At 45.4% G+C, this 71361-nt stretch overlaps 2 protein-coding genes across 2 annotated transcripts; one reads left to right on the top strand and one right to left on the bottom strand.

Annotated features, from left to right (window-relative positions):
• The first annotated feature begins 13783 nt into the window (after positions 1–13783).
• LOC122543298 (keratin, type II cytoskeletal 8-like) lies at positions 13784–30459 on the top strand. Its single transcript, XM_043681805.2, has 9 exons — positions 13784–14123; positions 14333–14541; positions 16482–16542; positions 16630–16725; positions 17758–17922; positions 20982–21107; positions 24375–24595; positions 28861–28913; positions 29582–30459. The coding sequence occupies exons 1-9, from the start codon at positions 13866–13868 to the stop codon at positions 29731–29733; spliced, it is 1341 nt and encodes a 446-aa protein (XP_043537740.1). The 5' UTR covers positions 13784–13865; the 3' UTR covers positions 29734–30459.
• A 9810-nt stretch (positions 30460–40269) lies between these two features.
• Positions 40270–57388, bottom strand: LOC122543301 (keratin, type II cytoskeletal 8-like). Its single transcript, XM_087985498.1, is given in 16 exon segments — positions 40270–41064; positions 41554–41603; positions 42024–42244; positions 42621–42746; positions 42835–42999; positions 43121–43216; positions 43307–43367; positions 43724–43932; positions 44030–44706; positions 55105–55154; positions 55575–55795; positions 56167–56292; positions 56381–56545; positions 56667–56762; positions 56853–56913; positions 57270–57388. Coding segments are annotated over 16 exon segments (2616 nt in total). The 3' UTR covers positions 40270–40891.
• Positions 57389–71361: the final 13973 nt, after the last annotated feature.

Raw genomic sequence — 71361 nt, 5'->3', positions numbered from 1 at the left:
CCACCTTACTGTCCTCTAACCTCATTTGGTTCCCATCCCCTGCCATATTAGTTTAAAACCTCCCCAACACCATTAGCAAAAGCACCCGCGATGATATTGTTTCCAGTCCAGCCTAGGCATAGACCGTCCAATTTGTAATAGTCCCACCTCCCCCAGAACCAGTCCCAATATCCCAAACATCTGCCCAAATGTATTGGTTCACTCACCTTCCCAGAGGGCAATTCAACCGCTCCCACTCAGCTCCTTGTTCTCACTGTTCCTGCTGCAAAATGGAGGCCACTGAGTCCACAAGGTATTTAAATAGGACATTTACCTTCCCAGCCACCCCCTGCCCCTTCCGTTGCTGCTGAAAGTGGAGGCCGCTGACTCTCGAGGTAAGTCCTTTTATAGGGAAATGTATCTTCCTGGCAGCCCCCTAAACCTTGATCTCATTGCTCCTGCTGTTGCTGAAAATGAAGCAATGAGTAATTCTCCTGCCAGCTTGTGGACCCACAGCTCTTTCGTTCATTTGGAGCCTAACTCTCCCTGAGGCATCAGATACAAAAACCTTTCAAGAATTGACAGATTTAGTGAAGCAATATTACAACCCAAGTCTCCTGCAATGCTCAGACACAAAAGTTTTACTCAACTGTTTGAATCCCCATAATCGGGATTTTTGACAAGGTTAAGATGACTGGCAGAGGCATGTGACTTTAGTTTAACTCTTAAAGTGATGTTGAGAGACCATTTGGTAGGTGGGATTAATGATGTAACCATGCAAAAATGTCTACTTATGCCTACAAAATGAAGCTCAACTGGACTTCAAACAGGCACTACAACTGGCTTTGTCACTAGAAAATGCAGATGTAAGGGTGCCAGGGATGGAGGCCAGGTTATGTATGAACTCTCCGTAATAATCAATAAATAAAGTGAGGCATATGAGTTACAGGGTATGCCAATGGAAGTGGACACCCTCACCAGGCTGACTAAGCTTTGGGGACACCACTTGAGTGAAGGCAATTGCATAGCCTCACTCAGGACATATCCTGAACAGGCTAGCCCACAGCAAAACCCCAAAACAAAGCCAAGCCTCGGCCAAGCAGTTAACATTTTCTTCAGGATCTGGATTGGCAAACCATTGTGGTTGCTGCCGGTATGCGGACTCGAGACAGAAAATGAGACTTAAAAATGGAGTAAGAGAATTCATAAACTGGTATCCAGGAGAGTGCACATCCTGGAAAGCCCACCTACATCTGGTTTGGAACAGTTAAATTGCTTAGCAACATTCAAATCAGAACCAATCTGGTTAAGTGGTCACCTGGTTCTAGTGGAGATTGATACCAGTGCAGCTGTTTGAGTAATCGCAGAACAGGGGTTTTTAACAAAATTTGCTCTGGATTGCAACCCTTAAGTTTGAGTGAGACCTCGACTAGACTGATAACCTATACCAAGGAGCCTTTACAGATTAACGGTAGAACTTCAGTTCCATTTTCGAATGAGAAGCAGCTGGTTCATGTAGCACTGATTGTAGTAAAAGGCTCAGGCCCAAACCTGATGAGGTGAAATTGATTGAGAAAGATTCACCTTGATTGGCTCCACATTTTCCAATTAGAAAATGGCAGTCTGAGTGAGGTCCTAATTAAATATCCGAAAGTTTTTCAGGAAGGTCGAGGGGCTATCAGAGAAGTCAAGGCCACCTTGCATGTTGACCAGGAAATAGTTCCACGATTTTGTAAGGCCCACCCAGTGCCATTTTCCTGACATGCAAAATATGAGGCAGAAATCAGGAGACTGAAAAGCAAAGAAATCATTAAACCAGTATGTTTTGTGAATTGGGCAGCACCAGTTATACCGATTGTGAAGCATGATGGGTCAGTTCGCCTTTGTGGGGATTTTAAACAAATGGTAAACCGTTCTCAAGGTTGGATAAATACCCAGTCCTATGCATTGAGGATTTGTAAGCAAAGCTGGCAGGGGGTTGTTCTTCATGAAACTGGAATTTTGCCATGTCTACCTGCAATTGCAATTAATACCCGTAAGAGTTTGTCAAAAAGTGTGGCGCTGGAAAAGCACATCAGTTCAGCATCCGAGGAGCAGGAGAGTTGACACTTTGGACATGAGCCCTTTGTCAGGCATGTGGATGTAAGGGCTTTTGCCTGAAGCATTGATTCTCCTGCTTCTCGGATACTGCCTGACCTGCTGTGCTTTTCCAGCACCACACTTTTCAACTCTGATGTCCAGCATCTACAGTCCTCACTTTTTCCCATAAGGGTTTGTACCAATATACGAGACAGCTATTTGGGGCATCATCAGCCTGTGCCATTGTTCAGAGGACAGTGGAGAATACAAGGTCTACCCCAAGTCGCTATTTACTTAGGTGAGGTGCTCATAACGCAGAAGACCAATAAAGACCACTTGGAGAACTTGGACATTATCCTTAGAACTTTCTCCATGGCAGGCATTCACCTTGAAGGGAAAAATATGTGTTCCAAGCAGCCCAAGTGACCTACTTGGGTTAGAGTTGACCAGGCCGGGTTACAACCTTTGGAAGATAAAATGAGAACAATCAAAGGTACCCCAGCTCCCACGGCTGTACTGGAGCTTAGATCTTTCCTTGGATTGGCGAATTATTACAGAGAGTTCATGCATAACTTGGCCTCCACCCTGGCACCCTTACATGTGCTATTGATAAAGGATCAGTCTTGGAAATGGTCTCGTAGCCAAGATGTAGCCTTTAGAGAAGTGCAGAAGCAGCTGTCATTGCCAACGTGTTGACACACTCTGATCCCAAGTGAGATCTGGTGCTGACATGCGATGCCTCCCCGTATGGTATTGGGGTACTGCTGGCTCACAGATGACCCACTGGAGAAGAACGCCCAATACTGTATGCTTCCTGGACTTTGGCTAATGCAGAACACAAATACAGCCAAATAAAAAAGGAAGGTATGACGGTCATCTTTGGTGTGAGAACGTTCCACCAGTACCCTTACAGATATAAATTTGTAACAGTAACAGACCACAAACCCGCGAGAGTTACTCAAAGAGGACAAGGTCGTGCTGCCCATAGCTTCAGGTTGAATTCAGCAGTGGGCTCTCATTCTGTGCACATACAATTACACACCAGAACACCGTCCAGGAGGACAAGTAGCAAATGGGCATGCCTTGAGCCCCTCCCACTGGGCACCGGTAGTGCCTTTCCTGGAACAGTCCATTCTGGTTTTAAACTTTCTGGACACCCTTCTAGTCACCACTGACAATATCTGCCTGTGGGCGCAAAGAGATCTGGTCCTGACAAAACTAAAACAGCTGGTGCTGATAGGGTAAACAAAAGGGCCATAACAACCAGAACTGAAACCTTTCTGGACACGGCGAGGCCAGGTCGCCGTGGAGGACAGCATATTATTATGGGGAGCAAGAGTGATTCCCAAGCAAAAGCCACTGCCAGATACAGGCTAAACTCCTCCAGGGTCATCTGGGGTGTCCAAAATGGCAAGAAGTTATGTCTGGTGGCCAGGATTGGATGCAGGCATAGCTGTGCCCAGAGTGCCAACAAGGACACAAATTACTGCCAGCAGCTCCCCCACATTCATGGGAATGGCCAGGTAAACCTGAACTTGGTTACACATTGACTATGCCAGCCCTGTCATGGACTCAATGCTCTTCGTCATTGTGGATGTCCAAAGTGGTTGGATATTCATAAACATGGGGACGATGATAGAAACCTGCGAGCATCTTATGCAATACTTTGACTCTCCGAGGTGTTGGTCATACACAATGGGCCATCATTTACCAGCAGGGAATTTGAGTCTTTCCAAAAGTCAAATGACATTCCGCATGTAAGGACAGCTCCATACCATCCATCATCCAATGGGCTGGCAGAAAGAACAGTTCAAACTTTGAAGGCAGGTTTAAAGAAATAGCCTACAGCTTCACTTAATACCAAACTGTCCCAGTTCCTATTTGATTATCAGAGCACCCACCCCGCCATGTAACTACAGGGATAGCTTTAGCAGAGTTGCTAATGGGGAGAATACTCTGCACCAGGTTAAATCTGATCTTTCTGGAAATGAAGGGGACAATGAAATGTCATCAGGAATGCCAATGCTGAACACAGGACTCCTCTAAGCAACTAGGAGAAAGTGAGGACTGCAGATGCTGGAGATCAGAGCTGAAAATGTGTTGCTGGAAAAGCGCAGCAGGTCAGGCAGCATCCAAGGAACAGGAGAATCGACGTTTCGGGCATAAGCCCTTCTTCAGGAATGAATTCCTGAAGAAGGGTTATGCCCGAAACGTCGATTCTCCTGTTCCTTGGATGCTGCCTGACCTGCGCTTTTCTAGCAACACATTTTCAGCTCCTCTAAGCAACTAAGACAGTTTACTTCAGGGGATGAAGTTTGGTGCCAAAAGAATGGAAATGGCCTTGCATGGGTAAGAGGCATGATCGATGCGAAGTCAGGTCCCATCATGTGCAAAGTTTGGGTAGGTGAGGCGGTCCTGAACAAGCACGTGGACCACATGAAAAGTGCAAACTCATAAACGGGACAGAAGCAAAATGTATCCAGCCCCTTAGAACAACTGGAAAGGCTATCTAACCTGTGGGGTTTCCCCCTCTGTCTAGCTTTGAAGAAACCACAAAGTCTGAGATGGACATGGCAGATGTCATAGCCTTGATGACTTGACAACCTGAAGAAGAGACTGAATTTCTTCTGAGACGCTCTGGGTGCAAGAGGCAGGCTATGGTCTGGGACAAGCTGCCCGTATCTGAAGCTATTTGGAGGACCTGGTGCAAAAACTCTCCAGGAGAGACTACAAGAAAAAGAACAGACCTATGTCGCCAGACACAGGAGCGGGATGCAATGATTGTAATGAGGTCAGCTGGGTGGATATTATGGAATATGAGTTCCCTGATTGGGGCAGTTAATCTGATCCCATCAGGGACCCCTGGCTGACAGATAAAAAACAGGAGTGTCAGGTCCAGGCAACGGGCCATGGAGGGTGTCATTAGGGCCGATTGCCTGCCCCTCTTCCATGGTTAGGTTCGAGCCTAGGTGTCCCTGGAGAAGGAGCATGTTGTGTCCACCTACACTCTTGAGCTGTTCAGGGATAGGAGGGCACTGCAGGGAGTGGAGTGCTTTATTTCCCCCTCCAACTCTATTTTGATCTAATCCCTGCCCTCCCTTTCACTTTTTGATCATGCAGCATTGCCCTTTGTCAGGAAGGGTATTGCTTGTCACTGGCCACTCTGGTGTTTCCTTTCTTCCTGGTGGTGGAATATAAATGAAGATTTACAAACTTTTTGTTCTTCACTGTGTCCTACACCTGCACATACACAACATGGGTGCTAGGGAAAAATAAGCACTACCACTGTTAGGCGGTAGTCTGGGGGAACATTTAAAGAAAGAAAAAAAAACAGGGGTGTCAGGGTTCTGTTAAAAAAAAACAGGAGCGTTAGAGGTTCTGTTCACTCTAAGCGCTGGCTCTGAGGGAGCTGGACCAGTGTCAGCTACCATGCACATGTAAATAAAGGGTGACCTGCTGACAGGATACCGGCCTCTGGAGTTATTTCAATTTCCCTCTTCCACGTCCCTATAGCATTCTGCTTGGAAGCATTCCTATTGGAAGCTTGTGCTTGTCATGCTCAGTTGATGACAAGTGCAAGGCTTGCACCAACTAAGAGGGGGAATTGCTTGGTGACTGCTCTCTATGCTTGTTTAAAACTTATCTTTGATTTCTTTCTTTTGCTTTTGTAGTCCTCACTACTGAATGAACTGCTAGACCACTTCAGGGACCATTGAGAATTAACCACAGCAGATTAATACAAGAAATAGGAGCATGTGTAGGCTATTAAGCCCTCTAAGTATGGCTAATCTATTTGTGGCCTTAGCTCCTTTTTCCAATCTGCAACTCATGACCCATGACTCCCTTGTTAATTAAAAATCTATGTAATCTATCTTTGAATATATTCAAAGACCCAGACTCTACTGGTCTTTGGAAAAGGAAGTTCCACAGACTAATGACCACCTAAGGGACAACAAATTCTTGGTCTGAAATAGGAGATCCATCATCTATAAACCATTTTCCCCTAGTTATGGAGGCAACATCCTCTCAGCATCTCCTTTGTCAATATCTCTCAGGATCATACATGTTTCAATAAAACCACCTCTGCTTCTCATAAATTCCGTTGGGTCTCAACCAATTCAGCTTTCTTAAAAATACATCATCCTAGGTATCAGTCTAAACCGTTTCTAATGTAATTATATCCATTCTTAAGATAAACGACCAAAGCTCTACACTATTTCCTCTTGACAAATTCCTTTCTGACCTATTTAAACGTCATTTGGTGCCCGACTAAAGTCAAATGTTTGCCTATGTACTCTTGACCCATTTCTATAAGACTTATACAAATGTACAGTAAATTGCTTGTGAATTACTGAAATACTGAGAAAAAAATCTGACTGGATAGGTATATTTGGCCAATTTGATAAATTGCCCCATTTTAAAATAATCTGAGAAGTCAGTAGTTAACATTTACTAAAAGCCAGTTCTGCAATGATCTGTGGTCAGACTTATACATAGACTGCCTGAGCATATTTTGAAGAGCTGGCATTTATGTGGCATCTTTGGTCTGCCTGAAATGTGTTGGTCTTACAGAGCAAGGAGTTGACTTGACTGAGTGTTGCAGTCTGATACAGACCAAGGTCAAGGACTACATGCCAAGGGATGCACTAAAGCTTGGGGCATCTGCCACCAAGGCGCAGAGGGGAAAGCCCACCATCTAAGATTTTTCTGCCGAAGTTAAACAGGGGTTTATTCAGTTATCAGACCCTCCCAATGCCTGTAAATGTATGTAAATATAGTCTTGTATAAGTAAGAAATGCCTTGGGTTTCGTTCTCCATATTTAAAGACTGTACAGGATTAAACTGCTCTTGTGACTACATATAAAGTCTTTTATGAATAAATTATATTTTTGAAATTTAAAAAATCTTTCAAACTGATTGGCAAATTGAATGGAGATATGATCCAATCTGGTATGGCCTGTGTGACAATCTGTGGTGCAGATCATCCCGTCCCATTCACAGAGTAACTTTTAATAATTTGACTGAACTGCACAAGCTGGTTTTCAACAAATTACTGGGGGGGGTGAAACCTGACATTGTTCTTCTCATTGATCTCATTCCAAATCAGGCAAACATCTCCACCCAACATAGCAATGACAGAGCTAGCCCTACCTTGAAATGTCTGAATACCAAACTACAGGAAATCTCAAAACAATCTCTTATCCATTTATGATCTCTGTGCCACGCAGGCCAACCTATTTAGTTGAAGGTTGTCACTTGCCCTGTTTTGCTTCAGCTGGAGTATTGTGTCCATCTCTGGTATTCATGCTTTAGAAAGGAGGTGAAGACTTCAGCGAGGGTACAAGAAAGATTTATGAGTGTGTTCTGGAGATGAGGGAATTCAGCTACATGGATAGATTGGAGACGCTGGGGCTTTTCTCTCCTTAGGAAAGTGAAGATTAAGGAGAAAGATTTATAGAACTGTTCAAAGTAATGAAGGGAGGATCTGGACAGAGAAGATAAGGAGAAACTGTTCTCATTGTGGAAGCATCCAAAACCAGAGGACACTGATTTAAGAAATAGCAGAGGTTTTCAGCATCCACAGTATTTTGTGTTTCTGAAATGGACTTAAGATGGACAAAAGAAGCAACAGCAATATGAGGAAAATACTGCATGGCTAGGGTCTAGAGTTCACTGCCTGAGTGTCTGATGGAGGCACAATCAATGGAAGCATTCAAAAGCATGAACAAGATTAGTCTCTTTCTTTGCTGTAATCATACTAAGATTATTGGATTTTATAAGTACCACTCCAGAGCCTTGAGCGCTGTCATTTAGGCTGCGTTTCAGTTGAACAGATAGACGAGGAGTGGCAGATGGAGTTTAATTTAGATAAATGTGAAGTGCTGCATTTGGGAAAGGCCAGTCAAGGCAGGTCTTATACACATAATGGTAAGGTCCTGTGGGGTGTTGCTGGACAAAGAGACCTTGGAATGCAGGTTGATAGTTTCTTGAAAGTGGAGTTGCAGGTAGATAAGATAGTGAAGAAGGCATTTGATAAGCTTGCCTTTATTGGTCAGTGCACTGAGTGTAGGGGTTGGGAGGTAATGTTGCAGCTGTACAGGACATTGGTTAGGCCACCTTTGGAATACTGCGTTCAGTTCTGGTCTCTCTGTTACAGAAAGGATGTTGTGAAACTTAAAAGCATTCTGAAAAGATTTACAAGCGTGTTTCCAGGGTTGGAGTGTTTGAGCTATAGGGAGAGGCTGAATAGGCTGGGGCTGTTTCTCCTGGAGCGTCGGAAGCTGAGGGGTGACCTTATAGAGGTTTATAAAATCATGATGGGCATGGATAGGGTAAATAATCAAGGTCTTTTTCCCAGGGTAGGGGAGTCCAAAGCTAGAGGGCATAGGTTTATGGTGAGGTGGGGGGGGGGGAGATATAAAAGGGACCTAAGGGGCAACGTTTTCACATAGAGGGTGGTGCGTGTATGGAATGAGCTGCCAGAGGAAGTGGTGGAGGCTGGTACAATTACAACATTTAAAAGGCATCTGGATGGGTATATGAATAGGAAGGGTTTAGAGGCATATGGGCCAAGTGCTGGCAAACGGGACTAGATTAAATTAGGATATCTGGCCAGCATGGATGAGTTGACCGAAGGGTCTGTTTCTGTACTGTGTAGCCCTATGGCTCTGTGACTTTGTCTGGCGACCTCCATAGGCTGCCAGATTCAGCACAATTAGTATCTGAATATGTGTACATTCTTGCAATTCATTGTGCTACCCATTGGTGCCAGCAAGATGATGTTGACCTCACTCCAGTGGTCTCCTTCCTCACATGAAGACAGGGCAGTGGCAATAGGTACCCAACCAGAGGAGGAACCAGATATGGACCCCTAGAGGCTCCTCTTAAGGCATTCCATAGGAGACTGAGCCATCCACCTCGATCCTTGCTGCTGCCTATACTCCTATGGGAGTTGATGCCAAGGAGGTCACACCTATCTCTGAGTAGGAGGCACTCAGCATGTCTGGGTCCTCTACCCACAGACGCTGGGGTCACCTGACAAAACCTCCAAGGCCGATGGGCTCCACTCTAGGGCAGGCTCCCTCCACCCCAACTGAGGACCCCAGGACTGCAGCGAGGTATAGTGGGAGGGAAAGCAAGAAGGACAGTAAATAGGTAGTTCAGGTCACACATCACTATAAATATGTTCACTTTTCTTCATCGGCTGTGTGACTAAATGTCTGCGTATCTGCAGCTACAAATTTGAAGGTACAGAGCCTAGCCATCCTTATTGCCACACAATATTCTGACTGATCTGTGTACAGGATCTGACTGACTTCTTGTGACTTCCAGGGCTGGTTACACTGGACTCACAGGGCTGACCAAGGCCCACTCCTCAGACTGTAGAGGTGCGGAACCCCTAGCTCTGACTACCCCAAGCAGCCACATGGCTGTGCTCAACCCACAGAATGGTTTTGGACAATGCCCTTGGATTACTGTGTTGGGACCCCTGACTGAGGGGTATCGTCCTTAACTTGACTGAGGACTACTCCCCTTAGACATGGCCATTTGATTGCAACATATGCAGTGTGTCTCATGGCAAACGGAGTAAGTGAGAGATTGATATAGCTCGATGCTCTACAGTAACATGTCACTTCCTTTATTGATGACTGCTGACAACCATGATAGGCTGTTTGGCTTTTTATCTGCACTAAAAGACATGTTGAGACAGAAGTACTGTGAGCCTTTAAGGTGCTGTGAGCATTGAAAACGATGCAAAGTTAGCGAGTACTAAGAGAGCAAGTGAGGACCCCTGGGATGCCCCCAGGTTGAATCTATAAAATAGGTCCTCATACCTTGCAGCAGCATTCCAATGATAGGTGATGCAGCACTCCAAAGTGTAACATGGAAGTGCAGAACTACCTTGCAAATGTGGAGATGTTCCATGAGGGTGCAGTGAAGCCAGCATCTGTCAAATGCCACTATTCATGAACGGTGAGTGTGCGTGATTGTTGCCCTTGGAGTGTGCCCTGGGATGTTGGTGACTGTCATAGGTCCAAAGGAGCAAGCAGCGAGCTGTAGTTGCCAGGTAGCTGACTTCTGTCTCTGGAATTGTTGGCGTCTCGACTGTATCTGGTGGATAAGAGGAGGGAAACTGCATATAAATGAGGTGAGATTAACTAATAATGTGATATTAACAGATAGAAATAGGATTCTTGCTGCTCACTACTGGTGGTGAACTGCTTTCTTCAATTAGGTAAAAACAATGACTGCAGATGTTGGAAACCAGATTTTGGATTAGTGGTGCTGGAAGAGCACAGTAGTTCAGGCAGCATCTGAGGAGCAGCAAAATCGACATTTCGGGCAAAAGCCCTTCATTAGGAATAAAGGCAGAGAGCCTGAAGCGTGGAGAGATAAGCTAGAGGAGGGTGGGGGTGGGGAGAAAGTAGCATGGAGTACAATAGGTGAGTGGGGGAGGGAATGAAGGTGATAGGTCAGGGAGGAGGGTGGAGTGGATAGGTGGAAAAGAAGATAGGCAGGTAGGACAAGTCATGGGATCAGTGCTGAGCTGGAAGTTTGGAACTAGGGTGAGGTGGGGGGAGGGGAAATGAGGAAACTGTTGAAGTCCACACTGATGCCCTGGGGTTGAAGTGTTCCGAGGCGGAAGATGAGGCGTTCTTCCTCCAGGCGTCTGGTGGTGAGGGAGCGGCGGTGAAGGAGGCCCAGGACCTCCATGTCCTCGGCAGAGTGGGAGGGGGAGTTGAAATGTTGGGCCATAGGGCGGTGTGGTTGATTGGTGCGGGTGTCCCGGAGATGTTCCCTAAAGTGCTCTGCTAGGAGGCGTCCAGTCTCCACAATTGAGAGGAGACCGCATCGGGAGCAACGGATGCAATAAATGATATTAGTGGATGTGCAGGTAAAACTTTGATGGATGTGGAAGGCTCCTTTAGGGCCTTGGATAGAGGTGAGGGAGGAGGTGTGGACGCAGGTTTTGCAGTTCCTGCGGTGGCAGGGGAAGGTGCCAGGACAGGAGGGTGGGTTGTAGGGGGCGGGGACCTGACCAGGTAGTCACAGAGGGAACGGTCTTTGCAGAAAGCGGAAAGGCGTGGGGAGGGAAATATATCCCTGGTGGTGGGGTCTTTTTGGAGGTGGCGGAAATGTCGGCGGATGATTTGGTTTATGCGAAGGTTGGTAGGGTGGAAGGTGAGCACCAGGGGTGTTCTGTCCTTGTTACGGTTGGAGGGGTGGGGTCTGAGGGCGGAGGTGCGGGATGTGGACGAGATGCATTGGAGGGCATCTTTAACCACGTGGGAAGGGAAATTGCGGTCTCTAAAGAAGGAGGCCATCTGGTGTGTTCTGTGGTGGAACTTGTCCTCCTGGGAGCAGATCCCGCGGAGGCGGAGGAATTGGGAATACGGGATGGCATTTTTGCAAGAGGTAGGGTGGGAAGAGGTGTAATCCAGGTAGCTGTGGGAGTCGGTGGGTTTGTAAAAAATGTCAGTGTGAAGTCGGTGGTCATTGATGGAGATGGAGAGGTCCAGGAAGGGGAGGGAGATGTCAGAGATGGTCCAGGTAAATTTAAGGTCAGGTTGGAATGTGTTGGTGAAGTTGATGAATTGCTCAACCTCCTCGCGGGAGCACGAGGTGGCGCCAATGCAGTCATCAATATAGCGGAGGAAGAGGTGGGGAGTGGTGCCGATGTAATTACGGAAGATCGACTGTTCTATGTAGCCAACAAAGAGACAGGCATAGCTGGGGCCCATACGTGTGCCCATGGCTACCCCTTTGGTCTGGAGGAAGTGGGAGGATTGCTGTAGTCCATGTGTTGTCAGTACACCCACAGGTCAGGTAGGGAGTTCCAGGATTTTGACCGAATGATGGGGAAAAACACAAAATGAGCCTGCAGTTTGAGACATAATCCGCAGAGAGTGGCTTGAACATGGGGTCATCAGCCCTTTATTACCTTTGTAACCACAAGAGATCACAATCCAGTCTGCTTTGACTTGCCTCTTCCCCCTTTGAAGGGTTGTTGTTTGACGTTCTCTTCACATGGTGTGACATTCCGTGTGGCTTTTTCATCAGAAAACCAGTTAATTTAAACAAGCAGCCATTATTGGCTGTATCAGCCTCTTAAAAAGAACACATTGGAATTACAAGTTAAAAATGGCCCTAGTACTTTGGAGTTTTGACCTGTGGTCATGACACTGGAAAGAATTGGCTAAAAGGAATCTTGTAGAGGTTTTTCAAGTTTGTATGTTGTTCAATATTAGTTGGATATGGGGGGAAAAAAAACTCCAGTTGCAAATAAATCCAGAACAAGGACACATAAATATTCAATAGTCAAAAGCTGACAAAAATAAAGGATTTTAGAAGGAATTTATTCATGGAGAGTGGTGAAAATGTGGATCTCATTGCTATGTGGAGATGGATTTAAGGGGACTTATGGAAGAAAGGAATAGAGTTACAAGTGCAGGATAGGAAGAAGCTTGTATGTGGTATAAACACTTATTTTAGGACCTTTCATACCTTCTCTTATCCTATTACTTCTATCTTAAGATAGTTGCTTTTGTTCAGAATTGAATTTATTCCTCCTACCTCAGAACAAGTTTGAAGGATTATCTAATTAAAATGTATCTGGGTCATGCAACTTTTGCATTACCTTAAAACTTACCCAACCAGTTTTATGTTCTTTCTTATAATTGCAACACATTTGTATTGAAGTAAATTACTGATGTTGTCAAGTATCCAAGAAGATTAATTACTCACCTTTAGGCCTTACTTGCCCATGGAATTGTCTAATGCAAATATTAGTGGATGAGCATGCAACACATTCATATGGAATTCTTTCATCTTTTATTTTAATGGCTGAGATAGGCCATTTGAATGCATCAGGAAAATGCCTCTTTTGAAATAATGAACAAGGAAATGATTAGTTATGTCTGTGTGCGGATCACCGTGTTGCTCCTTCTGACTCCATCTTAAAATTCCTCAAAAAACTATATTCAACTTTTTATTGATGCCTTCTCCCTAGGCTGCACCCATGCTAGCTCTATTTAAGACAGCCCAATTGCCTGAAGGGGTCCTAAAGTGGATGTTACACCACTTGTTTACAAGGGCAAGGGGCCTGTTCCAATCCAGTAAGCCAGGTAGTGAAAGGTAGAACTGGAGTTAATCTGAACACATTTTTATAAACTCCTACTTGCAGGAATAAAAATGCAGCTCCTCACTTATCCACTCAGTTTAAGTCTATTATTTATAGGAGTACATGTAAATATCCAGGTCATGTCCACCAACTTCAAGTACATAAACACAATCATACAATTAACAGCACCTAGCCCTGTAACTTTCCTAAGTGTCTTCTTGGCCTTGGATATTTTACAGACAGATTTAGTACAGCAAAACTCGTCATGTTTGCCACCATTTTCTATCTACTTAACAATGATGACCAATTTGCATTATATACTCTGCCCCACGAGGCGAGTGGCTTGGAATATATTGATTTTGTTTTTTCTCAGGGTGACAAAAGAAATCAGTTCATGTGTTATGGCAGGCAACTTGTTCCCAGCAAAGTCATGCATGGCAAATATTTCTAATTATAACTGTGGAATGTGTCCATTATGCATTCAGCCAAGCCTTCAGTGTGCTGGTGGCATAACGACATTCCACACAACTCCCCGAAGAACGGATCTTCCTGACAAACGTGCAGTACAACTTGAAGCAGGTTATCATTATATATAAAGGGCACTCAGACTTGTCGATCCTAACCAGATTTTGGCAAACTTTGATTCAGAAGGGTTCCAGCTGACTATCAGCAAAAAAAAGCCGAAATGAGATCAATGAAGAAAACAGAGTTCTCTAGTAGCAGTGGAGGCAGCTCCCAGATTAGAAGAATCGATTTAGGAGGTGCTGTGAACACAGTCACATCCATCAGAAAGAGTACTACTGAGCAGTTTGTTTCTCCATCTTACAGAAGCACCTCCACTACTTTCAAGCAGGAGCTGGATCCTGTCTTGCAGGCGACTCGACGAGATGAGAAAAATCAGATCCAGTTGCTCAATGACAAGTTTGCAAGCTTCATTAGCAAGGTAACTGAATAAAATAACTTCTGTCAGTGCTGCATAGAAGATGTTTTGGATTTATTCTCCGCATTAGAATAAAGATTGAGGGGAAGTTTCTGTCATTTTGTTTACTTGTTTTGAATTTGATAAATGTACAGAACGGCCTTCTGCTTGTTGCTTTTAGTTTGGATGCTGCATGTTCTCTTTACCCTCCCTGTACTTTTGAACTCTTCCAGGTCCGTAACCTTGAGCAAGAAAATAAAATGTTGGAGACCAAATGGTCCCTCTTGCAACGTCAGGGAGATTACAGTTCCAACAATGAGGACCTTTACAAAGCATATGTCAATGCCCTCACCCGACAGCTGGAAAGTTTTAAACAGGACAAGATACGCTTGGATAGCGAACTGCAGCAAATGCACGGCACAGTGAATGGGCTCAAGGTCCAGTATGTATCAAATCAACTTCTGTTCTTTTAAGTTCTTATTAAAAAGCTGATGTAAGCATCGGCATCAAAGAAGTTTTCAGAAGTTCATGATCGGGCCCATTATGTCACACAGTCTCTTTCTCTATCTCCCTCTCCTCAATGCCTTTTTTCCCACTCCCCTAGTAACTTGTTTTTCCAAGACCAGTGGTTGGTGAGGACAACTGCACGGACTCACCCGGTCTGTAAAGGCAAAGGAGTGGGCTTGGGAACTCTCAAAGTCACTCTCTGATAGGCACAGCTCAATTGCTTCAATAGAGTCTGCTCCTGCTGAACTGAAGGTATAACTTGATGTTTGCATCGAGTAAAAGGGATATTGGTTTAACTAGTTTTGTTGAGCGGGGTGTGGGAGCACTGTTCTAATTTAGGGTTTCAACTATAAGTCTGACAGAGTACCTGCACTTCCACTTTAAAAATACCAAAAATAATTTTAAATTTCAGCTTGCTCCACTTCGTCAAGCAATTGTTCCAGTTAAGGAAAAGAATTGGTCAATATAAAATTTGAACTTTTCTTCTGTACTAAATATTTATTGGACAGACAACTCCACTGTTTAACAAACTAAACTTGAGAAGCAGCAAAATTGCTTAATGCTGCAACAAAGAAACTTTCAACATGCACACCTCTTTCTCTCATTGTTTCCCAGAAGAGAATGAATTAACTATATGTTGTGATTTTTGCCCTGCCTTGTTAGTTTAAACACTAGGCTAAGTGCCTTCGATGTTTCTTAACTGTGGGGAATATTTGTTTTTATGCAGTCAAATTTAAATAAAAACTGGACCTGTGGTGGGTCAGAAACATTGAAACATTCCCAAGGGAACTGTTGTACAAGGTTGTATAACAACTATAAAAACAAGCTCAACTACTTTAGTTTCCTCCCTGCTTAGTACACGCAGGAGTGACAAACATTGTAACTATTTACTGGTTTAAAGCTAAACCTTTCAACTGCTCCCAATTCCAGGAATTTCTTGATGTTGAGGTGCCATGCTGAGGGAGTCCTACATTGTTAGAGGTGCTGATTTAAGACATTAAACCAAATACCCATTTACCCTCTAAGATGGATTAATAGATCTCAAAATACCATTCATGCTCAGTAGGAAGCATCATTTAAAACTATAAATAACAAGAAAAGGTAAATATGGAATATTAATTTATTTAAAATTGGGTGAATAGGACAACAGAGCATGATTTCAAGATGATAAAGATAAGTTTAGAACCAACAACAGAAAATTCTGTTCACAAAGTGGTCAGTATATGAATGTAACTCCAGGGGCTATAATTTCATGATGCAATGACAAATGCTGTAATCAGAGCCAGTGTGCTGAAAGCACAAGATATGACTAATTATTGGGGGATAAAACACTGATTTATCCTGTCTATGGAGATCCATTTTCCTACATTTTCTGAAGAAAGCATCCCCACCATTGTATGGTGGCACAGAATGTCTATTCACCCAAGAGCTGTAGCTGTTAGACATTGAAACAAAGGAAGATTTGGAGCACAGAAGGAGACCAATCAGCATAAGTCTGTACATTCCAGTATTGATGCCACTGTGTGGAGACTGAGCACCTCCCATACTGTCTGACCAAATGAGTTGCCAGCAGTTCACCATCTCCTACTCTAAATCATTCTTTACCAAACCAAAATCCATTCTTTGAGACAAAACAGAGTAGCTTCTTCCTTCCCTAAGTCTTCCGTCCTCATCCAATTGCAAGATTTTAAAAACCAAGGTTCTTATCATCTGACGACTGCATCCTTAAATGTCTTTGCTTCTGTCTTACAATGGTCAAACTTGCTGGTTTTCTGACACGAGTGATTAAAGAATTATGTCTTCAGTCTGGATATAGTCATGTTATGTGTAATATTCACACATTTTAAGATAATTAATGTTACTTTTTCTAAAAAGATATGAAGACGAACTGAATAATCGTGCAGGAATGGAAAATGATTTTGTTACCTTGAAGAAGGTATGTTTCAATGGCATTTTGTTATTGAATAATTGTCCCATACACTGCCATAGTAGCATTAAATATAAATTGTTTGTTCTTATTTAGAGCGTTGATGATTCATACCTGACAAAACATCAACTTGGTGATAAACTGGATGGGCTTGTTAGCGAACTTGACTTCCTGAGACAGGTCTATGATGAGGTAAAATTATATTAGAATATTTTGCTTGTACAATGTAACAGAACGGTGTTAAACTGTAGACAGAAACTATGTGGGCCTTCTGAAGATAGGTATTCCCTCCCCGTTAATACATTAAAAATGTTCTTTTTCAAAAACTTTTCAACTTTTCTTTCTTTTTTAGCAGCTGAACGGTCCAGGGTTTGAGATAAAATTTCAAACATAGTAATTTGATTAAATCTTTCCTGTGAAATTATTTCTTGTGGATTTGAATACCTTGATTAATGGCTTTTACTTTGAGGCCTCAGCCTCTTTCAGAAACTTGGGCTGAGATATTTTCCCTAGAAACATCATATTTATGCCTGAAGTTTGTATTTTACCACAGAATGAAATGCAAAGTAGAATAGATTGATTTTTCAGTGCAACTGTCGAAAGCATTTTTTAGCCGAGGTATTTATGACATTATTTTACAAAACAATTTGAAAACCAACTGAGAGATGATTCTTAGAATTTTTTTTAAAAGGTTAAGTTTCACAGGAAAACTATCACCCTACCTTTTGTTCTACCTCGGAGAGATGACAGAGAAAGAGGGACAGAGGAAGGCAGGGAGGGTTATTTGAATTTTACTTTCTTTTTACTGAAAATCTGAAAATGGATTGTTTATAAAAAGATTTAATTATCCAGCTACAGTTGATGCAATCATTTCTTTGGTCCCTTTAAAAAAAATTAAAAACATAACTTCTTTGTCTCAGGCAAATATCCTAACTGTTTCTTTCCTAATTATTTTACTGAGGCTGTGAATAGTTCCTAACATTGCACCCCCTACCTTCCTCCAACACAGTGTTTGCCTCCATGAAATGACTCTGGAATTGGGAGCGGAGACCTGGTGTGGACTTTGGTTTGAGGTGATATCAGCTCAATTAAAAGATGAGCTTAAACCTGGGACAATATACTTAGACACATACTTGGTCTGATTAGAGTACTCTATTTTAGGTTGGTTCTTGCATTTGATTTCTTCATTCCTAATCAATGTATTTCCTTTCAACAATAAATAAGGAACTCCATGAGCTGCAAGCACAAGTTAAGGATATTGCTGTCACTGTTGAAGTTGATAATACCCGTGATCTGGACCTCCAAGAGCTTGTCACTAACATGAAGGAACAGTATGATATTTTGGCAATCAAGAATCGTGATGAAACTCAGGCTGTATACAAAGGCAAGGTAAAGAAGAATTGAGGAAAAATCTTGACCTTTCTCCTCTGGCACCTGAGTTCAACGCTCCTCAGGCTGTTAGAAGAAAGTCACCTCTGTGGGTTATTAGGGCATTTGGTAAAAAAATTGGCACTTGCATTCAAAGAGTGAACAGTTGTTGTAGGAAGTGGGTAAGTGCCAAATCGATCCAATTGGCACACTGTTCTTCTGAGTTTGAGGCTGATGGGCATGATGGGTGTTTACTCTCCGTTTTACTACGCAACCCATAACCCTAAATTGTACTAGACCACGGTAGTGCCGATAATCTGATGGCAAGTACTTGACACACTGGGACTGGGTCCCTGAAAATTTGGATTATGTGCCCTTGAATGTTTAAAGTTTCAATGTGCTCAAGGTACCCAAAGCATCATGTTCAGATGCTGAGCAGAAAGTATTGCTTCTATTAGATGAGACACTCACTCTATGCGAAAAGCTGGAGTATCTGATCTAAACTGTGGTCCATTTGGGTGAGTTGTAGAAGAGGAGGCCAAGTGAAAAAAATACTCACAAACATTATCTGCCTGTTACTCTCCTTGGAAGCTGTATCACAGCATTCAAGCATCACTATCCATGTTCCTCTCGTCCTCAATGCTAGAAAGTATCTTGGCACACAGTTGGGCAATCACTTGCTGGTGGTTTCTGACAAACTGGCCCTCCCACTCTCAGCAATGGGAGAATTATGGAAATTAATTGGTTTTAGGCTTTCGGGTGAGATTAGCTGATTTGTGCTTTGGCAAATGCAACACCTATATCAGCAATGAGGCAAATCTCCAACTCACCCTCATGAAATTAGTTCTAGTAAGTTTAACTTTATCTCCTCAAAAAAATCCTTTAGACTGAATCTTATAGAGGCCTGAAAGACTTGGGCTATCGTGAGAAATGCAGTAGCATCACCCAAGAAGTCCAGTGTTGCCTACTTGACGTCATGAATAACTTGCTGCATCTTTTAAGCAAGTTCCAGGCTTCACGTTCCTTATTAAGGGGGAGTATTTCTTGTTATTGACTTTATTAATTGTATATATTGCCTCATTAATACGCAAGTTCCTATCTTGCCACTTGCCACGGGCAAACCAGATGCTGAGAATTCTCAACACGAAGGTCAAACCAGGTACCTGGTGACTTTGGCTCACTATTTGCTGCAAAAGACCTTAATGTAGGACACCAAGGACCAATACCTCAGGGCATACTGCATGGGCACCAGCCGCAAGCACCCTGCATCCATGGGCAGTGTCATCTGACACATGCCAGGGCACATCTCTGATTCACTTAGAGAGAAACAGCAACTATCATTGTAATGCTGTAGTAAGTGCACTTTATGCACAGGGACATACTCTCAGCTCATGAACTGGAGCAAGCTGCATCTCCGGGTTGCTTGCTTGCTCTCGGAGCACTCACTCACTCTGACCCTAGCTTGACGATCACAGCAACCCTGCTTGCTTTGCCTTTTTGCTATTCTCTCCTTCAACCAGAGATCCATGGTCCACCGTACTTCTTCCTTGATTTGCCATTTAGCACAGACTCAAAACCAAGAAGCTAGTCGTGGTTGACAGCAGTCCTTGATCAAATGAGATGGGCAGCAGCAAGTGCAGGAAGATTCGTGGGCAAGAGTGAGAGTGATAGAGCATGAGCCTGTGTGGGAAGTGGATACAGGAGCAGAGAGACAGTGAGCGTGAGGCATTGGAGAGAAGGTGGTGGCACTTACCCTGGTGGAGTAGGGAAGGTCACTGCCCTTCTTCCTACAGCGTTGGGTATTCCTTCAGATGCTGAGGCTGCATGACTACACTGACCCAGGTGGCAGCTTTGGACCATGCTGGCATAGTCTGGTGTTGTGGTCTCCACTGCTGGTCCTGGGGGAAGATCCTCTGCACCAACCTGTCCAGTACTGTCTTCAGATTCCTGCCCGCAAAGCGAGCCACCAGTTTTCCCCTGTCTGCCACATTCAAGGTAAATGTCAGGAACAGCACATGGCAGCTCCAGACTCAGTGCTTATCTGGGTTCACAGTGGCCTTTTATAGGTGCTGGCCAGGGATGACAATCAATTCTAGAATATCCTGCTGGTGACAAGTTTTTCTGAGATCAACCATGCTAAGATGGAGTAACTATTGGAAGAGAAGGGGCAGAGTAGGTGGTTAATGAGGTGAGTTGGTAAGATACAGTGAAAGATATCACTAAACCTTGCAGTGAGAAGTCAGCCAAGAAACTGACACCTAGCCAATAAAGTATAATTCAGCCCAATGTATTTATTCACCATCCTGGGTCGTAGACATTGTGGCAGAATAAATAGCATTTGATGTCTTCCTTATTTATATATCCTCAACGTGGCAGAGTTGCAGAGAGATTGTTTCCCTTTGTGGAAGAGTCTATGATCAGAGGAGATAACCTCAGAATAAGGTGTCACACATTTAAGACAGAAATGAGGAGGATTTTCTTCTCTGAAGGTATTGAACCTGTGGCATTCTTTACCACAGAGGGCAGTCGAAGCTGGGCCATTGAGTCAATTCAAGGCTGAGATAGACAGATTTTTAATCAGTAGAGAAACCAAAAATTTTGAAGGAAAGGCAAAGAATTGGAGTTGAGAGTTACCATATCAGTGATTGTCTCATTGAATGCAGAGCAGACTTGCTGGGCTGAATGGCCTACTTCTGTTCCTCTGCCTTATGGTCTTCTGCACAAGGCCAACATCTAACGTCTATCCATAATTGCCCATGGAAAGATGGTGGGGAGCCACTTTCTTGAACAGTTCCATCTGGTGTAAGTAGACCCACAGTGATGTTAGGGAGGGGGTTCCAGAATTTCGACCCAGCAACAGTAAAGGAACAGCTGATATATATTCAAGTCAAGATGGTATGTGGCTTGGAAGGGAAATTGGTGTTGTTCCTCCATGTCTGCTGCCTTTCTAGGTAGAGAGTTCAGGTTTGGAAGGTGCTGTCTCATTTGGGTTTATTAGAGGTAACAAAACTGATGGGCTGAACAATGTTTCTAATTTCCTATTACCTTCTCTTATGCTTTTGATGTTTCTTTCATTTCAGTTCAATCAACTGGCTCAGTCTGCTGGAAAATATGATGATGATATGCGCCTCATCAAAAATGAAATCATGGAATCAACCAGGAGAATCACAAAACTTAACTCTGAAATCGATGCTCTTAAGGGTCAGGTAATCATGTCCACACCAATTCATATTAACATTTGTTGCTCCTTTTCCAATTGTTTTCCTTCAACTTCCAGAAGGCCTTATCACCTTTCCGATGGCACAGCCTGCAACCACTCTCTAGTACCTTGGCCAATTATCTGTTATCTTCACTGATTGCACTGGAAACTTATTCAACTAAAGAGTGTTGCCAAAGCCAATTCTGTCCACACATGCACTTTTCCAATGCCAGTCATTATGTCAGGAGTGGAATCCCATCTGCTTCTCTCCCTCTCTATCATAGTAAATTTGGGGCAGTTGCTGGAGTCTGAGAAGTGAATCTGACTAATTTTGCCTCACCTCCCTGATAGTAATTTGGAGTGAATTTCTGTGGGGGTTTGAGGAGACCTGAAGTTCTAACTGTCCCATGAAAGTCTGGTACAGATAACAAAGCAAATGGGGCCAAAGAAGTAGCAGCACCCAACTTATTTCCCACTGCTCTTTCCTCTTCTGCCTTATAATACCAAAGGACAGTGTGAGGGTACAATGGAAATGGTGTACAGAGGGCTGTCAGAGCAAAAGATTGCATCTCCACTGTTGGAAACCCCCAATACTTTTATGCCCTCAACTTTGTTTGGCCTCTTCTGCTGCCCCTCTTCAACAAAACAATTGCTTTGTGGTGATACAATTTTGCTCTGTCTCTCTCTCCACCTCATCCCCAATCCGTTCACGAATGGGCACCAGGATGCTGGAGTGCATCAAAAGCAAAATAACACAGAATCCAGAAATCTGAAATATAAACAGAAAATGCCGGAAACATACTGCAGAGGGTCAAACAGCACACTGGAGAGAGACAGAGAAAAAAAGAGTTAACAAAGTGATATTTTGTCTTAACTGGAAAATGTTAGGCTATGTGGACATTACAACAATGTTAATTAAACTTCCATGCTTAGTGTTCAGGATAATTGGATAGCAGCATGCTGAGCACAGCTGCCAGTGGCGTGAGAGTGGAGAGGTTTCCTTGGCTGTTAATGGCACCACACATGCACATATGGGTGGAGTCAATGCCAGCTTCTGGTTCCAAGTGCATCTTGACAATGTCAGCAGTGCTGACTTTCTCTGCCACTTGCAAGAGATGATCGCATTTTAAATTTGGATATAGGAATTTAAAATCTGATACAATGTGGCAGAGCTCTTGGAAAGCAGCGGTTTAATTGGACAGAGTCAGCATGGATTTACAAAAGGGAAATCATGCTTGACGAATCTACTGGAATTCTTCAAGGATGTAACTAATAGAGTTGATGAGAAGGAGCCAATAGATGTGATTTATTTGGAATTTCAGAAGGGCTTCTGACAAAGTGCCACATAGGAGATTACATATAAAATTAAAAAGCATAGGATTGAGTGTGCTGTATTGAGATGCAGAGGAAACTGGTTGGCAAACAGGAAACTAAGAACAGGAATAAGCAGTTCTTTTTCTAAGTGGCAGGCAGTGAGTAGTACACAGCAGAAATCAGTGCTCAAATCCCAGCTATTCACAATACATATTAATGATTTAAATGTAACGTTTCCAAATTTGCAGATGACACAAAGCTGTATGGGAGGGTCAGCTGTGATGAGGATGCAGAGAAGCTGCAGTGCAATTTGGACATGCTGAGTGAGAGGGCAAATGCATGGTACATGCAGGAGAATGTGAGGTTATCCATTTTGGTAGCAAAAACAGGATGGTAGATTATTGTCTGAATCATACAATCTTAGAATTTTAACATAGACAGAAGCCATTCGAATCATCATGTCTGTACCATTGTATGATTTCAATAAGGAGTTGAATGTCGTAGTTGAGGTTAAAGGGATCAAAGGCCATGAGAGAAAAGCAGGAACAGGCTACCTAGTTGGATATTTCGCCAAGATTGTAATGAATGTTGAAGCAGGCTTGAAGGGCCAAATGTCCTACTCCTCTTATTTTCTATTTATATATTTCTACTCCAAAAATAAGAAACAAGGTTTGACCTGCATGCTGACACCAGAAGTGACCATGGATATTACAAGATTAATTCTGTTGTTCAAGATCAAAAAGTTGGCAAAGTTATCATTGTGTTAATACTGCATCATGGTCCATCATCACAGGCTCATCAGGGCAACTTAATTGTTCATTGTTATGTGAGCCTGACCATACACCCCACTCTTGCTCATTATGTGGCCAGTGACAATGATTACATATGTCACTGGTTCAGAACAGATGTGCTGGCAAATTCAATGCCAACTTATATAAAGACTTTCAGTTCAACTACCCGCAGTTCTCATAATTCCCATGACTGGTCACCAGTACCTTTCTGGACGCACATAAGCAGGCACATCGTATGTACTGAAGGCTTTTCCATATAGAAACATATGAAATTATGAAGGAAATAGATAAGATAGAGGTAGAGAGGATGTTTCCACTGGTGGGTGAAACTGGGACAAGAGGAAATAGCCTCAAAATTAGGGGGAGTAGATATAGAACTGAATTGAAAAGGAACTTCTTCACCCAGAGGGTTGTGAATCTATAGAATTCTCTGCCCAGTGAAGTGGTTGAGGTTTCCTCAGTAAATGTTTTTAGAGCTAATGTAATTTTTTGAACAGGAAAGGAATTAAAGGTTTTGGTGAGAGTACAGGTAAGTGGAGCTGAGGCCACAAAAAGACGAGCCATGATCTTATTGAGTGGTGGAGCGGGCTCAAAGGGCCTGATGGTCTACTCCTGCTCCTTGTTCTTATGTTCTTATAAGTTCAGATCATGGAGCCCATTACAGCTGAACTTAATTTTTACATGACACTTAGTGTTAAGAATTATTTCTGATTGCTATTTTTTATTTTTTAAAAGCATTTGTAAAGATTTAACTGTTTGAGTTCTCAAAAATATAGACTCAAGGGAATCTGTTGAATTCCTTGACAAGTCATGACCAGGTCTTTAAACAGCTGATTTACTCACTGGCTAGGGTCACTGCATAGAATAAAAACCGTGCTGACTTTTCAGAGGGATCACTGCCCAGTTGATATCAAGTAAGTCAGCACCCAGACCAGAAATTGGATTTTGAATTGCCTCAGTATTATAATATAGTCCATTCATCCATTCCACATTTAGCAGCGTTGAGGTTGGGGGGAGGTGTGGTTATTTTTTAAGTAGTAAAAGATTCTTAAGATACAATATGATTCACTTCTGGATATTTCTGTATAGAATTAAACAGTTTAAGAGCAGCTATTGAAAATGTCATTTTCTTTGCTAACATTTCACTTTTTAAATAAACACACATTTAGCGCCCTGGGTTGGATGCAGCAATTACTGAAGCAGAGGAACGTGGAGAAATAAATGTGAGAAAAATAAGGGCAGAGATTACTGAACGAGAGAATGAGATATACCAAGCCAAGCAGGCTGTAGCTCGGAAATTACGGGATTATCAAGAGCTACTGAACATCAAGATTGCCCTAGATTTTGAAATTGCCACCTACAGGAAAATGCTGGAGGGAGAGGAGATCAGGTACAGAACGTTTTTGGATAACAATATTTTTATTTGGTCATGGGACGTGAGCTTGCTGATGGGGCAATCCTAATGAAGATTGTCTAAAAACATGTTTCACCCTAAGAAAACTTTGTATAAGCAAATTGTAAATGTGTTTATAAAGTACGTGCTTATTGTTTAGTTGCAAATGACATGCTATTAAATGCATTCTTATCAGTGTTTTAAATCTATCTTATTTCTTCAAGCAATCATTATTAAATATTTCATATGATTTCATGTTTAGCAGGCAAATTCAGATCTCCAAAAAAAGGTGTGACTAGTGTACATTCCAAAACTACCTAATGTATCCCTCAACTTTTTCTTTTGGATTTTTTTTAATCCAAGTTATATGAATTTTAGACATTACGTAAAATGAAACTTTGCTGAGTGTAGAGCTATTCGAGGATGCAGACTCAGAGGATAGCAACACTGATACTACTTCAGGCTCAACCTAAATAGCTTGCTTGAGTTGCATCACATCCAGCACAAAAGGAGCAAAGGCCTTTGAAGGTAAGGGGATGCAGAATGTTGATGTCACTCTGAAATAGTACACAGGGTCTGACCAGCCAAGACAGCTCATTTAGTAAGATTCCTTATGTTATTGTGAGTCACTGAGATAAGAGGCTGATTGCAGGCAAAAATTAGTTTAGGTCATAGTCTCACCTGCCTTACATATCTAATTTTGACCTAAAAGACTATGGACGCTCAATCCCTAAGTATAATTCAAGACAGAGAGTAATAGATTTTTGGGCACTAAGACAATAAAAGGATGTAGGGAGAGGGTGGGAAAGGGGAGATGAGCTAGATCAGCCATTACCATACTGAATAGCAGAGCAGGCCTGAGGACCCTGCTCCTATACTTATGTTCTTGCAATCTTGTAGTCTCTACCAGTGGATTAGGGGCAAAAGAATGGTTAAATTGGCAGATTTTAAAAAAGCTGAAAATGTGTTGCTGGAAAAGCGCAGCAGGTCAGGCAGCATCCAAGGAGCAGGAGAATCGATGTTTTGGGCATGAGCCCTTCTTCAGGAATGAGGAAAGTGTGCCCAGCAGGCTAAGATAAAAGGTAGGGAGGAGGGACTTGGGGGAGGAGTGTTGGAAATGCGATAGGTGGAAGGAGTGAAGGTTTGTAGCTCAGGTTGAGGTTTAGGGTGTAGGTTTGCTCGCTGAGCTGTAGGTTTGATATCCAGACGTTTCATTACCTGGCTAGGTAACATCATCAGTGGCGACCTCCAAGTGAAGCGAAGCTGTTATCTCCTGTTTTCTATTTATATCTTTCTCCTGGATGGGGTTCCTGGGGTTTGTGGTGATGTCATTTCCTGTTCGTTTTCTGAGGGGTTGATAGATGGCATCTAGATCTATGTGCTTGTTTATGGCATTGTGGTTGGAGTGCCAGGCCTCTAGGAATTCTCTGGCATGTCTTTGCTTAGCCTGTCCCAGGATAGATGTGTTGTCCCAGTCGAAATGGTGGTTTTTTTCATCTGTGTGTAGGGCTATGAGGGAGAGGGAGTCGTGTCTTTTTGTGGCGAGCTGGTGTTCATGTATCCTGGTGGCTAACTTTCTTCCTGTTTGTCCTACGTAGTGTTTGTGGCAGTCCTTGCATGGAATTTTGTAGATGACGTTGGTTTTGTCCATGGGTTGTACTGGGTCTTTTAAGTTTGTTAGTGGGTTTGTGTGCTATTAGGATTCCGAGGGGTCTCAGTAGTCTGGCTGTCATTTCTGAAACTTCTTTGATATATGGTAAGGTGGTTCGGGTTTCTGCTGCATCCGCTGCACCCCATGTGGCCTCCTCTATATTGGGGAGACAGGCTGCCTACTTGCGGAACGTTTCAGAGAACACCTCTGGGACACCCGAACCAACCAACCCAACCACCCCGTGGCTCAACACTTCAACTCCACCTCCCACTCCACCAAGGACATGCAGGTCCTTGGACTCCTCCATCGCCAGACCATAGCAACACGATGGCTGGAGGAAGAGCGCCTCATCTTCCACCTAGGAACCCTCCAACCACAAGGGATGAACTCAGATTTCTCCAGTTTCCTCATTTCCCCTCCCCCCACCTGGTCTCAGTCCCAATCCTCGAACTCAGCACCACCTTCCCAACCTGCAATCTTCTTCCTGACCTCTCTGCCCCCACCCCCACTCTGGCCTATCACCCTCACCTTAACCTTCTTCCACCTATCGCATTTCCAACGCCCCTCCCCCAAGTCCCTCCTCCCTACCTTTTATCTTAGTCTGCTTGGCACACTTTCCTCATTCCTGAAGAAGGGCTCATACCCGAAACGTCAATTCCCCTGCTCCTTGGATGCTGCCTGACCTGCTGCGCTTTTCCAGCAACATATTTTCAGCTCTGATCTCCAGCATCTGCAGCCCTCACTTTCTCCTCGAAGATTAAAAAAAAACAGTCAAACTCCACACAAGTCACTTAAACTTCATTAGTTGAGGTAATGATACAAACATCCTGTTTAAAGAGGGGTGTGAAATATTGGATAAAATAGGCATAATGAGAAGGGAAGTACTGGAGGATCTGACCTCCTTGAAGATGGATGAATCAGCAGAGCCAGATGAATTATATCCTCCGCTGTTAGATGAAACCAGAGCAGAAATAGCGGATCCTCTGAGGATCACTTTCCAATCCTGACTGGATGCAGTTTAGGTGGCTGAGGGTTGGAGGGGTGAATGTTATACTATTTTTCAGAAATGGTACGAGGGATAGACCAACTAATTATAGGCCAGTCAGTCTGACCTGAGTGGTGAGCAAATTACTGGAACCAATATTGAAAGATAGCATTAACTGCTACTTGGAAAGACAAAGATTGATCAAGTATAGTCAGCATGAATTTGTTATGGGAAGGTATGGCTTCCTAACTTTAATTTTTTGAGGAAGTAGCATGGGGTGGTGTAGAAGGTTCGGCATGGAATACAGGGAATGTGATGAGTTGGATCCAAATTGGCTTAGTGACAGGAAACAAAGTGTATTGGGCAGTAAATATTTTTGCAAATGGAAAGCAGTTTCCAGCAGTGTCCCACAGGGTTCAATATTAGTTCTCACGCTGTTTGTCTTATATATTGATGTTTTAAACTTAATTCTGACAGGCATGAGTGGGACATTTGCAGACAGTGCAAATATTGGTCAGGTAATTGATAGTGATGAAGATGGCTTTCAACTGAAGCAATATATTAATGGCTTGGTTGAATGGGAGCATATTGAATTCATCCTGAAGAAGTATGAAGTAATATATTTGGGGAGGGAAAAGCAAAACAATAATCACTAAACGAGATGGTATTGAGAGGGGTAGAGGAAGTGCGAGATTTTGGAGAGTGCATGCCCACATTTCTGAAGGTGGCAGGGTAGGTGGATAAGGTGGTAAGGAAGACATATGGGATGCCTTCTTTCATTGGATGAGGTATTGAATACAAAAATAGGGGTGTAATGCTGGTACTATATGAGACACTGGTTGGACCACTGCTGGAGTTTTGTGTACATTTCTGGACACCAGGTTATAGGAAGGACATCATTGTGCAAGAGGGGATTTACAAGAATGTTGCCAGGACGTGAAAGTTGCGACTATGCGGGAACATTGGATAGGTGGGGGTCATTTTCCTCAGAACAGAGGAGGCTGATGGGTGGCTTTAATTGACATGTACAAAATAACAAGGGGCTTGGATAGAGTGGGCAAGGAAGACCTGTTTTCCCCTAGTGGAGAGATCAATGACTAGGGTCACTGATTTAAGATGATTGGTAAGACATTAGAGGCAGCATGAGGAAAAACCTATTCACCCAGAGGGTAATGAGTGACTGGAATTAGCTGCTCAGTTAATTGAGGTGGAAGCTCTCAACTCATTTTACACAAACCTGGATATTCCCCTGAAGCTCTAGAATCTGCAAAGGTACAGAACAGCTGCTCGTCCGTGGGATTAGAACAGGCAGCTACTTTATTCAGCTGACACAGAGACAATATGCTGAACAGCTTTTTTCTGTGCTGTAACATTTCTTTACCTTGTGTATCTGTGCAAGCAGGATATTTTCAGATCATTATCTTTTACACAAACAATGCCATATCATTGAATCACTTTGCAAGACAGAAATATATTTGAGTGCATTTTGAGAAATTTAACAGCAGTCAGGAGAATTTTATCGAACAAAAATATTGTTTGATTACATGGTTCCATTCAACATGTTGGATTTTTTTTTGCCTCTATTTATTTATTTACTTATTTATGTGATTAAACATTAATTTGCAGGATTGGTCAGCAGCAGAAGGCAATTGTTCATATTAACACCCCACCAGTATCTGGTAAGTTGTTCTACCACATGCTAGAATTCAGCTCACTTAGCTCTTTGATTAAATTATGTCAAGGCTGGCATAGTACTGAGCCAAGCAGTTCAAAGGCTAACGAACTATTCCGTATTTTAAGGATTGTCGCACATTTCAATTATGAGACCTGGGAGGATTCAGGGGATGGGAAGGGATTGGGAAATGCTTGTGACCAGAAGAGAGGGGCCTGATGGGGGGTTCTGGGTTCTGTGATAGTGGGCTGGAAGGGGTCTTAGGTGACCATAACATCAAAGGCACAAGGAGATGCCTGGCTCAGTTTCCCACAGACAATCCTAGAATAAGGGACACAAAGGTATCCCCTGAGAACTATGGAATACTGTCTAGTGAGAGAGTCTGTGTGTGCAGAGGGAAAATCAAAGGATGGAAAAAATTTTGATTGTTCTGAGTGTCACTTGATGACTGGCTATGGGATAGGGAGGGTTGGCATTGCCAAGAGTCTGTGAATAGCTCGCATTTTTCAGCATCAAGTGTCAGAACAGGTAAATAAAGTAAAAGGCATTCATGTATAATAGACAAAACAAAAACAGTGCCTTCATAACAGTGACACAGCAATATTTATTTTTCTGCCGAGAGAGATTTCTGCATGTACAATCCTTTTTTTGTTTTATTTCCGCTTGACCATGCAGGTGCTACTTTGGCATATTCCAGAAGTTATTCTACTGAACACCAGGATTCCTTCATGAATGCAGGCAGTGCTCAAGATGCCTTTGGAGGCTCGAGTGTTAAGAAAGCTGTGATGGTCAAGACTGTTCAGTCAAGTAGCAGAAATGTGGTCTAAAAGAAGTCTGACAAAAACTGAAGGAAGAAAAGAAGCCTGATGGTTCTCTGCCTTATTATCTCTCAAGTTCATATCTATTTTGCATCAAATGGGCAGCAAGAAGTTTTTTTTATTATATCAGTCAGGCCAACTCATTCTCTCTCTCTCTCTCTCTCTCTCTCTCTCTCTCTGTGTTAATTACTGTGAGCTACGTCTATGCTCAGAGCCTTTATGTATTCAATTCTGAGTGAACAATTGAAGCCCTCTGTAAATTCATTCTCCAGCGTCATGATGTATGTATGTCATCAAAGTAATAATAGTCATGCTATAGGTCAGGAAGAAGCATGTATCAGAAAAATACTGTGTTTCAAAATAAGTGAGCATGTAGTTCTCGACACAAGACATCAAGAATAGAGTGTCTCCAGTTAACTCCCAGCATTAAAAGAAAAATGAAAGACATGATTTAAAGCATTGACTTCACCACCATATGCATGTGAATCGTTATTGAAGGGAAACTCTTGTGTCAGTCGTATTCATTCTTGCCAGCTGATGATGGGTTATGGGTAATGCTGTGGCTTTGTATTGTGATGTTTACCACTGCATAAAGTTGCAGCTTTGATTTGCAGTGAAGCAACATGGAGAGGTAAAATATGCTCTCCATACTTTGTCTATTGCTACGACTATACTTCCGATATTGCATTCTATTTTTGACATCATTGTTAAACTCAATAAATAGCTTCACCCCAATTATGACTCTGCCATTCACTGAATCACAACTGCATGCAAGTAAGGGCAGGGTGGATCACACAGTGGGGTTAGGTTTATATCTAGGACTCACACTAAACATTGATTTCTTCCAAGAAACAAACCCTTCCAGTTAGAAAGTTAAAGAAATGAGTAGTTGTCACATTAGGGGAACACACTTCCTTGATCTCTGGGCAACCAAAAACTTGAATCTGGATGTAGGTTTGCTCGCTGAGCTGGAAGGTTAATTTTCTTCCAGCTCAGCGAGCAAACCTACATCCAGAACCTCAACCTGAGCTACAAATCTTCTCAAAACTCGCTAGAAACTTGAATGTAAACTTTGGAAGAAAATTGCACATTAGTTATTTATTGTTGTGAAAACATATCTGTTGATCTTGCTAGTCAATATCCTGTGGCCTAGTTCACAATTAGTGGAAAACTGGCGCTTGGCCATCTAAATCTTGAACATTGCTGAGAAGAGAGATGTGTTGTTGAAGCGTCTTATTTTGTACTCATCAGAACAAACACATAGATGGTGTAAATCACCATGGTATAAATTGCTGTATTGTTTGAACATTGGTGTTCTTGTGATTATCCTGATGAGTGCAAATCAAAGAGCTTCAGTCTCTCTTTCAGCAAGATTCAACTTAGTGGGAAGAAATGATGACTTCCCTCTAAAGCCCACTGACATATCTAGGGTCAGGTTGGTGTCATCACATTTACAAGTTCTCCACATAAAAGGAATGGGCAAAGCTTTGGCACCATCAAGATGAAGACTGATGGCCCCATTCATCCCTTGATCTGCCTTCTTCCAAGACATTCTAGTTCATGATACTGGCCTGGATACTTTGGACCCACTTTTACCACATGAACCTGGGCACTAGGTTCTTTTCAGCACCCAGGTTGCTGGACAAAAGTGAGGCAGGAGCAATGAGGTGAAGATGCAGCTGCTAATACTAAAACTTACATCAACATAGTCATGTTAAAGGCAGATAGTGGCTCTGTCCACTTTGATTAGATAACTTACAGTCTGGAAACAGGCCCTTCGGCCCAATAACTCCACACCGACCCATTCCCCTACACCATGGGCAATTTAGCATGGCCAATTCACCTAACCTGCACATTTTTGTACTGTGGGAGGAAATCCACACAGACACGGGGAGAATGTGCAAACTCCACACAGTCAGTCGCCTGAGGTGGGAATTGAACTCAGGTCTCTGGTGCTATAAGGCAGCATTGCTAACCACTGTGCCACCATGCTGCCCACCAGTTGTGTCCAATTGAATGAGCTTCTCTAAGCAGAGACCCCCAACTTGTTTTTGGTTTTGAATCTTCTCTCTCTCAGAGGTGCCTTGGAGTGAGGACACAGGGTCCCTGAATGGATTACCAAGCATCCGCTTGCCAATCAGTCAGCACTTTCTTCTTCTACATTATAAATATTGGTTTTCATTTAAATTTCATAACTTGTAAATTGTTCTGATTAGTGCAAGGCAAAAGAACTTCAACAAAATGTGTCTTTTTGCAGCAACACTAACATTCTGTACTACCAAATGAATATTTGCGGGAAGAATATCCAATGGTGGTACACATGAAGTTTGTAATCGTTCCCATTATACAGAGTTGGATTAAAAAAGTAATAAATGTAGAAGATGTAGTCAGAATATTCCTATATACGGTATTGATTTTATGTTAGGGAATGATCTGTTAGTTTAAAATTAATGGTATCACTGAGGCAGAGGAAACAATCAGTTGAAGTAAAAGAAACTGTGATGCTCTGGAGGGAAATCCTGGATTGTTCCCCGATTGTATTGTGACTAAATATCAGCCTCGTAGAATGGCAGAGCAATATCAAACAGTCTACTCAGAAATTGCATCAGAACTAATATCTGAGTGTTATTATTTAAAAGACAAAGTGCTATTGACAGAATAGCAACCACCTTGACTATAATGCAATGAAGGATAGGCAATAGCCCATCAGGTGTTATTACTGTTTTGAGAATCATAGCATTGTTGTATGAATGGGTCATAAAATTCCAATGGCAGGTCACTTAAGTATTAAGAAAATTCAACCTAAAATACTGAAACATTTTTATTGATTAGGATTACATAAAGATGTGGTGCAATTTTGCCAGGCATACTCTTCATGTCAGCAGTTGGGGTTTCACCAACCATCAATTCAACCTGCACCCTTACTTGCAATACCAGCTTTTGAAGAACTGTTTAGTAGTGTTTTAATAGATTGTGCAGGGGGAGTCAGCATCTTTCAAAAGTTATACATGTTTTAACAGGATTTCTTGTGGTACAAGTGGTGAGAAAGTTAGCCTAATTTTATACAAGATTTGGATTACCCAAATAAATACAATCAGTTGGGAGACATCCCTGAGTTTTCTACAGTTGCCTCACTTCAGAGTGTTTGCTACACACCCAGTAAAATTCATTTTCAAAGTTTGTGAGAAGACTTGTAGCTCGGGTGCTCGTTGTTTTGGTTCTGTTCGCCGAGCTGGGAATTTGTGTTGCAGACGTTTCGTCCCCTGTCTAGGTGACATCCTCAGTGCTTGGGAGCCTCCTGTGAAGCGCTTCTGTGATCTTTCCTCCAGCATTTGTAGTGGTTTGAATCTGCCGCTTCCGGTTGTCAGTTCCAGCTGTCTGTTGCAGTGGTCGGTATATTGGGCCCAGATCAATGTGCTTATTGATTGAATCTGTGGATGAGTGCCATGCCTCTAGGAATTCCCTGGCTGTTCTCTGTTTGGCTTGTCCTAAAATAGTAGTGTTGTCTCAGTCAAATTCATGTTGCTTGTCATCTGCGTGTGTGGCTACTAAGGATAGCTGGTCGTGTCGTTTCGTGGCTAGTTGATGTTCGTGGATGCAGATCGTTAGCTGTCTTCCTGTTTGTCCTATGTAGTGTTTTATGCAGTCCTTGCATGGGATTTTGTACACTACATTGGTTTTGCTCATGCTGGGTATCCGATCCTTCGTTCTGGTGAGTTGTTGTCTGAGAGTGGCTGTTGGTTTGTGTGCTGTTGTGAGTCCTAGTGGTCACAGTAGTCTGGCTGTCAGTTCAGAAATGCTCTTGATGTATGGTAGTGTGGCTAGTCCTTTGGGTTGCAGCATGTCCTCATTCCATTGTCTTTCCTTTAGGCATCTGTTGATGAAATTGCGCGGGTATCCGTTTTTGGCGAATACGTTGTATAGGTGTTCTTCTTCCTCTTTTTGCAGTTCTGGTGTATTGCAGTGTGTTGTGTCCCTTTTGAATAGTGTCTTGATGCAACTTCTTTTGTGTGTGTTGGAGTGGTTGCTTTCATAGTTCAGGACTTGGTCTGTGTGTGTGGCTTTCCTGTGTACCTTTGTGGTGAATTCTCCGTTAGGTGTTCTCTGTACCATCACATCTAGGAATGGGAGTTGGTTGTCCTTTTCTTCCTCTCTCGTGAATCAGATTCCTGTGAGTGTGGAGTTGATGATCCGGTGTGTGTTCTCTATTTCTGTGTTTTTAATGATTACAAAGGTGTCATCCACATATCTGACCCAGAGTTTGGGTTGAATTTGCAGTAAGACTGTTTGTTCTAATCTTTGCATTACCGCTTCTGCTATGAGTCCAGAGATGGGTGAGCCCATGGGTGTTCCGTTGATTTGTTCATATATTTGGTTGTTGAATGTGAAGTGTTTTGTGAGGCACAGGTCCAGTAGTTTGAGTATGCCGTCTTTGTTGATAGGTTCACCGTCCTGTTGTCTGTTCTGTATGTCCAGCAGGTTGGCTATCGTTTCTCTGGCTAGGGTTTTGTCGATAGAGGTGAACAGTGCCGTTACATCGAATGAGACCATGGTTTCTTCCTTGTCATTGTGTATATTTCTGATGATGTCCAAGAATTCCTGTGTTGACTGTATAGAGTGTCTGGATCCGCTGATCAGGTGTTTCAGTTTCTGCTGTAGTTCTTTAGCCAGTTTGTGTGATGGTGTCCCTGGTAGTGATACTATGGGTCTGAGTAGGATGTCTGGTTTGTGCACTTTAGGTAGTCCATAGAATCTGGGGCTGTTGTTGCTTTCAGGTTTCATTCTTTGTCGGTCAGCCCTGGTTATCTATCTGTTTTTTTGTAGGTTCCTCAGTGTGTTGTTTATCCTATTGGTGAGCTGTGGGGTGGGGTCAAACTCCCTCTTTTGGTAGGTGTTGGTATCTGCAAGTAGTTGTTGTGCTTTTTGGATGTCGTTCACTTTGTCCAGGGTGACCTTCATTCTGCCTTTGTCTGCTGGTAGTATAATTATGTTCTTATCGTTTCTTAGTGATTTTAGTGCTTCCCTCTCCTTGGTGTTGAGGTTATGTGTTTGTCTTTTCCTTGTTATCAGGGGTACGATACTTTGTCTCACTGTTTGTTGTGTCTCTTCTGTCACGATAAGAACATAATCACTTTACGGGCTGGCACTTCAGTGTTAGGCATCTATTCAAAATGCCTCTTGCAGTTCCTATCAGCAACAAAGTTTGAAAGCAGTCATATTCTCCTGAATTTGGTTCAGAGATTAGGCAGAGAATTATTAATGACCAAGGCAGGGAAGTCTATACAGAGCTTGCAAAATTCTTTTACTGATAATGCTCAACAAATAAGTTGAAACCAAACAGAATAGGAACAAATGAATATTGAAACAATGGGCAGGATTTTGGATTGAAACTCTGAAGTCAGAGTCAATTTTGGAGTCTTGCCTCCACACTGATAAGTTCACTGTCTAATTGGGGAAGGCAGCTAGGCTATTGAATCTGGTAGGCTAGTTAGAAGACTTCCATTTGCACCACTTGGGCTGGAGAAACTGAGGTTTGATGTCAATCTGGATCAGCCCCTGATTCTTCCCCTATCCCCACCAATCAAATCTTGATTGATGCCTTTGTTCAGATATGGTTTTCCCCATGCTCCCAGACCACTCTCACACTTTCCATTCTCACATCTTTCACCTCAGCTAATTCAAACCTCTGCTGTCTATATCCTATCCTGCACCAATCCCTCTCACCCATCACCTGAGTCTATTTACCCAAATTGCCTCACTGTGAACAAACACCTCAACATGAGATAGTTACATTTTCATGTTTAAATCTGTAATAACTCAGGAAGCCTGACTGAAAGGAACATAGAGTCATTGATATATACAGCATGGAAACAGACCCTTCGGTCCAAAACGTCCATGCCGACCAGATATCCCAACCCAATCTAGTCCCACCTGCCAGCACCCAGCCCATATCCCTCCAAACCCTTCCTATTCATATACCCATCCAAATGCCTCTTAAATGTTTCAATTGTACCAGCCTCCACCACATCCTCTGGCAGCTCATTCCATACATGTACCACCCTCTGCGTGAAAAAGTTGCCCCTTAGGTCTCTTTTATATCTTTCCCCTCTCACCCTAAACCTATGCCCTCTAGTTCTGGACTCCCCGACCCCAGGGAAAAGACTTTGTCTATTTATCCTATCCATATCCCTCATAATTTTGTAAACCTCTATAAGGTCACCCCTCAGCCTCCGATGCTCCAGGGAAAACAGCCCCAGCCTGTTCAGCCTCTCCCTGTAGCTCAAATCCTCCAACCCTGGCAACATCCTTGTAAATCTTTTCTGAACCCTTTCAAGTTTCACAACATCTTTCCGATAGGAGGGAGACCAGAATTGCATGCAATATTCCAACAGTGGCCTAACCAATGTCATGTACATGACCTCCCAACTCCCAACTCCTGTACTCAATACTCTGACCAATAAAGGAAAGCATACCAAATGCCTTCTTCACTATCCTATCCACCTGCGACTCCACTTTCAAGGAGCTATGAACCTGCACTCCAATGTCTCTTTGTTCAGCAACACTCCCTAGGACCTTACCATTAAGTGTATAAGTCCTGCTAAGATTTGCTTTCCCAAAATGCAGCACCTCACATTTATCTGAATTAAACTCCATCTGCCACTTCTCAGCCCATTGGCCCATCTGGTCAAGATCCTGTTGTAATCTGAGGTAACCCTCTTCGCTGTCCACTACACCTCCAATTTTGGTGTCATCTGCAAACTTACTAACTGTACCTCTTATGCTCGCATCCAAATCATTTATGTAAATGACAAAAAATAGAGAGCCCAGCATCGATCCTTGTGACACTCCACTGGTCACAGGCCTCCAGTCCGAAAAACAACCCTCCACCACCACCCTCTGTCTTCTACCTTTGAGCCAGTTCTGTATCCAAATGGCTAGTTCTCCCTGTATTCCATGAGATCTAACCTTGCTAATCAGTCTCCCATGGGGAACCTTGTCGAACACCTTACTGAAGTCCATATAGATCACATCTACTGCTCTGCCCTCATCAATCTTCTTTGTTACTTCTTCAAAAAACTCAATCAAGTTTGTGAGACATGATTTCCCACGCACATAGCCATGTTGACTATCCCTAATCAGTCCTTGCCTTTCCAAATACATGTACATGCTGTTCCTCAGGATTTCTTCCAACAACTTGCCCACCATTGAGGTCAGGCTCACCAGTCTATAGTTCCCTGGCTTGTCTTTACCGCCCTTCTTAAACAGTGGCACCACGTTTGCCAACCTCCAGTCTTCCGGCATCTCATCTGTGACTATCCATGATACAAATAATTTACTGTTGAACACCAGAATAGAGCCACTACTCGTGGCATGTATAGGCTAGCCCCGCAGACCCATCCCTTGCTATGCTTTATTTTTCTTTATATCCAGAAGTACTTTTACACATGACTGAAATTATTTTTTGCCAACACCAAACACTGTTGACATTTTTGTTTTGATTAATAATCGCCACCAGTAAATCACTGGATGGGATTTGAACCTGGGCCTCCTAGTCCTGGGTATTGACACTACCATCGTGTCATAACAAGGTCCATGGGTCTGCTTTTATAAAAAGATTTAACCTACTTTCCTTCTGACCAACCTACTCATAGATGTTATTGCATACCTCTGGAGCAGGTGGGACTTGAACCCAGGTTTCCTGAGACACCACTACAGCCCCTTAACAGTTTTAGCGGTGCTGTCCGTAGAATAGCAGCAAAGAGGCTCAGGTGGGTAGGCCACTGCCTTTTACCAAGCGAACTCATACTTAATGAGCTCCACAAGGAAATTAATTAATGATTCCCCATGGGCCTTATCGGGTTATCACAAACTCCTTGCATTATTTTATTCCTATCTATTTCAAAATATCCATTCAGCCCAATAAAACAATTGAACTGTCTGTTCCTCTGATCTCCTATGTATTCCTGCTTTTCTTCATCCCATCATTGACAGATTTACATTCTGTTGACTCAAATGTGTGCTCTGACATTTCCTCCTTAAACCCCTTACTTAGCTTCAAAGGTTTTCTCTTGTCCTTTAAGACCCTTCGGAAAACCCATGAACCCAATTGTTCATCATTTATCTTTGCAGTTAAACAGGGCCAATTATCTTTCCCAGTTACATAGAACTAAAGCAACCATCATTGAGAATAATTGAAACTTAATTGACCTCATTTGCTTTCATCAATAAACTGATTATTCTACTCCCTGCCCTCCCATTCACTGTTTGATCACGCAGCATTGCCCTTTGTCGAGAAGGGCGCTGCTTGTCACTGACCACTCTGGTGTTTCCTTTCTTCCTGGTGGTGAAATTTGAATGAAGATTTGTACACCTGCTGTCTTTCACTGGGTCTCACACCTGCACACACACAACATGGGTACTGGGGAAAATATGAGTTAGGCGGTAGTGTGGGGGTAAGGGAAAAAGAAAAATAATAAACTGGTTATTCTAATCCCTGCCCTCCCATTCACTTTTTGATCACGCCCTTTGTTGAGACGGGTACTGCTTGTCACTGACCACTCAAGTGTTTCCTTTCTTCCTGGTAGTGGAATATAAATAAAGATTTATGCACTTGCTGTTCTTCACTGTGTCTGACACCTGCACACACACGACATGGGTCTGGGGGGAGAAAATAAACTGGTTATTCTCGGATTTCAAAATGAACATAGTTATTTCCATCTTCTTTATTGCTAAGCAGATATGTATTGTCAGATGTGTGGACCTCACTGAACCACAAAATCTGATTTTACTAATTGATTTTCTATCAGCACATATACCTAAATGGCAGAAATGGACGTAACAGCATGTAGAATGTCCAGGTTCTGAGACAAAAGCTGGCTAACGAGCATGTGCCATATTGAGACCTACTGACACAGTTACAAATAGAAAAGCCTCTGCCCTGGCCAAACTGGCCATAAACAGGTCCAGGCAGCGGGCCGTGGAGGGGGTCATTATGGGTGATTGCCTGCCCCTCTTCTGCAGTTTTGTCAGAGAAGGAGCATGCGGTGTCCACCAACATACTTGAGTTGTCAGGGAGAGGTGGGCACCGCAGGGAGTGGAGTGTATTATTTCCCCCTCCAACTCTATTTTGATTTAATCCCTGCCCTCACATTCATTGTTTGATCACACAGCATTGCCCTTTGATGTGAAGGGCACTGCTTGTCACTGGCCAGTCGGGTGTTTCCTTTCTTCCTGTTGGTGGAAATTGAATAAAGATTTATAGACCTGTTGCCTTTCATTGAGTCTCACATCTGCACACACACAACATGGGTGCTGGGGAAAATATAAGCACTACTGCAGTTAGGCAGTAGTGTAGGGTAAAAAACAGAAAAAAGGAAAAAAATATATATATAACCAGGAGATTTAGAGTTTCCTCAGTTTAGGGCACTGACTCTGTAAAAAAAAAGAAAACAAAATAGAAAAGCCCCTGCACAGAATGTTATATGCAACAGTAAGCTCGATGGATCCACTCCCAAATTTGAGTCAGCGGATAACAGGTTCAGAGCATCAGGCACATACTCTGAGGGAATGCTGCACTGTCATAGGTGCCATCTTTTATATGAGTCATTAAAATGACGGCCCTTGCTATTGGATAACTTGTTTTACCTATGGCTGGAATTAAGTGTGATGACGAGTGTGTTTGATAACGGTAGCAGCGAACAGGGAGGAGCCTCAATAATTCCCATTCATCTTCCAGCTAGGTTGAAATAATTTAGTGAAACAAATTGAAACCCACTTGAACATTTCAACTAAGGAAAGAATAACACATATTTGTTTTTTTATGTTGATAAAAATAAACTACTGGGATTGCTATTGAGAAATGCTATCTAACTGTAGTGTAATAATTGAGTAGATTTACATATCCTATGTATGTAACTCGCTTGAAATTAAGTTTGAGAATTCAATATCTGATTTATTTATTTTTATAATCATTTTAGAGCTTCATTCCTTATTTTGATTTCTATGTTCCATAACATTTGAGTTCTGAATTGCTTTTGTCTTGCTTTGACAGAATTGATTAAGTGCAATGTTGTAAGACTAGGTATTAGACAACGGAAAAAGAACTCACGAATAAGTTTTTTTTAATATATATCTAAACAGAAATGACTGGGAATTTTTTGAAACTCAATGAAGTGCCAAAAATGTAAAAATATGGTGATTATCATCATCAGGACAAGCCAGGACTTCTTTTTCATGCCTTGCACTCTTTGACCTGCCTGGAAAAGAGAAAATTAGATTGTTTTTCTGGCGATTGTAAACTGGCAATGTCACTGGTGCCTTTGGATGTCTGGAGAATATTGATGTTTTACACTTAAGGGACTTAGAGAAAGCCTCAACACCTTTACTCTCCATCTTTGAACAGAGCAACAGTGTTGGAAATGTTGAAACAAAAAGTAAGATCAGTGTGTACTGGATGAGCTGAATGGCCTGCTTCCATCCTGTAGGGATTCTATGTTCTATGCAATAGATAAGGATGTCAATATGCGGAACACAATGAAAGAACAATTTTGAATTGCAGAAAACAAATTTATTCAGTATGTCACAGACTGTGATGAAAAGAAAATTATCTGGTACAAGAAGTTACACAACACGAAACAGTTCTGAACAGAAAACATTGGTGTCTTTCTTAACGAACCCAATAATTGTTTCCTGTTAAACCCAACGATGAGCCTTTTAGAAGTTGGATACCTTTCAAGACTTTAGTCAGTGACAACAAAGAATTAGTGAGCCATTCCCACCAGTTAATTCCAAATTGTGCGCACACACGTGATTTTTCATGATGCAAAACTTATAATGTCAGGCAATGGGTAAAGTAACCAAAAATAATCTGAGAAACTGCAACTGATATCGCATGTCACAGTTATAAATAACTTGCTGTAAGTACATGGCAGATTGATCAATATGGTTTGTGAAGGTGAATAGATTGGGGCAAATTCATCACTGACAAAGGCCTGAAGGCTGAAAAGGACTGTGGATTTGGAAGTTCACCAGTGTTAGTATTTTAAGAAGATACCCCAAACATGCAAAACTAGGATTATCAGAATTGAAATCAAAGGCTTGGATGACAGATGAAAATTATTTGTATTGAGACGTGAGACAAATACTGGATAGAATGTTTTCCTCCCTGCTAGATCAAGGGAGTTACAGATGAAGAAACTGTCATTCCATCCACCACCTCAGTTTTCTTCACAAACAGAGGAGCTTTCAAGCTTGATGAAGAGGTCATGGAGGTTTCATATGCATTAGCACTCACAAATGGAGAAATTCCAGATGACGTTACACCAAATGATGAAAAATCACCTGAAAGCAAAAGGAAACACTCGTCAATACATAACCGTTTACTCTGGTGTCAAAACTGATCATCTTCAGAAAATAGCTTTTAAACATCTACATTAGTTATTACAGTTAATCAAATTGAAGAACTATCAATAGAAATTGATACATGTATAAATATTAAATAATGATTTATCTTGTGACTTACCATAGAATCAGTATTGACAAGTAAAATAAACTATTGTTTTAAAAGAACATTGTGGAAACACACAGCTAAACTAGCAGGCTTTGTGAATGGAGAAAGCTTGATTATGAGTTTGGGTGTACCTTTAATGCCTCTTCAGCAAACGTACACAAAGTGACAAAGGTCAAATTCGAAAAGGACAATTTATCTATTTGCATTTCCATTTATGATGAGCTTCCAGCATCTGTTCCAGAATTTCCCAGTTTTCAATTAGATTTTAAGCTCTTCCCCAGAAATTATTTGATCAAAGGAGGAAAGGGCAATTCTCTTACCTTGGCTCTGTACTTGCTGGATGTTGAGGGTTTTTACCCCAGTTGCCATCCTGTTGAGAAAGGAAACATTCTCAGATTATAGCGGACAATGACATGAAATCACAGTCAGACTTCCCTCTGTTTCCTCAGGTATCTCCCTCTCCCAGGGACACTGACATCTCCAGGGCTACACTTCTGAATGGGCACAGTCAGGCTCCTTGCCCTCGGGCAAAGTGCCCAGTCGTTCCTGTTGCCACAGGTAGTAGGTGACAGCAAGCTAATGGAGGGTGAGGAGTGGGGGTCCTGACCTTTCAGTGGGACCTGGAGGTCAGTCACTGATTACAGAACCACCTTCACATTCACACTGCCTGTATTCCATCCCATTCCATTCTCAGGGATCACAGCTACCAGTCAACTGCAAGTGCAGACTGGAATTTGCCTGCACAGCACTCAATGTGATGGCTGCGATTAGCAACTAGCCCTTATCTTACCTCGTCTCTTCTGTCTCCAGTAGTTTCATGTAGGTGCCAATTTCAATGTCCAGTGCAAGCTTGATGCTCATCAGCCGTTCGTATTCCTTGCATTGTGCGGAAAGCTCTTGCTGAGCTTGGAGGAGGGCGTTTTCCAGATCCGAAATCCGACATTTACATTCTTTCAGAGACATCTCACCGCGGTCCTCCGCTTCCCGGATCGCTTCCTCCAGTCTCACACGCTGAGGAACATCAATATTCATTTGGTCAGTTCCTTCAGTGTTTGAGGCTCAGCCCCAGTGCTCCGAGCGAGACTTTGGCAAAAAAAAAAGGCTCACCCTCCTCCCCATGATTTGGGAAAAACGGGACGGTGTGGATTGCAGACTGACCAGCAACACATTCCCATCGGGAAAGACAACAGGGAGCCCCCCAGGCGGTTAGAAATGGACCGCATTCAGCCGACCCTTCAATCGCTTCTGAACGAATTATTGCTTTTTGGATCGTGTGAGACAGGGAGAGAAGCCAGAAAAGACGGAGAGACAGACAGGGAGAGAGAGAGAGAGAGAGGTGTTTAAAAGTGTTTTTCAGTGTTCAGTTTGATTTTAGACTTGTGCGTACCTCTTTTTTCAGGTTATCAATGTCTGCATTCATTCTCCGGATCTGATCTGTTGTCTGCTTTATCTCTACCTTCAGCGCATTGATATCATCGCCACCTTGTCCAGCCGCCATGGACAGTTCCTGCATCTGCAAACAGATATTGAGAACGAGTTAGTCCCACAGTTCACGCTCCTGCCCGAGTCAGAAAGATGGGCCAAAGAATAGGAACCTTCACCTTGGTCCGTTTCCAAACTTCCGCATCTTCGCGGCTTTGCTGGGCACAAGCTTCATACTGTTTCCTGGCGATGTCCAACAGCTCCTGCACATTGAGCTTCGGCCCACCCTCCAATTGCACGTTGACACATGTATTCTGAATCTGGGCCTGGAGCTCCCGGAGTTCCTACAGGGCACGGGGAGAAAGATTGGAAGGTGATTGGAAACCATTCGGGCTACATTGCATGAGACTTGAATGGACAAAAGATTGGCAAAAGGACAGCTGGTGAGGCAAGGCACATATTTACCTCGTCATAGATAGTCCGCAGGAATTCAATTTCATCGGTCAGGGCTTCCAGCTTCGCTTCCAGCTCCACCTTGCTCATGTACGAGTCATCGACATCCTAAAGAGCACAGGGAGAAAATACTTGGATCAAACTGATCAAAGGTGCCCGCAAACGGAGAACTGGAGCGTGTGGCTTTGTAACATTCACCTTCTTGACCAGGACAAACTCATTTTCCATTTCTGTGCGCTTGTTGATTTCATCTTCGTATCTGGAATGAAAGAGATTGTTTTACCGAGGCTCAAGTCTTTCTGGCCCGTCCCTATCACAGTCCCTGTTTGTCTCAGTCTCCGTTATTCTTCGCCTCCCCCCTCCCGCCACCAACTAGACCCTGTCAAACCAGGTTCTGAGCTGGATCAGTCCCTCTGCCGGTGTTTCCCAGACAGTAACAGCCCGGCCGTGTGCAGTTCAGTGGCGCCGACAGAGCAACGCTGCGGCCCGTTCCCTCAGCTCACATTGTGGCCGTTTGTCAAAGTGATCTCATTCTGCAGCTGGGATTTGGTTTCGTTCCGATAGGAAACCGCCTCCGAAGCGATACGGGACCAAGTCCGGCAGCAGCTCACTGACCTGCCCTTGTAGTCCTCGACCAGCCCTTGCATTTGGAGCAGTTCAGCATCGAACCTCTCCTTCTCCTTGCGAAGCGTGTCCAGTTGGTTCCTCAGATTCTCAATGTAGGACTGGAACATGCTCTCGATGTTGGATTTGTATTCGCCTTGATCCTGCAGAAGTTTCAGTTTGATACTCAGCTGAGTATTGACCTGTTCCAAGTGCCGAACCTGGCGGGGTGAGATGGAGAGACAGTTAAGACAAGAGAGGAAAGACACAGAGAACCCAGTTTAGAGACCCACCTGCCTGGACCCCACTGAGCATTACCCTGGGAAGGAAATCAACGAATTGGTCGTTGAGTCCCTGGAGCTGCTGGCTCTCCTGCAGGCGGATAACGTTCTGACTGGTGTCGATTTGGGGTAAAGGCGCGTTCAGGTCCAGGGCAGCGGTTCTCTGGATCAGCCCCTGAGAACTCATTCCCCCGAAGCCCATCCTGCCGGAGCCCCCTCCTATTAGACTCATTCTGCTGCTGCCGATGCCGGACATCCGAGAGCCAGTGGAGAATCTGGAGGCTGACATCCTCTGGGTTGGTCCCAGGACGACACTTTGGGCGCGCCGGGATGTCTGAAAACTCCCTCCGCCTCCCAACCGATTGAAGCCGGCGGAAAACCCGGATCCATGCATGCTCCCTCTAGTTCCTATCCCTCCGCTCTTCCTGCTGCTGCTGCTGGTGGTGATGATGGTTTGCGATGTCATTTCGAGGTTGTTCAGGGGGTGGACAGAAACAGAGACCCACACTCAGAGAGAGAGAGAGAGACAGAGAGAGAGAGAGAGCACACTCCGAAACTGAACAGCTCGGTAGGGCTGAGGGCTGACTCGGCTGCTTTTATGTCCCAGTGGATGTGTGAGGGGGCTGGCCAAGGGACTGACAGCTGACAAGGAGCCGCCCACAATGGAGCAGCCGACAGAGGGAAGGAACAAGCCGCCACCCTGTGCCCCCGGGGCTGGGAAGGGGGAGGGGGAACGGGTCCGCTTGTGGGGAGCCCAGCCCCTCTCTCTCTCTCTCCTCCCAGACACGACGCCCACTCTGTGTCATCAGCTGTCTCAGGCCTTTCCTCAACTGGGCAGTGTGTGCTGCTAGCCCAGTCCCCTCCTGAACGGTCACCCATTCTCCCCCCGCCCCCCATTGCCCACATCCAACAGTCCGTGTTCACTCAATGCCCGGGACCACCCAGATCCAAGGGGGGGCTCGCACTCCTCTCCATGTTATGACACTCCTTCTGACCCAATACCCACTTTGGCCTCTCCCTGTCTGGGCTCCCTCCAACCCTCAGAGACTCTGTGCATCCCTCCACCTCCGCCCGCTTTGAACATTTGCAAGTTGATCCGCCCAACCAGAGGCTGCCTTTTCGCGACAAATGTGTCTTTATTGCTTAAAAAGTTGCCTCCTTGAGCGGATTTCTGATGTTGAAATTATGAATTGAAGTTGAAGGTGAGCCTTGCTGACAAAGTTCGAGGACTGAGCTGTTTTGGTGCTTGTTCGGGTTGACAGGATGCAGAGAGAGCAGAGTGTGACAGGCGTTTGGAAGAATCCTCTTTCCACAGACACACAGTTCCTGAGGATTGTGTTCTAGAGGCTCCACCAACTGGTCAAATGGGCGAATTGACGAGAGCTTCCAGCGCCCATTGTTCCCCAACCAGCATCAATTGTAAACGTTGCAGTTCAGTGGTAATGTCCCTACCTCTGAGCCAGTCTCACTTGCTCTAGAGTTGCGTCACAATGTCTGCTAGAAGCTCGATTGATAGATTTGGGGAACCAATACTTTCGAAAGGGTTCAAAGGAAAACAAAAGCCTCCATTTTTGGTGATTCATTCACGAGGGAACGGAATCACCAGCAAGGCCAGCAGTTACTGGGTGCTGAGCTACTCCCTTGTAGTGCTTCAGACACCCCAGGTCGGAATGTATTTCTGGGTGATCTATTTACATTTCTAGACAATGGTGTTATCCAGGAGAATGGCAGTGCAGGAGTCAGGGATGATAGTGACCTATTGTTCATGGGGGGAATTCATAGAAGGAATCCTTCCTATTCCTTCTTCTCCAAATTTCATTCCGTCATCAGTGCCCAGCCCAAAACTGGGTCCTTCACTCGTGGTCTGCTGATGTCTCATCCTGAACCATTTTCTTGACAGTGAGTCAGTGGTGGTTTGCCACTGGCTTACATTGTCAGGGGCAGGATGAGTAGACAGGTGCAAACCCACCCCCAGCCCAAATGAAGTTGTGCTGTTGCTATTACTTGGCAGCACACAGTAGCCATCTCGCCAACTAGCACCCTGTCCCTTTGGAATTTCACCTTCTGCCAAAGTAACTTTGTCAGAAGAATTGCATGACATACTCGGGAAGAAATGTTCTGGAAAGTTCATCCCAATCTGCTCCAGCGCTGTCCAGGAAATCACATGCACGAAGTGGAAACCCATTCTGTATCATGCAATTTGGGTCCCGATTTCACAGGAAGGTCGGGAAAAGGAGAGCAGCCCAGCATTCAATCTTTTCTTCCTCTTTTCATGTTTAAACCTGTGCTCCTCTCCTCTGCCTCCCAATGACCCGTTCAAGTAGAATAAAGTCTGAACCTTTCAGTACAGTTTCTATCTTTAGTGAGTCACTTGTGAGTCTTCTACCTCTGCAGGCCACCAAGGAAGTGTCAGTCTGCCAGCCGGAAATGAACGAACTCGCCGTTTTTATCAATCAATGAGATTGGAGCGCACTTGGTCGCTGAGTGCAGCTTGCAACAGAATCTGAACCGAGGAGTTTGGTGAATAACGGAGTTTATTGAGGGGTGAGGTGTTGCTTTTTGTCTGACTTGGTCAGCCTCTATGAGAATGAGCAGTGCAAAGTGCATGAGAGGGAACAGAGAGGCCGTGGTAATTGTGCGCTGTGAAACGTTTCACGCTCCCTCTCCCCACCGCCAATCCCCCATGCAGCCTGAGTAAAATAAAAAGTGACATTGCAGTGAAATGGGTAAGTGATTCATTGTTGAGTATTTTGCTCACAGCTTTTTAAATACAAGAAGTACGATTTTGCAGATGAGACTAAAATAGGCGGGATGGTGGACACTGAGGAAGGTTATCAGAAATTGCAGCAGGACCTTGATCAGCTGGGGAAGTGGGCCCAGGTTAATGCAGATAAGTGTGAGTCTTGCATCTTGGAAAGTCAGATCAAGGTAGGAGTTTCGTGCTGAATGCTGGGGCCTTAAGGAGTGTAGTGGAAAAGAGGGACCTTGGAGTTCAGCTGCATGGTTCTCTGAAAGTGGAGACGTAGACTCATAGAGATGTACAGCACGGAAACAGACCCTTCGGTCCAACTCGGCCATGCCGGCCAGATATCCTAACCTCATCTGGGCCCATTTGCCAGCACTTGGCCCATATCCCTGTGAACCCTTCCTATTCATATACCCATCCAGATACCTTTTAAATGCTGTAATTATACCAGCCTCGACCACTTCCTGTGGCAGCTCGTTCCATACACGCACAATCCTCTGCATGAAAAAGCTGCCTCAGCCTGTTCAGCCTCTCCCTATAGCTCAAACTCTCCAACCCTGGCAACATCCTTCTTTTCTGAAGCCGTTCAAGTTTCACAACATCTTTCCGATAGGAGGAGACCAGAATTGGACACAGTATTCCAACAATGGCCTAACCACAGTCCTGCGCAGCTGCAACATGATCTCCCAACTCCTGTACTCAATACTCTGACCAATAAAGGAAAGCATACCAAACGCCTCCTTCACTATCCTATCTACCTGTGACTCTAATTTCAAGGAGCTATGAACCTGTACTCCAAGGTCTCTTTGCTCAGCTACTCTCCCCAGGACCTTACCATTAAGTGTATAAGTCCTGCTCTGATTTGCTTTCCAAAATGCAGCACTCGCATTTATCTGAATTAATCTCCATCTGCCACTCCTCAGCCCATTGGCCCATCTGATCAAGATCCCATTGTGCTCCGAGATAACCTTCTTCACTGTCCACTGCACCTCCAATTTTGGTGTCATCTGCAAACTTACTAACTATAACACCAGTGTTAACATCCAAATCATTGCTATAAATGACAAAATGTAGTGGACCCAGCACTGATCTTTGTGGCACTCCACTGGTCACAGGCCTCCAGTATGAAAAGCAACCTTCCACCACCACCCTCTAACTACTACGTTTGAGCCAGTTCTGTATCCAAATGGCTAGTTCTCCCTGTATTTCATGAGATCTAACCTTGCTGACCAGTCTCCCATGGGGAACCTTATCGAGCGCCATATTGGAGTACATAGAGATCACATCCACCGCTCTATCAATCCTCTTTGGAGTCACAGGCAGACAGGTCAGTGAAGAAGGTCTTTGGTACACCGGTCTTCATCAGACATGGCTTTGAGTGTAGAAGTCAGGAGGTTAAGTTGCAGTTGTACAGGACGTCGGTGAGGACACACTTGGAGTATTATGTTCAGGTTTGGTCACCTTGCTATAGAAAGGATGTTATTAAACTTTAAAGAGTGCAGAAGAATTTACAAGGATGTTGCCAGAACTCGGCAATCTGATTTATAGGGAGAGGTGGACAAGCTAGGACTCGCCTGTTCCTCGGATGCTGCCTGACAGGCTGTGCTTTTCCAGCACCACACTTTGTGACTGTGATCTCCAGCATCTGCAGTCCTCAGTTTCTCTCACCTGGCATGAGCTGCCAGCGGAAGTGCTGGAGGCAGGTACATTAACAACATTTAAAAGGCATTTGGACAAATACATGAATAGGAAAGGATTAGAAGGATATGGGCCAAGTGCAGGGAAATGGGGTAAGAGTGCATGCGCATTTTGGTCAGCATGGATCAGTTTGGGCCAAATGGCCTGTCTCCGCGCTGCACGACTCGATGAAGCTCTATAACTCTCAATGTGTCAGCAGTTGTAAGGCTTCAACAATGTTAGAGTACCTCGCTTCACAGTGGGCAGGAGTTTATTGGGAACAGTAGGGCTTATTATTTACAATAAAAATAAATAAATAAGATGTAATGAAGCCTGTGGGACTTCCTGGCTACCAGTGTGATTCAAGACAAGCACTTTCCCAAGAACAAAATTGTCTAATTGGAAGGTGTGTAATCTGGCTAAAATAAGATCACCTTTGGAATTTGGCAAGTTCTGGGCAGTCTCTGATATCAGCACAGGGGCTTGGGCAAGGTCTGAGCTGCTCAGAGTGGTCACGGTTTGGTTGACCATACTACTGCAGCCTGGAGAGTTGGCCATGGTCAGCCATGTGAATCCATTGCCATCAATCCAGTGAGAGACAGGAACACAGGAGCAGAGTTGTACAGTATCAGTCACGATGCTGGTTACTCATTGTTCGGGGCTACCCAGCAACGTTGCTGAAGTGGTGCACCATGGTCAATGTGAGGTGTCCATCTACAGACAGTCAAGGGTGGGTGCGGGTATCCAGGGTCCAGTGCTGCAGGAAAAAGGCTCAGGAACATAATCATGGTGAGTGCAAACAGAAGAAAAGTGAAAAGGTAATGTGGGACAGCTCACGGTGTAAGTGGGGCGGAGATAGACCACGAAAGGGCTCAGGTCGAATTATCGATGGTGAGCAACAGGCTGACTTCCAAAGAAAGTACCCTCGAAGCTGTCACCTACCAACTGGCTTCATTCCTCCCATTGACCAATCATACCGTACCCTCTACCTGTGTTCAACTATCACTGCCTCACTACTGCCCCACTCTCTCCACCCAAACCCTCCACCACACAGACCCTCCCCTTGACCTGCAGCTCCCATTACCCTCACCCCCAGCTACATACCACTGCTGGCATGTTGACCAGATGGGCTTGATGCTAGCAGGCTCAGTGTGCAGATGAAGACTCAGATCGACTCACAGAACTCACGGCCCAAAGAGCTTCCACTCTCCTGAAAACCACAAGTGCTCAATGGAAATGAAAATGGTTGTGGCCAGGGCCAATGTAGTTGGAGTAAGTACATTGTGCTGTGAGGGAGATTTCTCTGTGTCCAGGCCATGTGTGACTGTCCAAAGCATTGCACACACACACCCAGACATTGAAGGTGTCATGCAACTGTAACCTCACCTTACATTGTGACCCTGGGCATTTGCCCACTGGGTGCAGCCCAACGACTTACCACAAGCACTCTTGACCATTTCATGACCGATGAGAAGTGAGCCCTAAAACACCCCATGATGTAAAAGCAACGTCAGTGTAGCAGGAGAGAAGCAGCAGAGCTGCCAAAGTGGCATGCAGCAGCGATTTCCCTATTGCCTGTATATGATGCAGCAGTTCCTCACTGCACACCATTCAATATCATGTCGGGATAAGGATGGGTGCTTTCAGGTAGAGACAAAAGTACTGCAGATGCTGGAACCCAAGGTGGACAAGCAGGAGGCTGGAAGTGGACACCAAGCCAGGCAGCATCGGGAGGTGGAGAAATGAATGTTTTGGGTCTCACCCTCCCTCAGGACTGAGGGTGGGGATAATGGGAGCTGCAGGTAAAGGGGTGGGGGTGTTTGGGGGAAGGTTTGGGTGGAGAGAGGGGCTGAGTGGTGAGGCAGTGATAGGTGAACACAGGTAGAGGGTACGGCCTGATTGATCAATGGGAGGAATGAACCCAGTTGGTAGCCTACAGCCTGGAGGACTCAACATTAAGTTCCTCAATTTCAAATAACCTCCCTCCCCATCCCCCGACTCCGTTCCCAGCCCCTCGCACTTCCTTCCAGTCCTCTAACCGACCTTTCCTTTCAGCTACCAACCGGACTCATTCCTCCCATTGACCAATCAGGGCATACCCTCTACCTGTCTTCACCTATCCTGACCTCACCACTCTGTTCCTCACTCCACCCAAACCCTCCTCCACAGCCCCCTCTTTATCTGCAGCTCCCCTGACCCTCAGGCCCACCCCTGAAGAAGGCTTACACCCGAAATGTTGTCTTCTCCACCTCCTGATGCTGTCTGGCTTGCTGTGTTCTTCCAGCCTCCTAACTGTCTGCCTTGGCTGTTTTCAGCAGCAAACAGTTTCCTTTTCTGCCGCGACAGAGACTCGCACCAACAGAGAATTGTAAACATTGAATATGTCATTTCAAATCTGACCCAATGTGCGCTCAAAAGATATTCTACATTCTTCCCCTCAAACTAGGTCTCACTGCAGTCCGTGTTTACACAGTTGGGATGGAGGTGACCTACCTACAGTGGAGCCCGTCAGCATCAGAGATTTGATCGAGAACATGTCTGGGACATGGTCCTGATCTGCCCTTTTGCCTTTCCTCCTTGTCGCACATTTCGCATGGTAACAGTACCATGTAAAAGTCATAGCCCCCTGATTCATCCGAGAAAAAGCTGGCTGTCAGCTTAACCACAGGGTCACCAAGCCCCAGGCAAGGCTTGAGAAGACAGCATCTTCATTGTAACTGCAGCCAGTGCGAGTAGTCGATGCGTGTTGTTGACATCAGTCCACATCACAAACTAAGTGCCCAATCGACTGAGCTAACTGACGCCCAAGTACTTTCAATATTGATATTTTAAGTACCGTCAGTGATGGTGCACTGATTAGTGAATGCGTACTGAGTGGTTTCAGTGATTGTGTACTGAATGGTGTCAGTGAGTGTGTACTGAGTGGTGTCAGTGAGAGTGTACTGCGTGGTGTCAGTCAGTGTGTACTGCATGGTGTCAGTGAGTGTGTACTGAGTGGTGTCAGTGAGTGTGTACTGAGTGGTGTCAGTGATTGTGTACGAAGTGGTGTGAGTGAGTGTGTACTGAGTGGTGTCAGTGAGTGTGTACTGAGTGGTGCCAGTGAGTGTGTACTGAGTGGTGTGAGTGAGTGTGTACTGAGTGGTGCCAGTGAGTGTGTACTGAGTAGTGTCAGTGAGTGCGCACTGAGTGGTGTCAGTGAGTGTGTACTGAGTGGTGTCGGTGATTGTGTACTGCATAGTGTCAGTGAGTGTATACTGAGTGGTGTCAGTGAGAGTGTACTGCGTGGTGTCAGTGAGTGTGTACTGAGTACTGTCTGTGAGTGTGTACTGGGTGGTGTCAGTGAGTGTGTACTGAGTGGTGTCAGTGAGAGTGTACTGCATGGTGTCAGCCAGCATGTACTGAATGGTGTCAGTGAGTGTGTACTGAATGGTGTCAGTGATTGTGTACTGAGTGGTGTCAGTGACTGTGTACTGAGTGGTTTCAGTGATTGTGTACTAAGTGGTGTGAGTGAGTGTGTACTGAGTGGTGTGAGTGAGTGTGTACTGAGTGGTGCCAGTGAGTGTGTACTGAGTAGTGTCAGTGAGTGCGCACTGAGTGGTGTCAGTGAGTGTGTACTGAGTGGTGTCGGTGATTGTGTACTGCATAGTGTCAGTGAGTGTATACTGAGTGGTGTCAGTGAGAGTGTACTGCGTGGTGTCAGTGAGTGTGTACTGAGTACTGTCTGTGAGTGTGTACTGGGTGGTGTCAGTGAGTGTGTACTGAGTGGTGTCAGTGAGTGTGTACTGCATGGTGTCAGCCAGCATGGACTGAATGGTGTCAGTGAGTGTGTACTGAGTGGTGTCAGTGAGAGTGTACTGAATGGTGTCAGTGAGTGTGTACTGAATGGTGTCAGTGAGTGTGTACTGAGTGGTGTCAGTGAGAAGGTGCTGACTGGTGTCAGTGATTGTGTACTGTGTGGTGTTCGTGAGTGTGTACTGAATGGTGTCAGTGAGCGTGTACTGAGTGGTGTCAGTGGGAGGGTGCTGACTGGTGTCAGTGATTGTGTACTGTGTGGTGTTCATGAGTGCGTACTGAATAGTGTCAGTGAGCGTGTACTGAGTGGTGTCAGTGAGAGGGTGCTGAGTGGTGTCAGTGAGTGTGTACTGAGTGGTGTCAGTGATTGTGTACTGCGTGGTCTCTGTGATTGTGTACTGAGTGGTGTCAGTGATTGTGTACTGAGTGGTGTCAGTGAGTGTGTACTGAGTGGTGTCAGTGAGAGTGTACTGCGCGGTGTCAGTCAGTGTGTACTGCATGGTGTCAGTGAGTGTGTACTGAGTGGTGTCAGTGACTGTGTACTGAGTGGTGTCAGTGATTGTGTTCGAAGTGGTGTGAGTGAGTGTGTACTGAGTGGTGTCAGTGAGTGTGTACGAGTGGTGCCAGTGAGTGTGTACTGAGTAGTGTCAGTGAGTGCGCACTGAGTGGTGTCAGTGAGTGTGTACTGAGTGGTGTCGGTGATTGTGTACTGAGTGGTGTCAGTGAGTGTGTACTGAGTGGTGTCAGTGAGAGTGTACTGCGTGGTGTCAGTGAGTGTGTACTGAGTAGTGTCAGTGAGTGTGTACTGGGTGGTGTCAGTGAGTGTGTACTGAGTGGTGTCAGTGAGTGTGTACTGGGTGGTGCCTGTGAGTGTGTACTGTGTGGTGTCAGTGAATGTGTACTGAGTGGTGTCAGTGAGTGTGCACTGGGTGTTGTCAGTGAATGTGTACTGTGGTGTCAGTGAGTGTGCACTGAGTGGTGCCAGTGAATGTGCACTGTGGTGTCAGTGAGTGTGTACTAAATGGTGCCCGTGAGTGTCTACTGAGTGGTTTCAGTGATTGTGCACTGCGTGGTCATTTTAAGAATTTATTTTGTTCTGTTTCATTTTGGCAAGGTGGGAAGGCAGAGGTTTCGAGCTGAGTATTGAAGATCACTTGAGTAATCAGCTTGGGAGGTTTTTTTTTCTGAAGAAAAGCCTGAATAGGTGTGTCCTGCTCTCACAGGTCCAGATATCTGGGTTATCGATTTTTTTTCAGTAATATCGGAACCTATTGTGTCCTGAACATAGTTGGAAGCTTCAGTGAATGTCTCCTGGCTGCCACTCTCTCTGAATTTCCCATTAATGTTTCTCTTCCTCCTGAGTTGCAGAAGTGCATGCGTGAATCAGTGTCTGATTTTTTCTATTTGCCAGGGAGTGCTGTTTGTGGGATGTTGCTATACCTGAACAGTTAATTAGTAATAGTTACTGTACCTATTATCCTATTAAGTTTTCCAATCAAGTTAAATCATTCTAAGTTTGTCTTTCTTTGATTGTATTTTAACTACAGCTTAACATTAAGTCGTTTGACAATTCGCATTGCATCTGGAACAGATGTTTTACATTCACCGTTATAATAAGAACAAGTTCGAGTCTAGGCTACCTTCTTCAAATATTTTGAGGGGAGCGGGTCGAGTCCATAACAATGGTTTCAGTGATGTTGTACTGAATAGTTTCAGTGATGATGTATTTGTGCTGTCAGTTGATGTACAAAATACAGTGTCATCTTTCTAAATATCGTAATATTTCTTGAAAGTTAATGGTATAGGAATGGATAGTTCTTGAATTTCACAACTAAGGATGAAAATTGTTCTTTTTGTGAACTTAATAATGTGCTGTTCAAAAAGCAATCCAGATGTGCTGATTAGACGTTTATTGAGTAGGACAGAAAAAGTAAATCCCCAATACAATGTTGTACATAATATCGAAAGAGAGTTCAACAGCAAAAGCCTGGCTTTAGTTCCCCATTTTAAAGATACCAACAAAGATAGCATGAGTTACTTGACTGCTTTTCCCACAAACCCAAACCTTTACAAAGTTTACTTTCTTTGGTGCACTGGTTAAGATGTCAATGTTAACTTCATGTCAAAAAACTATGAAATGTGAACAGATGAACTAAGATGTTCTGAAGAGCAGACATGAAGTGAATCCAAACATATTAACCACTGCACTAAATGCAGTACTTAGGGGATGTATAACCTCTGACAATGAACTGCTTTGAGAGACTGTTGGTTTTAAATGAACCCTTGTTGACTCAGTCCTGTGCTCTTCATTTGATATGACGTTTGTCCACTCGACATCGATCTGTTACTCACACCTAAATTCAGCGAGGTCTGAAAGGCAGATGATCCACCTCCAAAGCCCATGCCCTGCTGCATACCGCCTGGAAAAGGGGACAGAGTAAAAATAAACTTGTCGTATTATCTGGGTGTTACAATTTAAAAGAACAATTGCAACATGAAAGATGACTACAATTCACAGCGTATCTTTAGTGAAGTACGATAGCCCAAGATGTTTTGCAGGAGCTTAATCAAAGAAACAATTTCCACCTTGAAATCTACCAGGACGATGAGAAAAAGGTGGCGGAAAATCTAGTTTGTGGAGAAGGAGACAGAGAAGGGAGAGAGAAGGGAGGAGTGATGGAAGCTAGTCCTAAACATTGAAAGCTGGTGTGGTGATGTAAATCAGGGATGTTAAATAGGATGGCAAAGGGTGGAGATTCGGCACCATTTTGCAAAGTCAAATGGTGAAAGCATCAGGTTTGTGAGGTGGGGAGTGATGATGGCTGATTGGAATGGAGCTGGGCAGATACTGAGGAGAAAGAATCATCGACCTTCACTTAGAACAGACATTCTCTTACCTTGGCTCTGTACTTGCTGGATGTTGAGGGTTTTTACCCCACTTGCCATCCTGTTGAGAAAGGAAATATTCTCAGATTATAGCGGACAATGACAGGAAATCACAGTCAGACTTCCCTCTGTTTCCTCAGGTATCTCCCTCTCCCAGGGATACTGACATCTCCTGGGCTACACTTCTGAATGGGCACAGTCAGGCTCCTTGCCCTCGGGCAAAGTGCCCAGTCGTTACTGTTGCCACAGGTAGTAGGTGACAGCAAGCTATTGGAGGGTGAGGAGTGGGGGTCCTGACCTTTCAGTGGGACCTGGAGGTCAGTCACTGATTGCAGAACCACCTTCACATTCACACTGCCTGTATTCCATCCCATTCCATTCTCAGGGATCACAGCTACCAGTCAACTGCAAGTGCAGACTGGAATTTGCCTGCACAGCACTCAATGTGATGGCTGCGATTAGCAACTAGCCCTTATCTTACCTCGTCTCTTCTGTCTCCAGTAGTTTCATGTAGGTGCCAATTTCAATGTCCAGTGCAAGCTTGATGCTCATCAGCCGTTCGTATTCCTTGCATTGTGCGGAAAGCTCTTGCTGAGCTTGGAGGATGGCGTTTTCCAGATCCGAAATCCGACATTTACATTCTTTCAGAGACATCTCACCGCGGTCCTCCGCTTCCCGGATCGCTTCCTCCAGTCTCACACGCTGAGGAACATCAATATTCATTTGGTCAGTTCCTTCAGTGTTTGAGGCTCAGCCCCAGTGCTCCGAGCGAGACTTTGGCAAAACAAAAGGCTCGCCCTCCTCCCCATGATTTGGGAAAAGCGGGACGGTGTGGATTGCAGACTGACCAGCAACACATTCCCACCGGGAAAGACAACCGGGAGCCCCCCAGGCGATTAGAAATGGACCGCATTCAGCCGACCCTTCAATCGCTTCTGAACGAATTATTGCTTTTTGGATCGTGTGAGACAGGGAGAGAAGCCAGAAAAGACGGAGAGACAGACAGGGAGAGAGAGAGAGAGGTGTTTAAAAGTGTTTTTCAGTGTTCAGTTTGATTTTAGACTTGTGCGTACCTCTTTTTTCAGGTTATCAATGTCTGCATTCATTCTCCGGATCTGATCTGTGGTCTGCTTTATCTCTACCTTCAGCGCATTGATATCATCGCCACCTTGTCCAGCCGCCATGGACAGTTCCTGCATCTGCAAACAGATATTGAGAACGAGTTAGTCCCACAGTTCACGCTCCTGCCCGAGTCAGAAAGATGGGCCAAAGAATAGGAACCTTCACCTTGGTCCGTTTCCAAACTTCCGCATCTTCGCGGCTTTGCTGGGCACAAGCTTCATACTGTTTCCTGGCGATGTCCAACAGCTCCTGCACATTGAGCTTCGGCCCACCCTCCAATTGCACGTTGACACATGTATTCTGAATCTGGGCCTGGAGCTCCCGGAGTTCCTACAGGGCACGGGGAGAAAGATTGGAAGGTGATTGGAAACCATTCGGGCTACATTGCATGAGACTTGAATGGACAAAAGATTGGCAAAAGGACAGCTGGTGAGGCAAGGCACATATTTACCTCGTCATAGATAGTCCGCAGGAATTCAATTTCATCGGTCAGGGCTTCCAGCTTCGCTTCCAGCTCCACCTTGCTCATGTACGAGTCATCGACATCCTAAAGAGCACAGGGAGAAAATACTTGGATCAAACTGATCAAAGGTGCCCGCAAACGGAGAACTGGAGCGTGTGGCTTTGTAACATTCACCTTCTTGACCAGGACAAACTCATTTTCCATTTCTGTGCGCTTGTTGATTTCATCTTCGTATCTGGAATGAAAGAGATTGTTTTACCGAGGCTCAAGTCTTTCTGGCCCGTCCCTATCACAGTCCCTGTTTGTCTCAGTCTCCGTTATTCTTCGCCTCCCCCCTCCCGCCACCAACTAGACCCTGTCAAACCAGGTTCTGAGCTGGATCAGTCCCTCTGCCGGTGTTTCCCAGACAGTAACAGCCCGGCCGTGTGCAGTTCAGTGGCGCCGACAGAGCAACGCTGCGGCCCGTTCCCTCAGCTCACATTGTGGCCGTTTGTCAAAGTGATCTCATTCTGCAGCTGGGATTTGGTTTCGTTCCGATAGGAAACCGCCTCCGAAGCGATACGGGACCAAGTCCGGCAGCAGCTCACTGACCTGCCCTTGTAGTCCTCGACCAGCCCTTGCATTTGGAGCAGTTCAGCATCGAACCTCTCCTTCTCCTTGCGAAGCGTGTCCAGTTGGTTCCTCAGATTCTCAATGTAGGACTGGAACATGCTCTCGATGTTGGATTTGTATTCGCCTTGATCCTGCAGAAGTTTCAGTTTGATACTCAGCTGAGTATTGACCTGTTCCAAGTGCCGAACCTGGCGGGGTGAGATGGAGAGACAGTTAAGACAAGAGAGGAAAGACACAGAGAACCCAGTTTAGAGACCCACCTGCCTGGACCCCACTGAGCATTACCCTGGGAAGGAAATCAACGAATTGGTCGTTGAGTCCCTGGAGCTGCTGGCTCTCCTGCAGGCGGACAACGTTCTGACTGGTGTCGATTTGGGGTAAAGGCGCGTTCAGGTCCAGGGCAGCGGTTCTCTGGATCAGCCCCTGAGAACTCATTCCCCCGAAGCCCATCCTGCCGGAGCCCCCTCCTATTAGACTCATTCTGCTGCTGCCGATGCCGGACATCCGAGAGCCAGTGGAGAATCTGGAGGCTGACATCCTCTGGGTTGGTCCCAGGACGACACTTTGGGCGCGCCGGGATGTCTGAAAACTCCCTCCGCCTCCCAAGCGATTGAAGCCGGCGGAAAACCCGGATCCATGCATGCTCCCTCTAGTTCCTATCCCTCCGCTCTTCCTGCTGCTGCTGCTGGTGGTGATGATGGTTTGCGATGTCATTTCGAGGTTGTTCAGGGGGTGGACAGAAACAGAGACCCACACTCAGAGAGAGAGAGAGAGACAGAGAGAGAGAGAGAGCACACTCCGAAACTGAACAGCTCGGTAGGGCTGAGGGCTGACTCGGCTGCTTTTATGTCCCAGTGGATGTGTGAGGGGGCTGGCCAAGGGACTGACAGCTGACAAGGAGCCGCCCACAATGGAGCAGCCGACAGAGGGAAGGAACAAGCCGCCACCCTGTGCCCCCGGGGCTGGGAAGGGGGAGGGGGAACGGGTCCGCTTGTGGGGAGCCCAGCCCCTCTCTCTCTCTCTCCTCCCAGACACGACGCCCACTCTGTGTCATCAGCTGTCTCAGGCCTTTCCTCAACTGGGCAGTGTGTGCTGCTAGCCCAGTCCCCTCCTGAACGGTCACCCATTCTCCCCCCGCCCCCCATTGCCCACATCCAACAGTCCGTGTTCACTCAATGCCCGGGACCACCCAGATCCAAGGGGGGGCTCGCACTCCTCTCCATGTTATGACACTCCTTCTGACCCAATACCCACTTTGGCCTCTCCCTGTCTGGGCTCCCTCCAACCCTCAGAGACTCTGTGCATCCCTCCACCTCCGCCCGCTTTGAACATTTGCAAGTTGATCCGCCCAACCAGAGGCTGCCTTTTCGCGACAAATGTGTCTTTATTGCTTAAAAAGTTGCCTCCTTGAGCGGATTTCTGATGTTGAAATTATGAATTGAAGTTGAAGGTGAGCCTTGCTGACAAAGTTCGAGGACTGAGCTGTTTTGGTGCTTGTTCGGGTTGACAGGATGCAGAGAGAGCAGAGTGTGACAGGCGTTTGGAAGAATCCTCTTTCCACAGACACACAGTTCCTGAGGATTGTGTTCTAGAGGCTCCACCAACTGGTCAAATGGGCGAATTGACGAGAGCTTCCAGCGCCCATTGTTCCCCAACCAGCATCAATTGTAAACGTTGCAGTTCAGTGGTAATGTCCCTACCTCTGAGCCAGTCTCACTTGCTCTAGAGTTGCGTCACAATGTCTGCTAGAAGCTCGATTGATAGATTTGGGGAACCAATACTTTCGAAAGTGTTCAAATGAAAACAAAAGCGTCCATTTTTGGTGATTCATTCACGAGGGAACGGAATCACCAGCAAGGCCAGCAGTTACTGGGTGCTGAGCTACTCCCTTGTAGTGCTTCAGACACCCCAGGTCGGAATGTATTTCTGGGTGATCTATTTACATTTCTAGACAATGGTGTTATCCAGGAGAATGGCAGTGCAGGAGTCAGGGATGATGGTGACCTATTGTTCATGGGGGGAATTCATAGAAGGAATCCTTCCTATTCCTTTTCTCCAAATTTCATTCCGTCATCAGTGCCCAGCCCAAAACTGGGTCCTTCACTCGTGGTCTGCTGATGTCTCATCCTGAACCATTTTCTTGACAGTGAGTCAGTGGTGGTTTGCCACTGGCTTACATTGTCAGGGGCAGGATGAGTAGACAGGTGCAAACCCACCCCCAGCCCAAATGAAGTTGTGCTGTTGCTATTACTTGGCAGCACACAGCAGCCATCTCGCCAACTAGCACCCTGTCCCTTTGGAATTTCACCTTCTGCCAAAGTAACTTTGTCAGAAGAACTGCATGACATACTCGGGAAGAAATGTTCTGGAAAGTTCATCCCAATCTGCTCCAGCGCTGTCCAGGAAATCACATGCACGAAGTGGAAACCCATTCTGTATCATGCAATTTGGGTCCCGATTTCACAGGAAGGTCGGGAAAAGGCGAGCAGCCCAGCATTCAATCTTTTCTTCCTCTATTCATGTTTAAACCTGTGCTCCTCTCCTCTGCCTCCCAATGACCCGTTCAAGTAGAATAAAGTCTGAACCTTTCAGTACAGTTTCTATCTTTAGTGAGTCACTTGTGAGTCTTCTACCTCTGCACTCCACCAAGGAAGTGTCAGTCTACCAGCCGGAAATGAACGAACTCGCCGTTTTTATCAATCAATGAGATTGGAGCGCACTTGGTCGCTGAGTGCAGCTTGCAACAGAATCTGAACCGAGGAGTTTGGTGAATAACGGAGTTTATTGAGGGGTGAGGTGTTGCTTTTTGTCTGATTTGGTCAGCCTCTATGAGAATGAGCAGTGCAAAGTGCATGAGAGGGAACAGAGAGGCCGTGGTAATTGTGCGCTGTGAAACGTTGCACGCTCCCTCTCCCCCACCGCCAATCCCCCATGCAGCCTGAGTAAAATAAAAAGTGACATTGCAGTGAAATGGGTAAGTGATTCATTGTTGAGTATTTTGCTCACAGCTTTTTAAATAGAAGAAGTACGATTTTGCAGATGAGACTAAAATAGGCGGGATGGTGGACACTGAGGAAGGTTATCAGAAATTGCAGCAGGACCTTGATCAGCTGGGGAAGTGGGCCCAGGTTAATGCAGATAAGTGTGAGTCTTGCACCTTGGAAAGTCAGATCAAGGTAGGAGTTTCGTGCTGAATGCTGGGGCCTTAAGGAGTGTAGTGGAACAGAGGGACCTTGGAGTTCAGCTGCATGGTTCTCTGAAAGTGGAGACGTAGACTCATAGAGATGTACAGCACGGAAACAGACCCTTCGGTCCAACTCGGCCATGCCGGCCAGATATCCTAACCTCATCTGGGCCCATTTGCCAGCACTTGGCCCATATCCCTCTGAACCCTTCCTATTCATATACCCATCCAGATACCTTTTAAATGCTGTTATTATACCAGCCTCGACCACTTCCTGTGGCAGCTCGTTCCATACACGCACAACCCTCTGCATGAAAAAGCTGCCTCAGCCTGTTCAGCCTCTCCCTATAGTTCAAACTCTCCAACCCTGGCAACATCCTTCTTTTCTGAAGCCGTTCAAGTTTCACAACATCTTTCCGATAGGAGGAGACCAGAATTGGACACAGTATTCCAACAATGGCCTAACCACAGTCCTGTGCAGCTGCAACATGATCTCCCAACTCCTGTACTCAATACTCTGACCAATAAAGGAAAGCATACCAAACGCCTTCTTCACTATCCTATCTACCTGTGACTCTAATTTCAAGGAGCTATGAACCTGTACTCCAAGGTCTCTTTGCTCAGCTACTCTCCCCAGGACCTTACCATTAAGTGTATAAGTCCTGCTCTGATTTGCTTTCCAAAATGCAGCACCTCGCATTTATCTGAATTAATCTCCATCTGCCACTCCTCAGCCCATTGGCCCATCTCATCAAGATCCCATTGTGCTCTGAGATAACCTGCTTAACTGTCCACTGCACCTCCAATTTTGGTGTCATCAGCAAACTTACTAACTATAACACCAGGGTTAACATCCAAATCATTGCTATAAATGACAAAATGTAGTGGACCCACCACCGATCCTTGTGGCACTCCACTGGTCACAGGCCTCCAGTATGAAAAGCAACCTTCCACCACCACCCTCTAACTACTACGTTTGAGCCAGTTCTGTATCCAAATGGCTAGTTCTCCCTGTATTCCATGAGATCTAACCTTGCTGACCAGTCTCCCATGGGGAACCTTATCGAGCGCCGTATTGGAGTACATAGAGATCACATCCACCGCTCTATCAATCCTCTTTGGAGTCACAGGCAGACAGGTCAGTGAAGAAGGTCTTTGGTACACCGGTCTTCATCAGACATGGCTTTGAGTGTAGAAGTCAGGAGGTTAAGTTGCAGTTGTACAGGACATCGGTGAGGACACACTTGGAGTATTATGTTCAGGTTTGGTCACCTTGCTATAGAAACGATGTTATTAAACTTTAAAGAGTGCAGAAGAATTTACAAGGATGTTGCCAGAACACGGCAATCTGATTTATAGGGAGAGGTGGACAAGCTAGGACTCGCCTGTTCCTCGGATGCTGCCTGCCAAGCTGTGCTTTTCCAGCACCACACTTTGTGACTGTGATCTCCAGCATCTGCAGTCCTCAGTTTCTCTCACCTGGCATGAGCTGCCAGCAGAAGTTATTGAGGTAGGTACATTAACAACATTTAAAAGGCATTTGGACAAATACATGAATAGGAAAGGATTAGAAGGATATGGGCCAAGTGCAGGGAAATGGGGTCAGAGTGCATGCGCATTTTGGTCAGCATGGACCAGTTTGGGCCAAATGGCCTGTCTCCGCGCTGCACGACTCGATGAAGCTCTATAACTCTCAATGTGTCAGCAGTTGTAAGGCTTCAACAATGTTAGAGTACCTCGCTTCACAGTGGGCAAGAGTTTATTGGGAACAGTAGGGCTTATTATTTACAATAAAAATAAATAAATAAGATGTAATGAAGCCTGTGGGACTTCCTGGCTACCAGTGTGATTCAAGACAAGCACTTTCCTAAAAACAAAATTGTCTAATTGGAAGGTGTGTAATCTGGCTAAAATAATATCACCTTTGGAATTTGGCAAGTTCTGGGCAGTCTCTGATATCAGCCCAGGGGCTTGGGCAAGGTCTGAGCTGCTCAGAGTGGTCACGGTTTGGTTGACCATACTACTGCAGCCTGGAGAGTTGGCCATGGTCAGCCCTGTGAATCCATTGTCATCAATCCAGTGAGAGACAGGAACACGGGAGCAGAGTTGTACAGTATCAGTCACGATGCTGGTTACTCATTGTTCGGGGCTACCCAGCCACGTTGCTGAAGTGGTGCACCATGGTCAATGTGAGGTGTCCATCCACAGACAGTCAAGTGTGATTGCGGGTATCCAGGGTCCAGTGCCGCAGGAAAAAGGCTCTGGAACATAATCATGGTGAGTCCAAACAGAAGAAAAGTGAAAAGGTAATGTGGGACAGCTCACGGTGAAAGTGGGGCGGAGATAGACCACGAAAGGGCTCAGGTCGAATTATCGATGGTGAGCAACAGCCTGACTTCCGAAGAAAGTACCCTCGAAGCTGTCACCTACCAACTGGCTTCATTCCTCCCATTGACCAATCAGACCGTACCCTCTACCTGTGTTCACCTATCACTGCCTCACTACTGCCCCACTCTCTCCACCCAAACCCTCCACCACACAGACCCTCCCCTTTACCTGCAGCTCCCATTACCCTCACCCCCAGCTACATACCACTGCTGGCATGTTGACCAGATGGGCTTGATGCTAGCAGGCTCAGTGTGCAGATGAAGACTCAGATCGACTCACAGAACTCACGGCCCAAAGAGCTTCCACTCTCCTGAAAACCACAAGTGCTCAATGGAAATGAAAATGGTTGTGGCCAGGGCCCATGTAGTTGGAGTAAGTACATTGTGCTGTGAGGGAGATTTCTCTGTGTCCAGGCCATGTGTGACTGTCCAAAGCATTGCACACACACACCCAGACATTGAAGGTGTCATGCAACTGTAACCTCACCTTACATTGTGACCCTGGGCATTTGCCCACTGGGTGCAGCCCAACGACTTACCACAAGCACTCTTGACCATTTCATGACCGATGAGAAGTGAGCCCTAAAACACCCCATGATGTAAAAGCAACGTCAGTGCAGCAGGAGAGAAGCAGCAGAGCTGCCAAAGTGGCATGCAGCAGCGATTTCCCTATTGCCTGTATATGATGCAGCAGTTCCTCACTGCACACCATTCAATATCATGTCGGGATAAGGATGGGTGCTTTCAGGTAGAGACAAAAATACTGCAGATGCTGGAACCCAAGGTAGACAAGCAGGAGGCTGGAAGTGGACACCAAGCCAGGCAGCATCGGGAGGTGGAGAAATGAATGTTTTGGGTCTCACCCTCCCTCAGGACTGAGGGTGGGGATAATGGGAGCTGCAGGTAAAGGGGTGGGGGTGTTTGGGGGAAGGTTTGGGTGGAGAGAGGGGCTGACTGGTGAGGCAGTAATAGGTGAACACAGGTAGAGGGTACGGCCTGATTGATCAATGGGAGAAATGAACCCAGTTGGTAGCCTACAGCCTGGAGGACTCAACATTAAGTTCCTCAATTTCAAATAACCTCCCTCCCCATCCCCCGACTCCGTTCCCAGCCCCTCGCACTTCCTTCCAGTCCTCTAACCGACCTTTCCTTTCAGCTACCAACCGGACTCATTCCTCCCATTGACCAATCAGGGCATACCCTCTACCTGTCTTCACCTATCCTGACCTCACCACTCTGTTCCTCACTCCACCCAAACCCTCCTCCACAGCCCCCTCTTTATCTGCAGCTCCCCTGACCCTCAGGCCCACCCCTGAAGAAGGCTTACACCCGAAATGTTGTCTTCTCCACCTCCTGATGCTGCCTGGCTTGCTGTGTTCTTCCAGCCTCCTAACTGGCTGCCTTGGCTGTTTTCAGCAGCAAATAATTTCCTTTTCTGCCGCGACAGAGACTCGCACCAACAGAGAATTGTGAACATTGAATATGTCATTTCAAATCTGACCCAATGTGCACTCAAAAGATATTCTACATTCTTCCCCTCAAACTAGGTCTCACTGCAGTCCGTGTTTACACAGTTGGGATGGAGGGGACAGTGAGTGTGTACTGAGTGGTGTGAGTGAGTGTGTTCTGAGTGGTGTCAGTGAGTGTGTACTGAGTAGTGTCAGTGAGTGCGCACTGAATGGTGTCAGTGAGAGAGTGCTGAGTGGTGTCGGGGATTGTGTACTGCGTGGTGTCAGTAAGTGTGTACTGAGTGGTGTCAGTGAGAGTGTACTGCGTGGTGTCAGTGATTGTGTACTGAGTGGTGTCAGTGAGCGTACACTGTGTGGTGTCAGTGAGTGTGTACTGGGTGGTGTCAGTGAGTGTGTACTGGGTGGTGTCAGTGAGAGTGTACTGTGTGGTGTCAGGGGTGAGCGTGTACAGCGTGGTGTCAGTGAGTGTGTACTGGGTGGTGTCAGTGAGAGTGTACTGTGTGGTGTCAGTGAGCGTGTACTGAGTGGTGTCAGTGATTGTGTACTGCGTGGTGTCAAGTGATTGTGTACTGAGTGGTGTCAGTGATTGTGTACTGCGTGGTGTCAAGTGATTGTGTACTGAGTGGTGTCAGTGAGCGTGTACTGAGTGGTGACAGTGAGTGTGTACTGCGCGGTGTCAGTGAGTGTGTACTGAGTGGTGTCAGTGAGTTTGTACTGAGTGGTTTCAGTGATTGTGTACTGTGTGGTGTCAGTGAATGTGTACTGAATGGTGTCAGTGAATGTGTACTGCGCGGTGTCAGTCAGTGTGCACTGCATGGTGTCAGTGAGTGTGTACAGAGTGGTGTCAGTGATTGTGAACTGGGTGGTGTCATTGATTGTGTACTGAGTGATGTCAGTGAGTGTATCCTGAATTGTGTCAGTGACTGAGTGGTGTGAGTGATTGTGTACTGTGTTGTGCCAGTGAGTGTGTACTGAGTGGTTTCAGTGATTGTGTACTGAGTGGTGTCAGTGAGCGTATACTGAGTGGTGTCAGTGAGAGTGTACTGCATGGTGTCAGCCAGCATTTACTGAATGGTGTCAGTGAGTGTGTACTGAATGGTGTCAGTGAGTGTGTACTGAGTGGTGTCAGTCAGAAGGTGCTGACTGGTGTCAGTGATTGTGTACTGTGTGGTGTTCGTGAGTGTGTACTGAATGGTGTCAGTGAGCATGTACTGAGTGGTGTCAGTGGGAGAGTGCTGACTGGTGTCAGTGATTGTGTACTGTGTGGTGTTCATGAGTGTGTATGGAATGGTGTCAGTGAGCGTGTACTGAGTGGTGTCAGTGAGAGGGTGCTGAGTGGTGTCAGTGAGTGTGTACTGTGTGGTGTCAGTGAGTGTGTACTGAGTGGTATCAGTGATTGTGTACTGAGTGGTGTCAGTGAGTGTACACTGTGTGGTGTCAGTGAGTGTGTACTGGGTGGTGTCAGTGAGTGTGTACTGAGTGGTGTCAGTGAGTGTGTACTGTGTGGTGTCAGTGAGCATGTACTGCGTGGTGTCAGTGAGTGTGTACTGGGTGGTGACAGTGATTGTGTACTGCGTGGTGTCAAGTGAGTGTGTACTGAGTGGTTTCAGTGATTGTGTACTGAGTGGTGTCAGTGAGCATGTACTGAGTGGTGTCAGTGAGTGTGTACTGCGCGGTGTCAGTCAGTGTGCACTGCATGGTGTCAGTGAGTGTGTACTGAGTGGTGTCAGTGAGTGTGTACTGAGTGGTTTCAGTGATTGTGTACTGAGTGGTGTCATTGAGTGTGTACTGAGTTGTGTCAGTGAGTGTGTACTGCGCGGTGTCAGTCAGTGTGTCCTGCATGGTGTCAGTGAGTGTGTTCTGAGTGGTTTCAGTGATTGTGTACTGAGTGGTGTCAGTGATTGTGAACTGCGTGGTGTCATTCATTGTGTACTGAGTGGTGTGAGTGAGTGTGTACTGATTTGTGCCAGTGAGTGTGTACTGAGTGGTGTGAGCACGTGTGTACTGACTGGTGTCAGTGAGTGTGTACTGAGTAGTGTCAGTGAGTGTGCACTGAGCGGTGTCAGTGAGTGTGTTCTGAGTGGTGTCGGTGATTGTGTACTGCGTGTTGTCAGTGAGAGGGTGCAGACTGGTGTCAGTGATTGTGTACTGTGTGGTGTCATTGAGCGTGTACTGTGTGGTGTGAGTGAGTGTGTACTGGGTGGTGTTAGTGAGTGTGTACTGAGTGGTGTCAGTGAGAGTGTACTGTGTGGTGTCAGTGAGCATGTACTGGGTGGTGTCAGAGAGTGTGTACTGCATGGAGTCAGTGAGTGTGTACTGTGTGGTGTCAGTGAGTGTGGACAGAGTGGTGTCAGTGAGTGTGTACTGAGTGGTGTGAGTGAGTGTGTACTGAGAGGTGCCAGTGAGTGTGTACTGAGTAGTGTCAGTGAGTGCGCACTGAGTGGTGTCAGTGAGTGTGTACTGAGTGGTGTCGGTGATTGTGTACTGCATAGTGTCAGTGAGTATATACTGAGTGGTGTCAGTGAGAGTGTACTGTGTGGTGTCAGTGAGTGTGTACTGAGTAGTGTCAGTGAGTGTGTACTGGTTGGTGTCAGTGAGTGTGTATTGAATGCTGTCAGTGAGTGTGTACTGAATGGTGTCAGTGAGTGTGTACTGAGTGGTGTCAGTGATTGTGTACTGTGTGGTGTCATTGAGCGTGTACTGTGTGGTATGAGTGAGTGTGTACTGGGTGGTGTTAGTGAGTGTGTACTGAGTGGTGTCAGTGAGAGTGTACTGTGTGGTGTCAGTGAGCATGTACTGGGTGGTGTCAGAGAGTGTGTACTGCATGGAGTCAGTGAGCGTGTACTGTGTGGTGTCAGTGAGTGTGCACAGAGTGGTGTCAGTGAGTGTGTACTGAGTGGTGTGAGTGAGTGTGTACTGAGAGGTGCCAGTGAGTGTGTACTGAGTAGTGTCAGTGAGTGCGCACTGAGTGGTGTCAGTGAGTGTGTACTGAGTGGTGTCGGGGATTGTGTACTGCATAGTGTCAGTGAGTGTATACTGAGTGGTGTCAGTGAGAGTGTACTGTGTGGTGTCAGTGAGTGTGTACTGAGTAGTGTCAGTGAGTGTGTACTGGTTGGTGTCAGTGAGTGTGTATTGAGTGGTGTCAGTGAGAGTGTACTGCGTGGTGTCAGCCAGCATGGACTGAATGGTGTCAGTGAGTATGTACTGAGTGGTGTCAGTGAGAGTGTACTGCGTGATGTCAGCCAGCATGGACTGAATGGTGTCAGTGAGTGTGTACTGAGTGGTGTCAGTGAGAGTGTACTGCATGGTGTCAGCCAGCATGTACTGAATGGTGTCAGTGAGTGTGTACTGAATGGTGTCAGTGAGTGTGTACTGAGTGGTGTCAGTGAGAAGGTGCTGACTGGTGTCAGTGATTGTGTACTGTGTGGTGTTCATGAGTGTGTTTGGAATGGTGTCAGTGAGTGTGTACTGAGTGGTGTCAGTGAGAGGGTGCTGAGTGGTGTCAGTGAGAGGGTGCTGAGTGGTGTCAGTGAGTGTGTACTGTGTGGTGTCAGTGATTGTGTACTGCGTGGTCTCTGTGATTGTGTACTGAGTGGTGTCAGTGAGCGTACACTGTGTGGTGTCAGTGAGTGTGTACTGCGTGGTGTCAGTGAGTGTGTACTGAGTGGTGTCAGTGAGAGTGTACTGTGTGGTGTCAGTGAGTGTGTACTGAGTAGTGTCAGTGAGTGTGTACTGGTTGGTGTCAGTGAGTGTGTATTGAATGCTGTCAGTGAGTGTGTACTGAATGGTGTCAGTGAGTGTGTACTGAGTGGTGTCAGTGATTGTGTACTGTGTGGTGTCATTGAGCGTGTACTGTGTGGTATGAGTGAGTGTGTACTGGGTGGTGTTAGTGAGTGTGTACTGAGTGGTGTCAGTGAGAGTGTACTGTGTGGTGTCAGTGAGCATGTACTGGGTGGTGTCAGAGAGTGTGTACTGCATGGAGTCAGTGAGCGTGTACTGTGTGGTGTCAGTGAGTGTGCACAGAGTGGTGTCAGTGAGTGTGTACTGAGTGGTGTGAGTGAGTGTGTACTGAGAGGTGCCAGTGAGTGTGTACTGAGTAGTGTCAGTGAGTGCGCACTGAGTGGTGTCAGTGAGTGTGTACTGAGTGGTGTCGGGGATTGTGTACTGCATAGTGTCAGTGAGTGTATACTGAGTGGTGTCAGTGAGAGTGTACTGTGTGGTGTCAGTGAGTGTGTACTGAGTAGTGTCAGTGAGTGTGTACTGGTTGGTGTCAGTGAGTGTGTATTGAGTGGTGTCAGTGAGAGTGTACTGCGTGGTGTCAGCCAGCATGGACTGAATGGTGTCAGTGAGTATGTACTGAGTGGTGTCAGTGAGAGTGTACTGCGTGATGTCAGCCAGCATGGACTGAATGGTGTCAGTGAGTGTGTACTGAGTGGTGTCAGTGAGAGTGTACTGCATGGTGTCAGCCAGCATGTACTGAATGGTGTCAGTGAGTGTGTACTGAATGGTGTCAGTGAGTGTGTACTGAGTGGTGTCAGTGAGAAGGTGCTGACTGGTGTCAGTGATTGTGTACTGTGTGGTGTTCATGAGTGTGTTTGGAATGGTGTCAGTGAGTGTGTACTGAGTGGTGTCAGTGAGAGGGTGCTGAGTGGTGTCAGTGAGAGGGTGCTGAGTGGTGTCAGTGAGTGTGTACTGTGTGGTGTCAGTGATTGTGTACTGCGTGGTCTCTGTGATTGTGTACTGAGTGGTGTCAGTGAGCGTACACTGTGTGGTGTCAGTGAGTGTGTACTGCGTGGTGTCAGTGAGTGTGTACTGAGTGGTGTCAGTGAGAGTGTACTGTGTGGTGTCAGTGAGTGTGTACTGAGTGGTGTCAGTGAGTGTGTACTGGGTGGTGTCAGTGAGAGTGTACTGTGTGGTGTCAGTGAGCGTGTACTGCATGGCGTCAGTGAGTGTGTACTGGGTGATGTCAGTGAGAGTGTACTGTGTGGTGTCAATGAGTGTGTACTGGGTGGTGTCAGCGATTGTGTACTGTGTGGTGTCAGTGAGCGTGTACTGAGTGGTGTCAGTGAGTGTGTACTGCGCGGTGTCAGTGAGTGTGTACTGAGTGGTGTCAGTGAGTGTGTACTGCGTGGTTTCAGTGATTGTGTACTGAGTGGTGTCAGTGAGTGTGTACTGAGTTGTGTCAGTGAGTGTGTACTGCGCGGTGTCAGTCAATGTGTACTGAGTGGTGCCAGTGAGTATGTACTGAGTGGTGCCAGTGAATGTGTACTGAGTGGTGTCAGTGGGTGTGTACTGTGGTGTCAGTGAATGTGTACTGTGGTGTCAATGAGTGTGTACTGTGTGGAGTCAGTGAGCGTGTACTGTGTGGTGTCAGTGAGTGTGTACAGAGTGGTGTCAGTGAGTGTGTACTGCATGGCGTCAGTGAGTGTGTACTGTGTGTTGCCAGTGAGTGTGTACTGAGTGCTGCCAGTGAATGTGTACTGTGGTGTCAGTGAGTGTGTACTAAATGGTGCCTGTGAGTGTGTACTGAGTGGTGTCAGTGATTGTGTACTGCGTGGTGTCAGTGAGTGTGTACTGTATGGTGTCAGTGAGTGTGTACTGATTGGTGTCAGTGAGTGTGTACTGGGTGGTGTCAGTGATTGTGTACTGAGTGGTGTCAGTGAGTGTGAACTGAGTGGTGTCAGTGAGCGTGTACTGGGTGGTGTCAGTCAGCGTGTACTGAGTGGTGTCAGTGAGAGGGTGCTGAGTGGTATCAGTGAGTGTGTACTGTGTGGTGTTAGTGATTGTGTACTGGGTGGTGTCAGTGAGTGTGTACTGCGCGGTGTCAGTCAGTGTGTACTGAGTGGTTTCAGTGAGTGTGTACTGAATGGTGTCAGTGATTGTGTACTGCGTGGTGTCAGTGAGTGTGTGCTGGGTGGTGTCAATGAGTGTGTACTGAGTGGTGTCAGTGATTGTGTACTGAGTTGTGTCAGTGAGAGGGTGCTGAGTGGTGTCAGTGAGATGGTGCTGAGTGGTGTCAGTGAGCGTGTACTGAGTGGTGTCAGTGAGTGTGTACTGAGTGGTGTCAGTGAGTGTGTACTGAGTGGTGTCAGTGATTGTGTACTGCGTGGTGTCAGTGAGTGTGTCCTGAATGGCGTCAGTGATTGTGTACTGTGTGGTGTCAGTGAGTGTGTACTGGGTGGTGTCAGTGAGTGTGTACTGAGTGGTGTCAGTGATTGTGTACTGAGTGGTGTCAGTGAATGTGTACTGAGTGGTGTCAGTGAGTGTGTACTGTATGGTGTCAGTGAGTGTGTACTGAGTGGTGTCAGTGAGTGTGTACTGGGTGGTGTCAGTGATTGTGTACTTAGTGGTTTCAGTGAGTGTGGACTGAGTGGTGTCAGTGAGTGTGTACTGGGTGGTGTCAGTGAGCGTGTACTGAGTGGTGTCAGGGAGAGGGTGCTGGGTGGTGCCAGTGTGTGTGTACTGGGTGGTGCCTGTGAGTGTGTACTGTGTGTTGTCAGTGAATGTGTACTGAGTGGTGTCAATGAGTGTGCACTGTGGTGTCAGTGAATGTGTACTGTGGTGTCAGTGAGTGTGTACTAAATGGTGCCCGTGAGTGTCTACTGAGTGGTTTCAGTGATTGTGCACTGCGTGGTCATTTTAAGAATTTATTTTGTTCTGTTTCATTTTGGAGAGGTGGCAAGGCAAGGGTCTCGAGCTGAGTATTGAAGATCACTTGAGTAATCAGCTTGGGAGGTTTTTTTTTCTGAAGAAAAGCCTGAATAGGTGTGTCCAGCTCTCACAGGTCCAGATATCTGGGTTATCGATTTTTTTTCAGTAATATCAGAACCTATTGTGTCCTGAACATAGTTGGAAGCTTCAGTGAATGTCTCCTGGCTGCCACTCTCTCTGAATTTCCCATTAATGTTTCTCTTCCTCCTGAGTTGCAGAAGTGCATGCATGAATTAGTGTCTGATTTTTTCTTTTTGCCAGGGAGTGCTGTTTGTGGGATGTTGCTATAACTGAACAGTTAATTAGTAATAGTTACTGTA

Source organism: Chiloscyllium plagiosum, unplaced genomic scaffold, assembly GCF_037043375.1.
Source record: "Chiloscyllium plagiosum isolate Xiang-an unplaced genomic scaffold, Cpla_swu_hap1 HiC_scaffold_53X, whole genome shotgun sequence".
Lineage (NCBI taxonomy): Eukaryota > Metazoa > Chordata > Chondrichthyes > Orectolobiformes > Hemiscylliidae > Chiloscyllium > Chiloscyllium plagiosum.
Note: the sequence above shows the minus strand (reverse complement) of the source record. Positions and strands in the feature narration are given on the sequence as shown.

Excerpts from the sequence above, each read along its gene's own strand:
- LOC122543298 (XM_043681805.2), top strand. The coding sequence starts at position 13,866 with ATGAGATCAATGAAGAAAACAGAGTTCTCTAGTAGCAGTGGAGGCAGC. Across the intron at positions 14,124-14,332 it reads TTGCAAGCTTCATTAGCAAG|GTCCGTAACCTTGAGCAAGA; the intron begins GTAACTGAATAA and ends GAACTCTTCCAG. Across the intron at positions 17,923-20,981 it reads AGGCTGTATACAAAGGCAAG|TTCAATCAACTGGCTCAGTC; the intron begins GTAAAGAAGAAT and ends CTTTCATTTCAG.